The 60,021-nt window shown below is 51.9% G+C and overlaps 1 protein-coding gene across 1 annotated transcript; it reads left to right on the forward strand.

Moving 5' to 3' along the window:
- Positions 1-939: 939 nt before the first annotated feature.
- On the forward strand, positions 940-48,038 carry EXTL1 (exostosin like glycosyltransferase 1). Its single transcript, XM_050931984.1, has 11 exons — positions 940-3,528; positions 36,162-36,255; positions 36,865-36,972; positions 39,243-39,362; positions 41,966-42,098; positions 42,176-42,294; positions 43,292-43,387; positions 43,722-43,808; positions 45,055-45,215; positions 46,183-46,354; positions 47,548-48,038. The coding sequence occupies exons 1-11, from the start codon at positions 2,594-2,596 to the stop codon at positions 47,734-47,736; spliced, it is 2,214 nt and encodes a 737-aa protein (XP_050787941.1). The 5' UTR covers positions 940-2,593; the 3' UTR covers positions 47,737-48,038.
- The last annotated feature ends 11,983 nt before the right edge of the window (positions 48,039-60,021 follow it).

The following is a 60,021-nucleotide window of genomic DNA, read 5'->3' on the forward strand; positions in this document are numbered from 1 at the left end:
AGTTTGAGAGCTGATTCTTTCTCTCTCCTGCTGTGCCCAGAGCTTTGTAATCAGCAGCAGGCTCCAAATTTGCTGGCACAGTGGCTGCCAGAGGGGAGCACAAAGAAATTGCTGATAAGGCTACAGGAGTGTCTGTGTGGTGGGGGTAAGAGAGGGGGGAGAGGGTTAGATTTCCTGGCATTCTCCCTCCCTGACAAAAGACATTTTATGGGGACACTTCCCTGCTTCTCCTACAACCAGATCTCTGCTCTGAATACTCAGAGGCTACGCAGGATATTTTCCATCTTCCTGCCCACAATGAATGGCTAAGATGCAGAAGGGTGTGTGAATTTTTCTTGTTCATCCTATTCTAAGAATAAATCACTGCCAGGACTCTTCGGTGGCAGGGCGTGGGGAAAATCCCCCTTACAAGCAAATCACTATGAAGTCAGGTGGAGGTGGTGGGGGTTATTTAGCTTTCTCTCTAAGTAAAGCCAGGTCTGATTCCATTCTGGCTGGGGGGATGGAGAGAAGATCCCCCTGGCACTTCCCTACGCCAATCACATCCCTGTAAGGGGTGCAGGTGGAGAATGAATCCCCTGGATTCCCCCTATATATGAATCACTGTTAGGACTATCCTGCAGCTCCTGTTGGAGAGGGCAGCTGCACCACTATGGGGACGAGATGAGACAGGAGCAGGGAAGACGCTGCTGCCTTGGGATTTGCTGCACACGTAGGTTCGCAGAGCCCCTTCTTGCGGGCAGCCGCCTAACAGCCAATCGGAGAGCAAGCCCTGAACCTTTCCCTGCCCCTCCCCTCTTTTGAGGCTCGGTTAAGAAGGAGTTAAGTAGAAGCCCCGCCCCCTGAGGAGCTGGGGGACGAATGAGAGCCGAGTGGGCGGGGCCGGGATGGAATGTTGTGAAAGGGGCATTAGAACGCTGTGTAACAGCTGCTGCTTGGCAGCCGGAGGAGGATGGAGAGAACACAAGTAGGGAAATAGATGACTAGACCTGGATTGGTGGCTAGAAATAAGCACAGCGGGATCAGAAAGAAAGGGAAAATCAAAATAAATAGAGAAAGCGAGATTGCAAGATAGACACCCAGAGAGGAAGAGACCAAAATAAACAGAAGTACCGAGAGACGCAAGGCGATCAAGCCAGATACATACCCAGAAAGAGATCAGGATAAGTAGTCAGCAAGAGAAACATAGAGGGTTGGGGAGAAACGAGATAAATGTGGTTTAATAGAGAGTGACAGAAGAGAAGGTGAGTGGAGAGCAAGAAGAAATGAATCCTGGATTAGAGAGGAGGGGCACGGAAACAGAGAAAGGTGACTGTGTACAGTAACTAGGACATATGTATATAAATATGTACATGCCATACATGCACACAGAGGTAGAGGGGGCTAATTACATAAGGGAAGACGAGAGAGCATAGTTCTTCATACACCCAGAGAAGTGAGAGATAACCCCCCCCATACACATACAGAAATAACTCTCCGCTCAGCGAGAAAGGGCAAACCAAAGGGGATAAAGAGAAAGAGAGAGCTTAATAACAGGCAGAAAGAGCAGAGAGCTTACTCCTAAAAGACCTCCAAAGACTCTCTAATGAGGCTGAGGATGGCAGTATAACTCTGATCAATGAGTGACCAAGAGGTGGTTTGATCATTTGCGGCAAGGGCAGGGGGCCACGCTTTCAGCACTGCCATCTCTTTAACTGGAAATGCTCCCCAAACCCAGCAAGAAGCTAGAAGTCAAAGCTCTACAGACAGAACAATCGAAGGACAGGAGACTGGAATCCCGGCTGCTCTATTGAAGCTCTTCAATGGCAGTGGAAGCGGTGATCTCTATCTATGGACCATTGAAGGTAAAGAGGAGACTGAGATTAAAAGCTGGCAGAAGTGGAAAGGAAAAGCTTTCTAAGTGAGAGCGTTAGAATGAGCCACTCAAAGAGACATTTATCTGCTGCGTGCAGGAAAGTGTAAACTTTTGATACATAGAGAAGAAGTCGGAAGGGGCTGGGGGAAAAAATCCTACATCTGAACTAAGATACAGAAGCGTTTGGGAGCTGATTAAAATGACACAGAATATTAACCCAAGAGAAAGGTATGGTGTAACTTTTCTCTCCAGGGGTTTAAGAGCCAGGCCAAGCAGTGGTAGAATAATGGTTGTTGCTTAACCCAATTTCATGCTGAAATAAGTATTGCGTTGTAGAAGACAGAATCAGAGAGTTTGGAAATCTTATACGGCGTCAAGAAATTGAAGGGTACAGAAACGAATGTTTTTCTATTTAATGTTTTGCTATTAAATCTCTATGGGAGAATGGATTTTATATAAGAAAAGCAAGAAGAGTCCAATTTGATGTGTGCGGTGCTGGAAATGCTGGAAGAGCCTCCAGGGTTAATACCGTGCTCCGAAGTCCCGAAACAGACAGGATACAAAACACATGCTCCTAATTGCTCCCACTCCAGTTCGGAAGCTGGCATTGGCTAGTGGACTTTGGATTGCAATCCTCCATTCTGAGCCCACCGGAATGATCTTCCTTTCTGAATCTACCTGCTGACTAAGTTCACCTCCTCCTGGTTCAAATGAGGAGTCAGGGTTCCAGATGAACATATGCAGACCAGGAAGAAATACATTTTCATAACTTTCTTTGCCTCTTGGCTTCTGCTTTTCTTCTTTGGAGGAGACCAAATAAGACGACTGGCCTTCCTCTCCAGAAAGAAAGCCACAGTGCTGAAGAACTGGCCCCGCTGGACGGATAGGTCCCTCCTCAAGAGCTTTGCAGATCCCGAAGAACTTCAGAGCGATGGAGGCCACCACAAACAATCCGCCAAAGCCAGAAGGGAGTCAAGAATTAACATTTATAAGCATAGCAGGTGCCGCATGGAAACTTGCTTTGATTTTTCCAGGTGTGAGAAACATGGTTTCAAGGTCTTTGTCTACCCCATGGAGAGAGAGGACCCGGTGTCAGAAAGTTACCTCAAAATAATCACATCCATTGAGGAGTCCCGATACTACACCTCCAACCCAGAAGAAGCCTGCCTCTTTATCCTAAATATTGATACTTTGGATAGAGATCATCTCTCCATCCAGTATGTCCACAACATCAACGATAAAATCCAAGGTTTCCCTCTATGGAATGACGGCCGAAACCATCTGATATTTAATCTTTACTCAGGCACCTGGCCGAATTACACCGAAGATCTGGGCTTTGACATTGGACAGGCCATCCTGGCCAAGGCAAGTTTTTATGTTGAGAACTTCAGGCCTGGCTTTGATATCTCCATTCCCTTGTTTTCAAAGGAGCATCCTCAGAAGGGTGGGGAGAGAGGCTGGCTGTACCAGAACTCTGTGCCTCCTAAGAAAAAGTACATGTTGGCTTTTAAAGGGAAAAGGTACCTGACTGGCATTGGCTCTGACACCAGGAACGCATTACACCATATCCATAATGGCAAGGAGATCATCTCCCTGACCACCTGCAAACATGGCAAAGACTGGGAGAAACACAAGGACACGCGCTGTGACAAGGATAACTCGGACTACGAAAAGTAAGTCATGACTGATGTTGAGATGTACTGCAATCCAGTGATTTATGGGGGAAATCCCTAAGGGATGGAGGAAACTCCACACAAGTTGAGGCTCTGGACCAAGTTAAATAGTGCACTGGAATGTCATTAGCCAATAAAAATGCAAAGACATAGAGGAAGAGGGGAGGAAAAGATGTCTCTCCTGGCTGAGAATCAGATCCTCCGCTGATGTGAATGGCCATTGCTTTGTTGGCTGTGATGATTTACACCAGCTGAAGATCTGGCCTCGAACATTTAGAGTCACCTAGCAGACGGGTAATTTCTCTGGTCATCTTCCCCCGTCCCATCCCTCTGTATAAATCACTGCTTAATTTCCGTGATGGGAAGTGAAAGGCAGGGCTGGCCTGTTCTGTATTAAAGTTCAAATAATCTAGTGAGAGCTGCTCTTATCTGCGATCAGCCCGGCTGCCCCTCTAATACTAGATTTGCTTTTTTCCAGAATTCTGGCAGAGAGGAATGATACTTTCCCCCTTCCCCTCCCTCTCCCACCGAGCATAAATATTTTTATTGGAGCAGAACCAAAACGAACCCCCCCCAGAGCTGAACATCCCCTAACGTGATGGTGCTTAGAATCTGGATCCAGGCTTTCGGCCCTTGGCCCATAGCAGTACCTTGGCAGGTGGGGAGGTTGTTTTGTTGGAATATTGATTCTAGGCAGAACTTCTTGGTTTAGTAATGACGGGGATTACTGCAGTGGTTGTTAGAGTCTTTACCCGCTAAGATCCCATCTATACGCAAGCTGGAGGTGTTATTACCAGCTCAGGTAGACGTGTGTGCACTAGCTTTAACTGACCTAGTGGCTAAATACAGGAGCATAGTCATGGGGGTGAAGGCAGCGGGATGGCTAGCTGCTTCCCCAAGGACAGTCTTGCCTGGGATGCTAGGGACTTACTGGGTGGCTGCTCTGTCCTGCCACCTACACCGCCACGGTGACTATACTTCTATTGTGAGCCCACTAGCTAGTGCGCATCTGGCTACCCCAGCTGGAAATTCACCTTCCACTTGAGTGTAGCTGGAGTACCCATGGGTGCGTCTACACTGCCAAAAAACACCCCCAAACTCCTAGCAGCAGTGAGTCTAGGGTGACCAGATGTCCTGATTGTATAGGGACAGTCCTGATCTTTGGAGCTTTTTCTTACAACAGGCATCTATTCCCCACCCCCCCGTCCCGATTTTTCACACTTGCCATCTAGTTGCTCTAAGTGAGTCTCAGAGCCCGGGTCCGGCGATGGCACTAAAAAGAGCAGCGTAGACGTTCCCTCTCAGGCTGGAGCCTGGGCTCTGAAACCCAGCAAGGGAAGTGGGTCTCAGAGCCTGCCCCTAGCCCAGATGGGAACATCTACACCATAGATGCCATGATGCGAGCTCGAGTCTGTAGCTCTGGGCTTTGAGACTCGTTGCCAGGTTTCTGGGGTGTTGGGTTGTTTTTTTTTGCAGTGTCGACGTAGCCATAGAGTCTGATCTTGAGAGGTGCTGAACAGCTACGGGTCCCATTGACTTTACTCTACGTTGAGAGTGCTTAGCATCTCTGGACTCACTAGTTCAAGTGGGATTTTCCAGCAGGGCTGCGTTGTGGCGTCAGGCTCAGCTCAGTGCTAGCGGGCATTCTTGTGACTGCAAATAATCACTGACTGAAGGATTCCAGCAGCAGGAACTTTCAGGTGAGGTGAGATCGGCTCCAGGGCATAAGCCACCCCCTGACTGATGGTGGTTAGGCAGACTCCCCCCGTGGGCAGGTAATTCTATAATTGTTCACTTTGGAGTTTCTTGGCCCCACAGTGGTGCTAGACCCTGCTGAAGACAGGATTTCGAATGGTCTGCTCCTGTCTGGCAATTCCTGCTTTTTCCTCTGAGCTGTTATTGATGATGGTTGTCAACAATGAGTCACTTCCCTGACGGTCAATGTCTTATCGCCCAGCGTGCGCGCATTCCGATCCAAGGTTTCAGTTCAAGCCCATTGCCATCCGTTAGCAAGATGAGACCCAGCAGAGGGAATTGTTAGACACAGTGGAATAATGAGAGGAAGATAATGACTGTTTCTTTTATACTCTGTCATGAGGAATCCCAGTGGCCGTTGTTCAGTTAGAAGCCCTGATGCCTCTAGGCTTAAATATAAAGGGATGAAATTCTGCCCGGTAGATTCAAGTGGGCATTTTATACTCCCCAGGCAGCCAGGGACATAGGAAATAGACTCTGGCACTGGCTGCACACTACGGCAGTGCAGATCAAAGTGTGCGATGGATCCCACAGTGCCCCAGCTGTGGGTCGCTTCAGTTCAGCTCCAGGGGTTTGAGAGGACATGCCTGTCCCAGGGGTGGGACCTGGCTTTGCAATCTGAACATACAGGGCTCACCTCATGCACTGAGCTGGATCTCTGGGTCCCCTACAAACATCTGCCCTGACTGCATTCTGTGCACTGCTCTTCCCGGTCTGTGTTCTCACCATGCACCGTCCGTCAGGGTGTCCCCACATCATGCTACTCACAGTGGCTCTTGGTAGCACCACTGCAGTGGTCCCCTTGCCACACACTCTCTCTCTCTAGCTTCTCCACATCCTTTTGCTTTGCCTCAATCTCTGCTTCTCTAAACCCTCACCCTGCTCTCCATGATGTCTCCTTGCTGGGGCACCTTAGATGGCTTCTTCTGGAGTATCTCAGTGCCACTTGGAGCAGCACCTAATGGAGGTCCCAGGGCTCTGCACAGAGTCCTCATGGGTGGGGCCCCTCTGTACTTTCATTTCCTTCCCTCTCCCCTTCCTTGCCCTGAAATCCTGCCCAGCACCTTCCACACAATCTAACCGAATGCCAAACTCAGACACTTGAAGCCACCTAGGTTGAAGTTGCATTGGTCGGTCCCTGCTCTCATTGCAGCCAATGGCAAAGCTGGCATGGATTTCAGTGGGAAGCAGGATGAAGCCCTATACGAACAGCACACCAGAAACGCAACTGCCTCTGAGGCAGGGGGCAGCACGCAGTGTGCCATGCAGTGCTGGTGGGAGGGAAAACGCTGGTTAGAGACCCCCCCGTGTCCTCCCTCAGAAATAGCCTGGGGACCTTTGACCGCCAGCCAGGAGGAGCTCAGTTCTCAAGGCTCGTCTGAAAGACCCTCACACGGTCAGGTGCATGGGACTCGGTATAGCTACCTCCCAAGGCGGGAGGGCTGAGACAGCCTTGGTAGGGTTTGAAGCTGTGCATCCAGGGAGCATTGCCATTCCAAACTGCATGCGTTGCCTATTGAGCTCATCCCTCCAGCCGGGGTCGGGGTGTCATTATGGACCATAACAGCATCACTAGACTGGTGTTCGGTTTGCACATCCCTGGGATGGCTCCACCTGTCAGCAGCAATTATATCCTGTAGTGCAGCACGGGGAAGAGTTGGGGGGGTCCCATTTGTTCTCCTCTCTCTTCCCCAAGGGGAGGGGACAGTTGGTGCTTATCAGATCATAGGAGTCTTGGGAGTGGCAGCTCCCAGGGGCCCACACTTTGGCTGCAAAGCCCCGGGGAAGATATATATGTTGGTATATTTTAAAGGTCTCTTCATTAACCAAAGATCATTTGTTCCTTGAGTCAACTCTAGCTAAGGTTTAATACGGCTACTGGCCCTTTCAAACTCTGAGGATCTCGCACTGAAGTAGTGACTGGGTTCAGAACAATGATTCTGGGGGTTGGCTGCTCTGGGCACAGGATACAGCACCTTCTTTTGCCTCTAGATCACTGGTTGGTTGTGACAAAGCCCATAACCATCTGACGGCTGGTGCGCTTCCTGGCGGTTGTACTCACATGGCTCCCATCACTATCATGTCCGAGCAGCTCCTGATCTGTCATGTTTATCTTCATACAACCCTGTGAGGCAGGGCATGGCCGTTATCCCCATTGTACAGATGGGACACTGAGGCAGAGAGGGAGGAAGTGACTTGCCCAAGGTCACCCAGGGAGTCTGTGGCAGAGCTGGGAATTACACCCAGGCCTTGTGAGTCCCAGGCTGGCACCTTAATCGCTGCCAAGCTCTCCCTAGTGGCCAAGTCTCCACATCAGAGCCCCCTTTGTCGGCAGTCTCAGAACATGCCAAGGTGGAACAGGTCTTAAGGCACTGAGCTACCTCCTAGGCTGAAAGGTGGGTCTTGTCCAGACCAGGGTGAAGACAGCGAGCCTGGGTAGCTCTCACCTGCTACTGCTCTAGCTGTTTTGCGAATAGGTAGATGGCAGTGCTCACTGGGATCATGAGGCCTGGCACCAAAACGGGCAGAGAGGGTGGCTCTCTCTGGAGCCCGCCAAGGCTTTCTGTCCTTCCCCTTCTATGCTCAGCGACAGATGCCCTGTGGCAGCCCCATAATAGATTCAGAATATCGCCGTCTCGCAGGGAGATCAGATCAACAGGAAAGGCCTCTCAGGACAGCAGCATTAGAGCCATCGTCGACCACTAGCATTAGGAGGTAGCGGGAGGTTAATATGTGGGCTGCGTGTGTCATCAGGTGGAGCAGATTATCAAGGGCTGCAGAGAGACTCCGCAGAGTCGGGGAAATGAAAAAAGAGCATCAGAATTCCAAAGGCCCCTAGTAGTCTCGCCTGCAGAGGCTAAAGCATTAACTCTGTGAAAGCCTCCCCGTAGCCCTCCCCAGCAGCTTTGCTGCTGGTGGCGTTTCTCTGTGCGGCTCGAAGGGCCGAGGCGGCCGATCTGTGAACCGGAAAGCAAGCAGAAGCCCAGCCTCCCGGGTCTCGTGTGGACTGTGAACCCAGTGGGATGAGATCGTGGATGGGTCAGAACGGCAGAGATGTGCTCTGTCAGATCCTGCCTGCCAAGTGGGTGGCTAGAGGTGTTATGTCAGGTACCCGGAGCAGTGCACCCTGGTGAGGCTACCAGGTCCTGCGGCTTGGCGTGTCTGCACAGGACTGATGGCAGAGGGAAAGAGGGAAGCAGCCCTCGCTGAGAAACAGGACCCTGGAGCACAGGGCAGGCCTGATTGGGGTTCTCGCATGGAAGAGACTAGAAGGGAAAGGGGCCCAGAAAAGGAGAACCTGTTACAATGGAGTAAAGCATGACCAGGACCCTGAGAGAGTCTCCGTGAAGGGGTGCCCATGGGAAAGGGGGTGCTGGGACTGGACACAGGGCTGGGTCTCCCCATTCCTGCCCCTGCCACAATCTCACTGCGAGAGCTTGGGCAAGTCAATTACCATCTCTCTGCCTCATTTTTCCCCTCTGTAAAATGGGAGCAATAACACTCCCTGAGGGCGTGCGCTGGGGCCTTGCAGCAGCCCTGGCCCAGGGTCCAGAAATGACTGGCTAAGCCTCCCACTCAGAAGGGAATGGGAGCAGCCTGGATGCACCACCAAGCCTTGTTGAGAATCAGAAGGAAGGAATGGTTCTTCCCCCTCCGAACACAGGAAACCTCAGTGCATTGCTGAAATTGCACCAGTGCATGTGAGATCAGAATCAGGGCCAGGGTGTTTGTGCCAGGGGAGCTTAGGGAGAACCAGGCCAGGTCACCCCCAATGTGTGTTTCCTGAGCTCTCTTCCAGGGGCCTGGGGTCGGGATGCCTGTGAGGATACCTGTGGTCTTGGACAGGCACATCCTAGGGTGGCCAGCCCCTCCTGCTGCTTGGATAGGTCACCTTGAGCTGGGAATCAGACCCGCAGCTCCAAGTGAGGACGTTCCCTAAGATCACAGCAGGTTTGGGTACTCACCGTCTCGGAACGTGTGTCTGTGTCCTCCACCTCTGGCGAACGTCTCTCTCTGCAACTATTTCAGGCTCCCTTGTACTCCCAGGGATTCATTAAAGAGGCAAAGTGAGGCTTTATTTCTTGCACACATGACAGAGGCATTGTCAGCCTGGAGAGCTCTGCCTCGTGCATAATTAAAACACCCCTTGCCCTGGAGTGCTAAACGTGCCTCTCGCTCAGTAATTGCTATCCCGAGAATTAAAATAAATGGCGTATTAGTTTAACTACCCGGCCACCTGCTGGATTTCACCTCCTGTCAGATGCCAGGCTGTCTTCATGTCTCATCCATCACAAAGGGAACAGTTCCCCGCGAATTAAAATGCCAGCCCAGCAGGAAGCGTCCTTGGTACAACAGGGAGAGCGTGCGTGTGGGTAGCAGCTAATGTGCGTTGGTTTGGGGAGATGCTTCTGAGAGCAGGAGACGGAGCGTTTGTGCAGAGACCGCAGGAAGCTGGGACACAGGCCAAAAGACGTGAATGTCCCAGTGAAGGAAGGGAGTTATTTCTGGTTCCTTCCTGAGAACAGTAAGCTAGGACTCCTGGGTTCTGTTCCTAACACACTGGGCAAGTCACGCAGGCCCCCATTTACAGACTAGGGGCCCAGATTCCCAAAGATATTTAGGTGCCAACTCCCATTGATTTCAGTGGGCGTTAGGCACCTAAATACCTGTGAGGATCTGGGCCTGGGTAGATAAGGTTAATCCATATTTAGACACCTGGATAAGGCATCTGGTTTCCCCAAGCACAGAGCCCCAACAGCCCCAGCTGTTTTCATGGGGAGCTGTTGGGCGCTCAGTCCTTTGGAAAAAAACAAAACAAACAGGCCACTTATCTATGCAACTAAATGTGGACTTAGGAAGTTGACTTTAGGCTTTTTAAAAATCGTGACCCAGGACTCCTGGGTTCTGTTTACGAGGACCACCGATCTGAGGCAGTTCCTTTAGGCCAAGCTTGTCAAACTAGGCTACCTAAATGCATAGCATGGCTGAAAGACAGGCCTCCATAAGCACCTGCCTATAAAACGTGGGTCGTATTTCCCTGTTTCACAGAGGCTTAATTCATTATTCTGAGCAGGGCACGTTGAGATCCTCAGATGAAAGGCATCACAGAGGTGCTAGGGTTAGTACAGAAAGAGAAAAATCACCCTTTGGACAGGACCAAGGTCAAATCTTCACCAGTAGGAGCTTTGGAAAGTGAAATGCCTTCCCCTCCCCATAGTCAAGTAATCCAGTAAAACGGTTTGCAAGCACAAGAAGATTTACATTGAACTGAGGATGGAATTAGACTCATGATACATAGGGAGCACTCGTCTGACTGGCAGACTGACCTATAGGGTGGAGTGAAAGGGTTCACTCCATAGCTGGGATCAAGGTGGCAAAGGGCTCTGAGAATGGTTAGCAGGTAGACAATTTTGATACATTTCCTATTTCCCTAACCAACAATAACCCTTGCTGTGCTGCACACTTTTAAGAACTGGCAAGGTTAAGAATTGACATTCGTACTGCAACCTTCCTCCCTGAGTTCTCCCCAGCAGTGGGCCAGATTCCGATCTCAGCTACGCCAGTGTCAATCCAGAAGAAATCATAGGATCATAGTAGTTAGAGGGGACCGCAAGGGTCACCTAGTGATACAATGTGAGGAAAAGGGGCGATTTTGACTAAGGAAACTGAGGCAACCCCCTGCTCTTAAGAAAAGTGCTCTGGGATCTTTAAAGTCCACGTAGAGCAAATGGGAGCTTGGTTATTAAAGGTTTCATCAGAAAGATCTGCACCCAGTAAGCTGCCTGGAACCATATGCAGATCTACCCTGGAAGGATGAAGGGTCGAGCGTGAGGAATGTCTGAGAGTTCACATTCTATACCAGGGTTATCCACCAGACATCCTAGGACTGTGCTGAGTTCTGGGCTCGATCCTGCACTCCTTACGGGGCTGGACTTCTATTTATTTCAACTGCTGCAGCAGGCCCTATGTGAACTGCAAGTGCCCATGTGATCATGCCCGGGCACTTGCAATGCAAAGCAAGTGAAATCTTCACATTGATACGGAGGGCCAGATTTTTCAAAGGCGGCACAAGGGGAACAGCTGGAAACGCTCTCGGTGCCTGTGCCACACGGGGGATTGCCCACAGATTTGCCAGCCCACTGGGTGAGGGCTCATTGTGGCAGCACCGTTCTGGACCTTTGTGATGTGAAAATCGAGGGCCCAATCCTGAGCATCCTCCACCAACTTCTGTTAGGAGCTGTGGGGGCGCAGCACCTTTTAGGAACAGCTCCGTGCTTTGCGGGATCAAGCCCAATTTAACCCAAACCAGATCCTTTCAAAAAACAAACACCCAGGAAAAACAACCTACATAAAGAAAGACAAACATCTTGCAGCCTCCTGAACTAAACACACAACATGGGAGAAGGCCCTGGGAGAAATGATTGACTGAGCTTTATTTCAATCACAGCTGTATCTAGGTAATCCTACCCTAGCCTTTAGTATCCTCATTGAAAGCCAGTGACGACACAGACGTGTTCACAAGTTGCTGCTGTCTCGGCAGGATGATATTGGACCTGCAGGCTTAAGTATTTCTGTTAACAATAATCATTTGCATTTATGCAATGCTTTAATCCCAAAGGCTCTCATGGCACTTTGCCAACTCGCTGGGCACCACCTTGCAAAATCACAATGGTAGCCAATTAACCCAGGCAGAAGAGGGGGATGAAAACATTACAGGCCTGATTTCTTTTACACCAAAGCCTCTTTACGTCACTCTGCCAGTGTAAAGGAGCCTTGAAGTGGACCTCAGTGTAACTTAACACCCGTTGGAAAGGAGCATCAGGTTCCCCTAACACGTTGTATTTCTCCAGCGCCTTCCACCTGAGGATCTCAGAGCCCTTCATGAAAATTGCTTCACTCATCTCTTTAAAAAAAAAAAAAAAGTCTTTGCCCTCTAGCTGGTGGAGATAAGTGTTGGTTTTTACGAACAGGTTAAACATCTGTCAGGGATGATCTAGATGTACTTGATCCTGCCTCAAAGCGGGTGAATGGATCTCCATGACCTTTGGAGGCCTCTTCCAGTGCTACAATTCTGTGATCAATGGATTAATGCCTACCTGGCCTATGAGGCTTACAACCATTTTACAGCTGATTAACTGATGCACAGAAAGGTCAAGAGCTACACTGGTCACAGTGGCCTCATCTGGCAGCCTCAGTTCTGGGTGTCCAACTTAACACTCTTTGGGCCTGATTTTCCAAGCTCCCGGGCCCCCGCAGCTCACATGGACTCCAGTGGGCCCAGGATGGGAGGAGGGTTCAGTGATTCTTAAAATAAGGTCCCAGGTGCCTGAGGTTGGGTACTGCAAATTCATGGCCATTTCAAAAGAGATTGTGGCAGCACCTCTGTTGACCCACTGCTTTGAAAATGTAGGGCTCAGTCAACCACAACCACAGACTTTAGATGGAGACGTCCAAGGTAAAACAGAGTACGTCTGTGCTGCATGCATCCCGCGTGTTCTCACGCGTGGTTTGGCCCAACCTCCCCAACCACCATCCACACACACGCTTATGTGGCCTTTGAACCCACGTTTGCTTGCCCAGAGCAGGCAATAAACCCCAGAGCAGGCAATACATTCCCAATTCCCAGTCTCCTTTTCTTGGACTAGCTGCAAGACCATCCTTGCTTCCCAGTAGTCGGTTCTGTTGCACTCACCTCGTTAAGAATATCCTTGCCCATGCGGTGACAGGTGGGAACAGGCAAGTCGATGCCAGTGGAATTTTGCGGTGCTCCTCTAGCAATGTTAATAAACGTGCTTAATGAAAACATCCTCATCCTGATACCACTCCTCCCCCCCAGCACATTACACATAAAAGCGCCTGACAATGCATTTTTCATACCAGGGTATCTTTGCATGAGCAGCTGAGACGAGGCCAGAGCCATTACAAAGGGAAGATGAGTGATTGTTTTGTCTGAGCTGGGAATGCAGTGATGCTGTACTCTGAAAAGAGACAGTGTCTGTAGCACAGAACCGTATGTCATTAAACACCCACAGATCATCGCTGTCAAGAAGAAAAATGGGCCTTTCTGAGTGCTGGAAAGCGCCAGGCTGCCCCTTTTGCTGACGTAAAGTCAGGACACACCTTGTGAGCCCTGGTTTCAGTAAGCCTAAAAAATACCACTTTGGAGTTCTAATCTTCAAAGTGAAACATCGATCCCGAGCCTGGTTTGCGAGGAAGAATGGTGAGAGAGTCATGATTGAGCAGGTTGCATGCTGACATGGGAGCCAGGAAGTCCCAAATCCTAACCGGGGCTCTGACATGCTCCTCTGTGACCCTGGGCAAATCACTTGATGGCTCTCTCCCTCAGTTTCCCCACATGTAAAATGTATTGTAGGTAGTAACCCTAGAATCCTGGCTGTCAGCAGTCAGCTTGTCCAGGGTCCCTCTCCATCCCCCAGGGGTGGTTGTACAGTGTCCTAGCTAGTTGTAGGGCTGGAGGTGCAGGGAAGCCAAGAGCCGGTCCTCAAAAGCCCTATTCCTTACTGCCCCTCATCAGCTTGGTGCCCCATAAACTCTAAGACTACTGCTCACATGATGGCCTGGACATATGAGCATGATCATTGCTGGCTGTATCTGGGGGTAATTGGGTAATATCGGGACGGGGGGTGGTCTGGGACCACTGGGTGCTGGGGGGTTGCTATTCGGTAGTTAAGTGCTCAGTGAAGATAAAACGCATCTCATTACTGCTACCCTGTCCTAGACACAAAGCTTGATAATGCTTCCCTGGCAGCTGGCCCCTTGGAAAAGAGAAATATACCAGATTTACGTACCTTCTGCCCAGCCACCTGCAGAAACCAGGATATTAGTAACAGTTGCCATATGGCGTTTAATGAAAATATCACTTCCATTAGATCTAGGCAGGACATGCGCTGGCCCGGCTGCGCTGCACGAGGAGGCAGGAGCTGGTAATCTCCAGCTAAGGGAGGAGAATGCTGATTAAAAGCCAGAGCCAGGGCTGGTGACCCAGTGATAGCTCGTCCTAAGGTGAGGGCTTGAGTCCCGATCCAGGGCTCGTGAGGTCTGAGCTAGTAGAGACGGTGGGTACTTTGAACTCAGCGCACTCAGTCTCTGGGGGAGAGGAGGCTGGGTCTGGTGACACTCATAGCAGTCTATATCCAGTGTGGGGGCATGGTGGGCTCTGCATGGACTTCCACCAGAACAGTGGCCACGTGACGTGACAGCCACAGAAACTGTCTTGTCTCTTGTGGATGCCCCATAGCTGCCTGGAAATCTTCTATTGGGCTCCCTCCCTCTGCAGGCAGGGCTAGAGTACGATTGGTCTCTTGGCATTGGCAGACAATTGACGTTTCGGCCTGTCGTTTTCAGCCAGGTCATAGAGCGCACAGGTGTGTCCTGCAGCTCCCTGTGGCCCATCCATGAACTCTCAGCCCTCAGTCCTGATCTCACTGAAATCAGCAGCCAAACTCCCACTGATGTCGGGGGACCAGGCTGAAACCCTCCCACAAGAATGGGTCCATCCATGGCAGATTTGGTTCAATTTTCTCATGGTATCAGCACCAATATTTCTGCAAACAAATCTTAACTCACCAAGGCACCACTGGGTCCTTAATCTATTTTAGTTCATTGCCCCAGACCATCGACGTAGAATAGCTTCATTAATCTGGGGCTTGAGAGCGGATGACCTAGAATCTGTGACTCTCGGCCTTTAATGAGAAGAAAATAGAATGTGGTCAGAAAAATGAGGCAAAGAGGAGATATGGGAGACCCCCCCCCCAGTTTCCAGTTATTGAGCTTTTTAGAATGTACTGTCCACAGACTCTCAGTGGGAGATGTGTTATTCCTTTTGTAGTTTGTACATGAAAATACAGTTGAATCAGGTAATAAGGGTTAATTTGGGCAACTGCTAGTCTGATTGTTAGGGCCAACAGATTATCACCTCCAGAGCTGTAAAATAGTGATCTTTCCACATCAGCCACACATAGCCATGCAAAATCGCCATCCTGCCTGGACGAGATGAACTCTGCTGGGCATTTTAATGTCACGGCAGGTCAGTCGGGTTATAATTGGCTCTGATTGTCAGCTCCCGAGGGCACTAAGGTCCTTTATCTGCAGCTGACTGGCACCCAGACAGGTGTGAAATTCATTCCCACCTCTGCAAGCATCGCAGAAATTACTCTCAGCCTGGCTCTTACAACTCACTGATTGGTCCGAGGGAGGGGCAAACGCCCCGGCTGCCGCTGCAGGAAATGGCTATAGGAATGTACGTTTGGGCAAGTGGTCTCAGCTGCATTTCTGTTACAGCGAGACAGTGAAATTGGTGTAAAAGCCCAGTGGAGACCAGGCGCTGTATTTTACCTCAATGTAGCCAGTCAAGGTAAAGCCTCGATGGGAGGTATATAGGGTTGACCTGAACTGGCTACATCAACTAGCAACAAGATCTCAGACTTTCCACTCGTGTCAGCGTCTCTTTTGATTCTGAGGGTTTTATGCAAAACCCACAGGGCCAGATTCTGAGTCATGCTAAGGCCCCTTTAAATCTCTCCAGCAGCATCAAGGAGTCATCAAGTGTGATTTGCACCCACTCGAGGCATCCTTAGGCTCCCAGGTAGATGCGCAAAGGAGGCTCAGGCCTTTAATGAGCCATTGGAATTAGGGTGACCAGACAGCAAGTGTGAAAAATCAGGATTGGGGTGGGGGGGGTGGGGCAAGCTGCCCCAGGACAGCAAAGGCTGCTCCTTCCTTGACCACCAAAGGGTTCTGTGGATTTTGTGGCCCACTGTGATCTTAAAGCTGCCCATCCCTGGCTGATTATCCCCCATACGTAACTTCATTCAAATTAGCAGGACCAGATGTTCTGGTTTTATAGGGACAGTCCTGATATCTGGGGCGCCACGTCACATCCACCTGCCCGCCCATAATCCCCGGGAAGGCAGATGAGTCCATGCCCTCTGCCATGGTCCCTGCCACCAGTGACCCCCTCCGCCATTCGGTAACTCCTGGGCAGGTGCCATCCCCGAATGAGACTGGGAAGCTGCCCCCGCCACACCCCCAGGCAGCAGGAAGAGCCGCCTCTCACCTCTTTCTTCTTCCTGCTGGCAGCCTCCTCCCCTCTGCTTCGTCTGGTCAGCGGGCCAAATAAAATGCTCTAGTGGGCTGGATGCGGCCCACCTCAGCTGCCCACCCCTGATCCAGGGTGACTGTGTGACTTAGGAACCCAAGTTCCATTTTCACAAGTGATCTGGGCCCTTAGGGCTGGATTTTGAAAGGTACAGAGACACTTTAAGGTGGGATTTTTGTGGAATTTTCGGATGCCCCTCATTGAAATCAATGGAAGTTAGGTGCCTAGGTGCTTTTGAAAATCCCTATACATTTTTTTGAAAATCTGGCCATTAGTTAGGTCAGTAGAAGAATCCTTCCGCCCACCTAGCTGTGTCTACACCAGGGGGTCAGGACAACCTAGCTACAGCACTCAGGGTGCAAAATCTTTCCTAGCCCTGAGCAATAGGGTGACCAGATGGCCCGATTTTATAGGGACAGTCCCGATATTTGGGGCATTGTGTTATATAGGTGCCTATTACTCTCCATCCCCTGTCCCAATTTTTCATACTTGCTCTCTGGTCACCCTACTGGGCGATATAGTGACGTCGATGTAATTTTTAAGAGTAGATCGGGCCTTCGGTTCCTCTTACCCCTCGTCTGAACACCTCCCAGCATGACGGTAAACCTTGGGCCTGGAATTGTGTGGTGCTGGGGTTGGGGAGCTCTTCCTTGTGCAGGTTACAGGCCTGTGGTTTGCTGAGAATTGTTTCAGGTTTTACGTCTTAGAAATGTATGTGTGGTCCTCATTACAGATACTTACCCTGCCATAATAAAATTGCAGGGGTTCGTCCATCATCTACAAAGAAAGCGTTTATCTGGTTCTTCTTTCGTATGGCTTGGGTAGGTAGCAACAGCTACACATTTATATCTAAGTTTGATAGGCAGCACATTGCCGCAGGAATGAGCTGGTGAACATCCTGCACGCCCTCGGCAAAAGAACGAAGGGGACACTCAGCTATGATGTGCTCCATCGTTTGTGCCTGGTGATCACCGTCGCATACAGGTGTTTGCCTCATTTTCCTTTTAAAGATGTTTGTCCACATCTCCCATGAGACGACCTGATGTGATTCAATCTGCACAAATCAAAATCCGGTGGTTCCTCAGCAGGATCAACGACGAGCGGTTTGTTTTGAGTGGTCAAAATGCTCCATGTGACTCTCCAGCGAGCCTCGGCATCGAAGTTGGGCGTAAGGGTCTTGATACAGTTCCACAAAGGGTTGTGGGATTTTAATCTCATCTTTGGCGGGTTCTGCAGGTCATCATGCAGCGGGGCCCTCGCGTTTGCAGTGACCTAGTTGAGAAAGTGAGATGTCTGAGCAGCTCTTCTAATGTGTGGAGGCTGGATGTGCGATAGGACTGGGAGCTAGTTGACTGGAGTTGATTTGAACATCCCTGACACTATGCACATGGCATTCTTGAGTTGAGTGCCTAGGCGTTTAGCGTGACTGCTGTGAGACCACACTGGCACACAATACTCAGCTGCAGGACATACCAAGGCAACTGTTGTGGTTTGTAAGGTCCACGGACTGGAGCCCAATGATGTTCCGGCCAATTTTCTGATAAGCATGACACGAGACCTGACCTTACTGCGGTTGTTCTCAAGGTGCTGTTGAGAGGTCAAACTCCGGGCCAGTGTAACGCCGATACTTTGGACTAGCCCCGTGCATATCAAGTTTGGTATTAGCCATTTTATTGTTCAGATGGAAAGCGGTTACCATGGGGTTTTTTGGATTAGGCCTAAGTTTCCAGCATTGGAAATAATCAGCCATTGTGCTGGAGTGACCAGATGTCCCGATTTTATAGGGACAGTCCCAATTTTGGGGTCTTTTTCTTATATAGGCTCCTAGTATCCTCCCACCCCCATCCCAATTTTTCACATTTGCTGTCTGGCCACTCTACATGGTTGTGCTAAGATCTCGGGTGCAGCTGATGGTATGGAGGCATCCGATCAGGGCATCCCTCTTGACTCAGCAAAACACAACATTTACATTCGTTTCCATAGCACAATGGTAAATAGCACTACCTCGATATAATGCGACCCGATATAACACAAATTTGGCTATAACGTGGTAAAGCAGTGCTCCGGGGAGGCGGGGCTGTGCGCTCTGGCAGATCAAAGCAAGTTCGATATAATGGGGTTTCACATATAATGCAGTAAGATTTTTTGGCTACCGAGCTGGGCCGGTTTTAGGAAGCGTGGGGCCCAATTCGAACAGTTTTGAAGGGGCCCCGGCAGGGATGAGAAAAAAAAACAAAAAACCCACACACATGTAAAAAAAGACGTGGGGCTTGTACTCACCGGGTGGTGCTCCGAGTCTTCGGCAGCACTTCAGCGGCGGGTCCTTCACTCACTCCAGGTCTTCGGCAGCACTGAAGGACCCACCGCCGAAGTGCTGCCGAAGACCCGGGGTGCCGCCAGGTGAGTAAAAATGAAAAAGGCACCTCTAGCCAGGGAAAGGATTCTCACTGGGCACAGGGCCCTCTTAGGCGCGGGGCCCAATTTGGGGGAATTGGTGGAACTGGCCTAAAGCTGGCCCTGCTCTCGAGGGTAGCGTTATATCGAGGTAGAGGTGTAACTCCATTTCCCTGGTGTTCATTTCCCTTCCCTTTCCCAGACTTTGAGTTTTGGGTGCTCATTTCTGAGACTGGTCATATGCTCTAAAGGTGCCAGATTGATGGCCCGAGGGACCGCACTAAAGCTTATGTGTGAGACCACAGCAAGACAGCATAGTCAGCAGCTGGGCAAACCTTCCAGGCGGGGGGCATGCTCTCGAGGAGGCAGCCGTCCAAACCCTTGGCTTGTCAGGTGACTGGGGGACACCTTTAGGGTGCACAGGACCGACACCCACAGTCTAATCAGTTTCTTTGCCCGCCGCTGCGGACTTGTGGCACCACGCCCACCACCACCAGCCACTCTTCCTGCCTCCATTGCTGGTTTGTAAGGCCATGGCGACAGCAGCTAGGGAAGCCAAGAGGCGGCACCAAAGCGCAGCAGGGAATGGGGACTTGCTGATGGGGGCTGCTGACCTATTACTGCGGCTTTTTGGCAATGTACATTGGTAAATTCTGGCTCCTTCTTAGGTAGGGTGACCAGAGGTCCTGATTTTATAGGGACAATCCCGATATTTGGGGCTTTGTCTTATGCAGATGCCTATTGCCCCCCACCCCCATCCTGATTTTTCACACTTGCCGTCTGGTCACCCTATTCTCAGGCTCAGGTTGACCACCCCTGACCTAGCTTCTGCTGTAGCTCACATGCTCATCTGACCTCTGTTATTACCATGGTGCCTGGGCACCTCACCCTCTTTCATGGATTTCTCCTTGCAACACCCCTGTGAGCTAGGGCAGAGTACAACAGGGACGATATAACAGAGCAAAGTGACTTGCCCAAGGTCATGCAGCAAAGCTGTGGCAAAGAGACTTGAACCCAAGCTGCCCAAGTCCTAAGCATGCAGCCCAACCACCACGCCTAGCACTCGCCTCTGCCACTGACTTGGGTGGATGGTTAGAATGGAAGCATTCCAGGGCAAAGGCCAGGCCATCCTAGATCTCTGTACAGCGCCTGGCGCATTTTGGGTGCTCCTGGACTAGTAAGTGATGAGGACCCTCGCTGGGCCTCATTTTCCCCATCTGAAAAGTGAGGATAATGGTACCTGGCCTCCTACCTTCATAAAGTGCTCCCAACTCTTGGGCTGCAAGGCACTTCTTCAATCCATAGTTCTGTTGTTCTCATTAGCTATCCTAGCACGTTTCATGGCAACCACGGATCCCTCAATGGTCTTAAAGGCACGAGGAGATCTAGGTCCTTTGCTCAGCTGTGGCACTGATGTAATCGTGGACAAGCCACTAACCCGCGCTCTGCCTCAGTTTCCCCATCAGTAAGATGAGAAGAATATTGATTTTCCTCAAAGCAGGGTGGGAGAGGAGAGAAGAGATCTCTTCTGGGTGGGTGGATAGTGCCTAGAAATAGCATGGAACGTGCAAATATTAAGGATGCACCCAAGCCAGAACGCCATCTCTAAACACCCCCAAATCTTTTAGGAGGCTGAGAGCGAAAGCAGAACATCACCATTATAGGAGGGCCTAGAAACCCTAACTGAGCTTGGTGACCCATTGTGCCAGGTGCTGTGCAGAGACAGTCCCTGACCTGGAGAGCTTACAGTCTTACTAGGTGGGACGAGACGGGGAGATGAAGTGAGTTCCCCCTGGTCATGCAGTATGCCAGTAGCAGAGCTAGGAACAGATCTCAGGTCTGCTGACTCCCCGTCTGGGGTGCTAGTCAGTAATCCTCAGTCCCTCCCATCTGGCTTTCTTTTAGTGAAATCGAGGACACCCCACCCATCTCCCAGAATTTGATGATTCTGGCTCAGAACTCTACAACTCAGGCCTAGTCCTCTTGCTCCCAGAGGGCGGGGAGGGCTGTACCAGGCCCTCACTCGCTTAGGACCGGACCCGTTGCTGGTTCAGTGATTCAAACAGTTTCCTACCCTAGAGGCCTAGAGTATTTCCCCTTTCACCCTGCAAGCGAACCAAGAGTAGATAAGTGCCTGCTCCGTTGCTAGCAGGGGTAAGATGGGCCTAGCACAGCAACAAGCTGCTTGGCCTTAACTTTCCAACTGCATGAAACACATGCATGTTACTGCCTGCATCACGGAGCCTGAAGGAGGCAGAGGAAGGGCTTGCAAGCAGCTCAGGCTCCCAAATTGCCTGCACAAACAGGTTTTGTGCCCTGATAAAGAGCGTCTTGCAGCATCTTTGTTCTGCTGCAGGAAGAACGCTGGTAAAAACCAATGCTTATTGGAAAAGCTCAATCCAATGAGTGAAACCCACTGTCGTCAACCCCACCCCCGGCCCCTCATCCCAGACCTGCTGTTTTGCTTCTGAATGACACGAGCGGATGAACAGAGATCAGAGAGTTTATGTCCCTCGGGTTGTATGGAAACAGGGAAGCACTGATTGCTCGTAAGCCACAGAACGTCAGTAGCAAAGCGTTTCCATAAGGAATCTTTGGCCTTCTCAGCCCTGCCGGCGTTGGCTGCCACTTCATTTCCCTGGCTGATAAAGCTGACCTCCGACAGCCCTGGAAAATGCCCCCTTTCCCGCTCTCTCTCTGGGTACAAATACCCCTTTTTCTCTGGCCCCGTGGGAGCACGAGATCTCCCCTTCTCTCTTCGTTCCATGGTATAAATACCCTCATTCCCATCCTGCTGGGAAACAGCCAACTCCTGAGTCGCCACTTTCCTACCTGGCGCTTCCAAGTGAAACTTAAACCTATCGTCCCTGCTGCTTTGCTGGAGCTGGGGCCTGAAGTTAGCTGCATGTTTCTGGAAGGGGGAATGTTTTCACTTCTTAATCTGGCCGTGTAAATCACAGGCTGCAGTCTCTTGGGTCCCAGTCTCCTGGGGCTCTGTGAGTGCAGAGAAAGAATCCGGGCTCCTTTCAGGCCGTTTTCGGTTAAAATTCAGTAGCGGCCGGTGGCAGAACATTTGGTTTGGATGCCAAGTCTTACAGAAATCGCTCTGGCTCTGGCATGTTTCTAGCAACAGCTGTTTCATGCCCAGTGCCCTTCCCTCATCGAGCTGAACTGTGACCTTGGTTGGGGTCATTCCTTTTCAGCTGAGAAACACGTTGCAATTGCTACAATTGCAAGCTTGAGTTCTCCTCCACTGAGGGTTTTAAATTCACCTTAGGAAAGGCTATGGTCGAATGCAGTGGTTTTCAACCAGTGGTCTGCAGACTATGTCTAAGATTTCCAAAGGGGTCTGCCCCACCATTCCAAATGTTTTAGGCGTCTGCTAATGAAAAAAGGTTGAAAACCACCAGTCTGAATGCTAGCGCAGTGGCCTAGGGGACAGGCCAGCTGTGTTCTAATCCTGGTTCTGCTACACACTTGCTCTATGCCCATCGTGCCATTGTCAGTTGTATCCATTTAGACTGCAAACTCGTCAGGGGAGAGTGTGTCTCTTACGGTGTTTTGTACTGCACCTGGCACGGTGAGGCCGTGGCTTTGATGGAGGCACCACTGTCAGGCGAATAATAGGGCTGGAAGGATTTTCTCTGAAAAACTTTGAACGAAGGGGCAACTTTTTTTCACTTCATTCAAATTTTTAATTCCACAGGGTTCTTCGGATTTTCAGTGAAATGAACATTGTCAGCTTGTTTTAGGAGCTGAAAGATGAACAGGATCCAGGGTCAGCTCTTTGATTGGTTCTATTTACCAGCTAATTAGGATTTTCCCCTGGAGGCGCCAGCAGCAGTGTTGAGAGACAGAGAAGCAGCTCTGCCTGAACAGACTGCAGTTGTCATTTAAGTTTCAGTCATTTTGGGGCGGAGGGAAGAGTTTCACTTTTGTAGCCTTGTAAACAAGTGCCGTGATAGGCACCTACCCAGAACCTTCCACCTTAAGCAGCGGGTACTAGCTACTGCTACTGGCCTAGGTGGATCCCTGGGTCCAGGTGGCAGGGCAGCCTGCAGGGTCCGAGAAGGAATGGCAGTCTCCATCCAGGGGCCCATTCCCCAGTGTGTGGGCACCTGACAAACGGGGGTGATTTATCTTGGGGTCATATTACTCCTGCTTCACAGGTGGGGAACTGAGGCAGTGACTTGCCCCTCATGGGGGAGTCTGGGGCTGAACTGGGATTGGAACCCAGGCCTTATAAGCCCCACCTGAGAGCCTTAACCCCAAGCTCATCCTTCCTCCTACATAACCTTCACTCCCAGCTCGCTGGTTCAAATCCCGTCCCCCTCTGCAGCAACCAAAAGTCATTGCCCTCAGATAGCTGTTTAGTGGCCTGTGGGAACGGAACATGATGCAAGTTCCATACAAATAAACGTCATTCCAAAGCCCCCACCGGTGGCTGTGTTGTTGGCAGTCCAAGAATTGGGGCCAATGGGCAGAGAGCACCATGAAAAGCAAACTCCTCGCTCAGCCCCACAGTTGAGCCGAGGCACGTCAGCCGGGTACCGAGCGCCCGCTGCCACTCTGAGGAGAAGCAGATCTCCAGGGCCGTTACACCAGCGGCTTTCCCCAGCCTAGCATTAGCATCTCTTTTTAAATAGCCAGTGCCTGGCCTCAGCTCCACTTTGATAAGTGACTGTAGTGGGGTCACTCTGATTTACACAGGGATCATGGCCATCAGCATCCTGCCAAGGTGGAGCTGGTGTAACATTGACACCAGGGGACAGATTCTGTGCTGAGCTGCAGTGCAGCTGCCGCAGAATCATTGGGTGGGGGCTGGAGCGAGAATACACGAAACTTGACTTCTGCTGCTGTCTTGAAAGGGGCATCAACGGGACACCAAACCCTCTGTGAAAGGGATATGGCTCCCTCTGCCTCTCAGGTGGCTGGCCTTACGTGCTCCCCTAGGGTGTGGCTATACTGTGATAAAACCACACAGCACTGAGTCTTAGAGCCTGGAGCAGCTGACTCAGCCCTGCAGTCCGAGCCCCACGAGCCTAAACACAGCAGTGAAGACCTCTGGGCTTGCGCTGAGCCTGGGCGTTGAGACTCTCCCCACTTGTGGGCTCCAGCCTGATCCCCAAATAGCTGCAATTTTCTAGTGCTATGAGCCAGAGTCAGCTGAACCCAGGCCTGCCACAGCTCTATGGCCATGCAGACGTACCCTGAGATTCCTCGTGACTTGGTTGACCAGTCAGTGGAGCTTTTGGCCCAAACTGATTAAAATAGGGGCTCAAAAATCATGCCTGGTGTTTTCAGGGAATTGGGCAGAAACATCACTGGACACATCAGCATTTACTGGAACTTGCCTTGTGCTCTCCTCCGAGCCCAGGAATGAACCTGTCACCCACACTGGGGTGTAAGGGCAGCACGCTGGTGAGAGAGCGGCTTCCCTGACATTTCTTCTAATACAGAAGATCAGAATTGGGGAGCCGGATGGATTCTGCTCTTAGTTGCACTGGGATCATTTCAATGGAGCCGCTCCAGAATTACACTGGTGCAACCGGCCCAAGAAATAACGGAGCCAATCCACTAGATAAATCCCAGCATTCAATGAGGGAAAATAGCTGCAGGCACAGAGAGATGCATCCAGGGGTTTAAGAGACTGCCTCACTCCCCAGGCTGTGGCTGTCGCTCGCCCTGGCTTGGGAACTGCAGCAGAACAGAGGGGGGCAATCAGCTGAGAAAGCACCAGCCGAGGCCTTTGCTAATGAAATTTCATGGGAATGTGATTTTTGTTGAGATCCTATTTTAAGTTACCCCCCATCTCTGCAGGTAGCTCAAGTAAGAACAAGGATGTTAATGAGATGAACTGAACCAATGGGGTTTTCAGCATCTATCCGAGGAGTCTGGCTCAGTTCCCTGGAGGTGTTTTTTGTTCATAAACTTTATGCTGTCAATACATCAGCTCCCAGCTGGGGCTAATTTACCAAATCCAGCCAGCTGCCTGCAGAACATGCTTGGGACCCGCTGACAGCAGCCGTCAGCGGGGAAGGTTTAGGCGGATGCATCTTTAAATGAGTGAAATGGATTGGGCTGTCAGAGGGAAGCATCCCTCTGCTGTGATGGGGCAGGGGGGCATTCTGAGGCTGTGAAAGCCTGCCTGGCCGGACGGTTCTAAGCTGAACCGGGTGTGCAGAGAACGCTCACAGCCCTATTGCATCCCCCAGGAAAAAGTGCACAACAGCCAGGCTGCCAGATTCCCATGGGGGCTTTGACCCCCAAGTTATGGGGTATCTGGAGAGGCGCTCAGGCTTGTTATACAGCTGTGGGGGGGATTTTCAGATGCACCAGTGTGGCTTTCAGGAGGACTTGTGCACCTAAGTCACTTCAGTGACTTTGAAAAGCTCACTGCCCTGTATCACCCCTGCTGGGCAATATGGTCCTGCCAGTGCTCCCTGCCTCAACTTCCTTCCCCAAGGTGGGTTTTTGGGGCTCTGCACACACAGCTTGGAGCTGGAGCTGGGGCTTATCCCTCCAGCCAAGTCACAAACACACCGAACTTCCTCCAGGGGAGCAAAGAGCTAACAAACGAGAAAGGTCCTTCTGGGTCTTCAGCCCTGGGACCAGCCCCTTTCAGGGCCATCTTTGAGTCTTTCCTCTGCTCTGGTATAGAGCACTCATCCCCCAAGCCTGGTTTCCCTGCCGTACCGGTGTTCTCAGACCATGGCCTGCTTACTGCCTGGTGGCATCCAGCTTCCTACAGACCCTAGCTCGGGGCCTTCCGTGTGCTAACTCCCAGACTTTGCTCTCGGTCCTTTTATATGGCCCAGCTGTCCATTAAACTATCACCTGACCCTCCTTCATCCCACCCCTTCAGGCTGGGAAGCAGCTAAATAATTATGACACAGATGTGGCTGGCCCCATCTCCTCTTAAAGGGGCCAGTCACCCTTGTGACATCACCCATAAGGGCTAGCAACACAAGGCACATCTATACCGGAGGTGTCGACTCTGCAGGTGCTCTGGGGCTCAAGCACCCCCTGAAAAAAACCACCCACCAGCCACAGCCCTTCCGTAGGGCCACCGATCAGCTGTTCTGTGGCTGGTAGGAGGTGCTTGGGGGAGGGCGGAGAAGCTGTGCACAGGCCAGGGGCCTTGAGGAGGAGGTGGAGCCGGGGCAGGGAGAGGCAGAGTGAGGGCAAGGCCTTGGGGGAAGAGACGGAGTGGGGGTGGGAGCTCATGGTGGAACAGGGTTGAACACAAATAGAAGTCAGTGCCTCTGGTCTGTACTGCAATCACGGGGCGTAATTACAGCTTGAGCTGACATTCCGGAGCTAGCTTTAATGTAGCCAGTTAGAGTCCCGGCATGATGAAGCCATGGCCAAGTGCGCTTCGGTGCCAGTGGGACAAACCCGCCCAGAGGCCCGGGTGTTTGCTCGTGGGGTAGCCCAGGGTGAAGCAGATGCTGCTGTGGCTTCATGCTCTGGTACCCAAGCTGGCTAGATTGAAGCTAGTTCGGGTCCATCTACTCACGCTGCTGTCACAGCCTGCGATTGCTGCACAGACAGACCCAATATTGGGAGGTGGCTCTACACTCCTTCAGCGATCAGAGGTGTTGGATCCATCCAGGGCTCTGTGCGTCACTGAGACAGGAGACCTGACGGGACCCGGTGACATTCCCTTGGCTGCAATCCAAAAGGCAGCCCAGCGCCATATGGATTTAAAGACAAGCAAACTGTTTACCGGGGCTGGAAAACCTCCATGGGCGAGGCTCCAGCCAAACCCGCAAGCCAGGCCAAGAGAAGCAGACTGCTGGGCTTGCCAGCGCTGAGACTGTTCAACGCGAGCAGCATGAGAACACGGGGGGTGGGGCAGTAGGAGCTGGAGGCCCTCCAGCCTGGAGCCCTTTCTCTGCTGGGGCGAAGGCAGCGAGGGTGTTCTCTGCCGCTGCACCAGATTGCCAAGCTGCTGCAAGGTCAGGGCGATGTCTTTGTGCCTGTCCAGGGCTGTCCAGGGTGGCCCCGGCGGGATTTGGGGAGGGATGGGGAATCTGTCCGCCCTGCTTCTTGTGAGCATAGCAGAGATAAGGCAGGTTTCTGGACAGCGTGCTCGGACAGGGTTGTCGCAGCACTGTTCAGTGAATGCAGACAGCAATGCTGTTTGCTAGCTCAGGGAGATGAAACCTGTGCTCGCCCAGCCGGGCTGGAGCCTCCACCCTTCGGATCGATAGCATGGGGAGCACAGAGGGCTCAAAATAGCCCTGCCTGCACTCCAGCCCGGCCAGCAACGGGGTCAGCTACAGAGCGGGCAGGGCCTGAGTGGGAAGAATGGGTTCCTAGGAAAGATACAGGGAAAGGGCGTGGGGATTTCCAGGGACACGGGAGATTGAAGGTGATGGGGGTCACCAGTGCCAGTGTAACAGGAGCAGTGGAACAAGCCACCTCTGTGTGTGATGTGCTCAGCTCCTGCAGTGAGACCTGGGATAACATAGAAAAAGGCCTGATTTTGTGTGCGTGTGTGCGTGTGTGAGCGAGCGTTGACTTGTTTATTCTTGCTTGGGAGGGACAAGGATACATGATTTTGAGGCCAGCGTACTGTCATCACTCCCTATTGCACAGGCCACTGTGACATCATCAGGTGTCATATCGCCATGAAATGCTTCAGTCAGTAGCATGACATCACTGTCATCCAATTCTCAGGGTGGAGAATAATATCAGCATACAATGCTTGGGTGGGTGCAACGTCATTGCTGGGCAAGGCTAAGGCAGGCATGATGTCACAGTGGAAATCTTGATGGGTGTGACATCATTGTTATTCAGTGCTACAGTGGGTGTGATGTCATCCTTGTGGAATGCTCAGATGGGTGCGACATCATTGCTATGTGTGATGTCATCCCCATGGAATGCTCAGCAAGGTGTGACATCATTCTCTGCAGTGCTGGTGTGGGTGTGATGTCATCACTGTGGAATGCTCAGCAAAGTGTGACTTCATTCTCTGCAGTGCTGGTGTGGGTGTGATGTCATCACTGTGGAGTGCTCAGCCGGGTGTGACATCATTCTCTGCAGTGCTGGTGTGGGTGTGATGTCATCACTGTGGAATGCTCAGCCGGGTGTGACATCATTCTCTGCAGTGCTGGTGTGGGTGTGATGTCATCACTGTGGAATGCTCAGATGGGTGCGATGGCTTTGCTGATCCCCTGAGCAGGAGTCCAGCCCATTTCTGGTTAGGCTAGAGCAGGTCCAGTCCAACACACCCCTGGATGTTACATGCAGGAGGTCTCTTCCCCCTCTTCCCGAGTACCAGGAGCTGAGCTCTGCCCAGCCCGGGGAATAGTGGCTCCTTGTTCTTTCTGCCCCTTCCCTCCTTGGTGGTGGAGCTTAGAGAAGAAACAGAAGGTGGGTCTGTCCAAAAGGAACATAAATATTGGATTTTCCTGTGCGGTTGCAGGGACCCAGCCATGAATGTGCCTCTCACAGTCCAGCTGCACAGAAACCTCTTTCATAGTACAGTGCTGCGCTTTGGAGAACGAAACCCTGAAGGGGAAACAGTCACCCTCAACCCGGGGCACTTCAGGCACATTAGGGAAGGGGGAGTTGCCTGGAGGAGGCACTGGTGTTCGGCGTCCAAGAAATTAGCTGAGGGGAGGGGGTGGATCATGCTGGGGAAGTGCTTTAGCGGATAAGAGGCTGGCGTCAATGCCTGGGACTCGTATGTGAGGATCCAAGAGAAACAGCGACCGGGGGGAAGGCTTGGGAGACGGAAGCAGCAGACTGGAAATACCTAGACGCCTTGGATCACCCACAATCGGCTCCCAGAAGGGCTGGCTTGGCCCCTCTGCCTTCAAAAGCACATAAACACGAGCAAGGAGGAGGGTCTTTTACGTGAGACGGGAATCTGAGCAGAGGCCTCGTGCATTCATCAAAAGCAAGGAGGGTTTTGCCTTTGGCTTGGTAGGAACAGGAATCCCCCAGTTCTGCCTCCACCCTTGCGTGGACATTAAATATCGTGGGACAATAATTTAAAGGGATTTTTTTCCCCCAGTATCCACAGCCAGAATCTCTCCTCCCCTCCCGCCTGCTGCCGTGCCAGATCTCACAAGGGCAGCTTCTGCTTGGGGTTAGGCCCGGGTACAAGTCACCCAGAAGGTAACGCCGCTGAAGTCAGGGGGTTCCTCCTGATTCACACCGGGATAAGTGGGCAGAGTCTGGCTCGGCCGATTGACGGGGGTGGGGGATGACTGTAAGGAACGGGGAGCAGAGGAATGGGGGAGCACTGGAGGGTGAGTGTGCAGGGATTGGGGTATTTAACCTAGGGATTGGGGTGGGAGGAGGGAGCCCCTGTGGTAGTTTTGTTCCAGGCAAAACGGACCAGCCCGAATTCTGGCCTCCTTCCCCCTGCCCTCTCCAGAAACGCTCTCACTCCAAAGCTGCCTCTGCCCCAGACACTCTGCCACCCTCCCCAGAATCAACTCATCTTCCATGCCGCACCTTAGATCTCCCTGCCCAGTCAGGCAGCCCCACCCACTCCAGCAGGCAGCTGACAGGCCCCCATTCCTCCCCATGCCACACTGCACCTCCCACTGACCCAGGGGCCCCTGTCCTGGGTCCCAATCCTGGCTCCGAGTCTGAGTGCTCTGGGTGGGGAACAGAGTCAGGAGCATGTGCTCAGCTTGCAGAAAACTCAGCTCGAACGCTAGCTCATTCTTGATCTAGGCGTCTCCACACGCGGGGGGCGGAGAAACCACCTTGTGTTCTGGGGTTGTCCTGTCAGGAATGCTCCCAGGGCCTACCCAGCAGAAAGCTGCACTGTGCCTCCATGCATGGGGCTCTGGGAGGGGAATGCACGGCTCTGTGAACAGGACTGTGCTGAGATCTCTGCCCGGCTGCGTCTGCTTAACAATGTGTCCCGCCTGGCTGTCTGCGAGGGTTAAGCACGCCCAGTGGCGTGAGGCTGCGAGGTGTATAACGGGCCTCATTCTGATCTCGCTGCTTTACGCTGCTGCTTTCCAGAATCACTCCCGTCCCATGAGGCTCCCCTCTGAGCAGAAGGGCCGTCCTGTGGACTGGCACTTGGGAGATCTGGAGTCAATTCCCTTGCTTTGCTACAGACTCCTGCTGTCATGTTGGGCTGGTTGTTGAGTCTTCCTGGGCCTCAGTTTCCCCCCTGGAACATGGACGGCAAGGCGGGTCGGAAACAAGACATTCTGTTTTGCAACAAAATATGAGGTTTTGACCTTTGTTTTCATTCTGCAGCAGAGGGAAAACGAGGCAAAATTAATGAGAGCAAGTGAGCACCACCCCAGAATAGCCACTCGCCTGGAGGTTAGCGCAGTCCCTGGGACGGTCGAGGTACAAGTAATCTGGGTTTCCCGCATGCCAGGCGACTGCCCTGCCCACGTAGCTATTCTGGGGTGGTGCTCTTGCTCCCCCTCCCCCTCCCCCCCGTCCCCAATTCCATCCTGGACTTGAGAAATGAAAAAACATTTCATCGTAAACTTACCATCTGGCTTTACTCATAACCCTTCCTTGCTCTTGTCTGTTTCCTCTGAGTTCTTTGGGGCAGGGACTCTGGCTGCCTACGTGCATGCAGCACCAGGCCCTATAGGGCCCTGATTTCAGCCCAGGCCTGTCGGCGCTGTGATCATTGTATTATTAAAAGCAAAGGGTGTGACCGAGCAGGTTGGCCTGCAGCGAGCTCGCATCCCGTCTGCCTTTCGGGGGTGTCGCTGCAGTGCTCCAGCCAGAAAACAAGGATTGGGATTCCCAGCATCCCTCAGGTAAGAAAATGCCCTCCAGGAAGCAGCAGCAAAGGGCAGGAGCCAGCAGGGGAGCCATCCTGGCCCCTTCCCTCCCCTTCCCTTCAGATTGTGGAAAAGTCAAACGCTCCCCTCCGCTGGGTGATCTCGTCCCTTCCACTGCACCACCAGGGGCCATTGTGGGGGCAGCTCCTGAGCGGTCGGTCACTGCAGCAGGTTTATGGAGGAGGCAGTCTAGACTTCTGTCCCCTGCAGCCATGCCTGATTCTGACCCCCAGCTGGCTAGGAAGGGGTGTCTGGAGCCACTTGCAACATAGACTCCCTCTGTCCTTGTCCTACAGGTGCCACATTGCAGCTGGCACAGTGGGGCAAAGAGGGACCCTTGGGTCCCCACTCTCTGTGCGTGTAGACAGGGCCAGTTACAGTCTGAACTTTTATCAGTAGCAGCCAACGGGACACGCTGTCCCTGGCGCCTCCTTCCCCTCATGGACCAGGACCGCACTTTGCAAGGAGCTGGACATCACGCTGAGGATCGTACTCTCCAGTGGCTCAGAGATCAGGTCCCTGCCCATTACAGGGTGCTGCCGGAAGACAAATATTTAATCTCCGATAAATGATCCCCTCCTGCTTGACAAACGTCTGTTATCATTTCCTCACGTATCACGCCTTGCGACTCAGCATGTTGGCGTACGCCCAAGCAGCCCCCTCCCGTTGGCTGAACAGCTTCCCGGGCTCCAATGTCACATGGAAGGAGAAGGGATCACATTGCTCTGAGGTCTGGAATATCACAGTCCAGATCTGAAGACTCTCTGTGGCAACAGAGCTGGGAAGGAGAGAAACTCTGGCCAGGACAGTGATGAGAGAGTTAGGAAAGATGAGCAGAGCCTGGTTTAAATAGGGTGGGACCTAGAAGTTTCCATAGGGGTTGGAAGTTGCTGAGCGTCTCCTGAGACGGACTGAGTGGCCTCAACCCCACTGGCCTGTACTAGATATTCACCTTGCAGGATCGGGCCCTGGGCGTGGTTTTATTTAAAAAAAAAATCACAAGAGATAGAGGGTGAGATGAACTGCACCTACTCCATGCTGCCATGGTGACACACAGAAGACAGCATTTGGCTGGGGATTCTCCTGGCATAGGGGGCAGGAACTCCCTAGTGGGCAAAGACCCAGCCTAGTTAGCTCCAATACCATGCAGGCACTCTGTTGGCAGAGGGGCCCCTGAGGACTGTTGCCAGATGGTGCAAATTGGAGCAGCCCTCAGGCTGCTCTAACCTATGGCGGCTCACAGGGCCCAACGGAGAATCAGGGAGTTGATTACACGTATCGGGGGTAGCTGTGTTAGTCTGTATCCACAAAAACAGCAAGGAATCCGGTGGCACCTTAAAGACTAACATTTATTTGGGCATAAGCTTTCGTGGGTAAAAAACCTCACTTCTTCAGATGCAAAAAACCCACGAAAGTTTATGCCCAAATAAGTCTGTTATTCTTTAAGGTGCCACCGGACTCGGAGCTGATTACAGTAATCAGCTATACCATCCACTGCACTGAGTGGAAACAGCACAGCAGAAAATCTGGCCCAGTATTTTGGGCTCCAAGAGTAACTCAGCGGGGTTTAAGAAATATGAATACAGTCACTTGTGCTCTCTGTGACACCAGAGATTATGGAAATTGAGAGAATTTATACTAATCGGATTGACTGTGCCCAATCGATTCCAATTCTTTACTCTTTGCATTTTACTCAGCTTGGACTGTGAAAACAGCCTGGTCAGTTTCACTCCCGTTTAAGTCAATTGCACTTCCAGTAGCACAAGGCTGCGGCTGGCTGAGTTGCCAACACAGCAGAGGAATGTTTAGCTCAGACGAAATACTGTTTTCATTGGCATTTCAAAATCAAACTTCATGAAAAATATTTGCATTAATATTAGGCTTTACAAACCGAAACGCTGGGCTCCAATAGGCCAGGCCATTGTTTGTGTAACTGTGACAACCATACACAGGGCCGCTGAGAGCGGGTTCGGGCCCTGGTGAAACAATTTTTTTCAGGCCCCCCAGCAAAGGCGGACTGGCTAAACAGGGCTGATGGACCACCAGGGCCCGGTAATTTGTACCGGCTTCCACCCCCCTCTTGTCAGCCCTGTCCTACAGCCAAGACTAGTTAGGTTTTAATCAGCAGCATCTAATGGATACACAAATGGGTGGCTGCCGCTGGCCTGGCTTTCTGCATGCGTTTGCTCATTGCTGAAGGCGACATGATCCGAGTCATACGCTCCAATGTAAAAACTCGCCGCAACCTCACCCCCACAGAAACCACCCTGGCATTTGGCACTAATTGCCCCCCTCTGGTTGGCAGGCTCGGGGGGGGATGCTGAGGGCTGATCTGATCCCCAGAGGGTGGTCTGTTTCCAGCTCAGAGCCGAGGCATGCCAGTAGCAGGGGGAGAAATGCAGCATGAGGGGGAAACTGGCCTGATGCAGCTCATATTGGGCTTGTTCTGTGGAAACAAAAGTATTTCAGTCTCCAGGGCTGACCTTCGACTGACTCTCAGTTCACCACACAAAATCAAACGACTACAAACCGGTTCTTAAAATGCGGCCCAAGTGGCGCTGAGGTCTGATGAGAGTTCTGGACTCTCTCCCCTGCTGGGGATTCTCCAGGCAGGGAGGGGTGGGCATTCCCTAGAGTGCATATAGCCAGCATAAAGTAGCTTCGATGCCATCCTTTCTGCAGCCCTTGCTGCAGGGGGGCACTCCATTGGCAGGTGGTCCTTTGAGGGTTGGGTTCTCAAAGCTTTCCAGACTGTGACCCTGTGTTACAGCTGAATGAAGTTTCAGGACCTCCCTCTTAAATCTAGCTAAAAGGAAGGGAGGGTGGACAGCCCCCAGGTGGAGAACCCATGCCATAGGCTGCAGGGCTGGGGCGGTGGAGGGCACTTTTTGGCTGGGCCAAACAAGAGTGACAGTGACCCTGTGCCCCAGGTGGCAATGCCACTCATTCAGATGTAGAGGGGATGGGTGTAGGGACTCATGGGCCAGGGGCAGGGCAGGCTGCCGGGGAAAATGTGTGCTCCCTGCCACTTTAAATGGGGCTCTGCAGTCCCTGTCTAAAGCAACATACGCTGAAAGAGTGGAGAAAGGCACAGCCCTGTCAGGGCTGATTCTCCACTCTGGCACGTGGAGTGCAGAAGGTGGGGCCCACAAGGATTCTAAAAATTAATACTGGCCACTCCAGGCTGGTATTAAACTCCCAAGGTTACAGCTTTTCTCTGACCTTGGATGGGTAAATGCTGCCACCACCCAAGTGCAAAAGACTCGTTTTAGGACCCAGGAAGGCACACTTGGGAATTCCTTCCTGTAGGGTACCCTCAAGCCCCTTCACCGCCCCCACCTCCCAACTGGGGAAGAGCTGAGAAAGAAAACAAAGGAAATCAGCTGTTACCACCCGCTAATTAAAAAGCATGTGCACGAACCTCTTAAGACACAAACATTCAAATCCTGTTCTTAAAAAAGGTAAATTTTATCAATAACCATAAGAAAGAAATCCATTTGAAAACTCAGGCTACTGCTAGATTTTAAAAGAACAATTCCCAAAATTAAGCACCCAAAATAGCTTTCTTGGGGGTTCAGCTTAAAGGTTACAAGCAAACAAAAGCATGTGAGGTTAGCACAGAGGAGTCCACTGGCCATAAGAAATAAACAGAAATAAACCTAAACGCGTCTTCCTAAACATTTCCTGATCTACTTACATAGCCGGGTTTTCAAATAAGCAGTTTCTAGGTATGATTCTGATGGCTTCATGTGTGGCCCAAGCTTCTCACAGGTCCCCTCTTCCTTGGAGAACAACAACAGACACAGAGGGGAAATTTCCCACCCAATTTTAAAAAGTTGTAGCCTTCCCATTGGCTCTTTCGGTCAGGTGCTCACTCCCTTCTTTTACCTATGGACTTTTTTAACCCTTTACAGGTAAATCAAGTAGAGAACAGCTACTAACAGAGCTGGCTGGGTGTTCATTTGTCACAGTCCCCGACACCGTCGTGTCTGAGCACTTCACAAGCAGTGATGCTTTAACCTCACAACACCCCATGTCAGTTTCACTAGCCCCATTTCACAGATGGGAAACAGGCACAGAGTCACTCACGAGTCAGTGGTAGAGCCCCCACTAAATCAAACTCCTCTTGAGTTTCACGCCGATGCTTTTTCCACACGACCATCTCCTCTCCAGCATGCTGAGGTTATACGCCTGGAGGATCACAGGCCGCCTTGCCGGAGGATCTAAACACACCGAGACCCAGGAACACCTGGGTTCTAATCCCAGCTCAGACACTGACACCTCTCTTTGGCCTTGGACAAGTCACTTAGTTCTACCTCTGGTTCAGCTTCTCCTTTGTCAACTGGGGACGATGATAGTGGCTTTGTGCGCGGGTACGTGGAGGGGGCAATTCTGAGGGTTAGCTCAAGCCTGACAAATGCTAAGGCATATTAAGCTTTCTGACAGCCCCCTCTGGGGATAAGAATGGAATTTAGGTTGTGAGCTTTGAGGCCGGGTCTGTTTGTCCAGCACCTTGCACACTGGGTCCTGGCTCATCACTGGAGCACCCTGGAGCTGTGGTAATACAATCATAATAATGTAATGCTTCGCCTTGGCTTTGGGTTCTGAGTAATTATTTACAGCATTTGTGCTGTCACCACACTGAGGTCATCGGCTCTGGCCAGTGAACCGGCTGCATGTGATGTTGGGTGGCACGTCTCTAGAAGAGATCTTTGTGGCCCCAAAGCTTCTCTGCTACATGACACGCAGCTGAGAGATGGCATGTTATCGACTGCTCCCTCTTCAACAGTGTCCAAAAGTCCAATTTTCATCCAAAGTAAATTTAATCATCTAGTTTGTGCCCCTTCATATTGCTATGGCAGTGGTCAACACATGGTGCCGTTACATGGAATCTTACAAGTTTATTTTTTTTGGCAGGCAAGGAAGAAACTGTTGTGTTTTGTGATGATGTTTCTTTCTGGGAGAGCTGTAGCAAGCAGCAGGGAGGGTGCTCCCCACCTTAGGGCTGGTCTACACTGGGCAGGAGCGGGAATCGATCTAAGATATACAACTTCAGCTATGTGAATAGTGTAGCTGAAGTCGAAGTATCTTAGTTCAACTTACCTGGTCATCCTCACAGCGGCAAGTTGACCGCCACAACTCCCTCGTTGACTCTACTTACTCCTCCTGCTGAGGTGGAGTACGGGCATTGATTTGGGGATCGATTTATCACGTCAAGACGAGACACGATAAATTGATCCCTGACAGATTGATTACTACCTGCCCATCTGGAGGGTAGTGTAGACATGGCCTTAGTCTCTCCAACTGGAGTAAATTCTGGAGGCTGAGATGCTCCCTGGCTACAGGGCTTTGGTATTTGGGCTCAGAGTCTTGACAGAAAGGATGCCTGCATGCTATTTGTGACCACCTCTGTTCTAGGACTGATATATATGAATCCTCGAGGTCTTGCCACTGAAATAATACAACTGTGCTGAGGACACTTAAGTCGACAAGGGGGGTGGGGGAGCTTTGTGCCACATGGAAGGAAAAGAGAGCTCTAAAACTAGAGGTTTCTAACCGGAACTGCATTTTGTTCCTAGGTTTGACTATCAGGAATTGCTCCACAACTCCACCTTCTGTATCATCCCTCGCGGCAGGCGGCTGGGCTCCTTCCGCTTCCTGGAAGCACTGCAGGTACCACTGAGGGCGAGACAGAGAGAAATATCTGTAGTCAGTCCATGAATTTCCCTCTTCACCCCAATCCCAGGGCACAGGAGCCTCTGAGAATGAAGAGAGAGAAGCAGAGCAAGAGCCTGCACCTTCCCCCTTCCCCACACACTAATCTCAACTTCTCCGATCCTGTTCTTTAGAGATCTGTCCCCCTTCCCCATCCTCCTTCCTCTTCGCTCCTTCTACCCTCTTCTCTTCTCCCACTTCCATCCCCTTCCCTGCCACCCTCCAGTCCCTCCCTCCCCCTGCCGCTAGCCCTTCCTCTCCATTCCCTTGGTAGAGAGGCAGCCGTCAGGAGGGTCCCTGAGGAAATCATGCCTTCCTCGGGCTGGCCGTGAGAAGGGTTAATGCTCCCAGGTCTTGGACGAAAGTGGGCTTTGAAAGGGGGCTCTTTAGAAAGTACTTGGGCTTCTAATACCACTAGTCAGCTGCTGTGCGCCTACCTTGGGCCTGCTGTTTCCCCCACCCCTGTCAGACCCAGCGGCCGGGCTGTCGATCCCTGAGCTGGTGGCTACAAGGCTCGATGGCCTGGGTCTCACGAGTGCCGTTGTCTGCTGTTTCTCATCGCTCTAGGCCGCTTGCATCCCAGTGCTGCTCAGTAATGGCTGGGAGCTGCCGTTCTCCGAAGTGATCGACTGGAGTAAATCGGCCATTGTCGGGGACGAGAGGCTCCTCCTGCAGGTAACGCAGCGCCATGCTGCCTATGAGATGGCACCATGCAGTGCCATCGCGTGAAGTGCCTTTCGCTCACAGCGCCGGACATCGGATCACCCTGTTCTGGCAGCCTGGCTCTGGGATGGACGGGTGGCTCATTCGTTAGCTGGCTGCTGCGACAGAGCCAGCCGGGGCAGCCAGCAATCAGAAATTGGCCAACCGGTCGTTCCCTCTCCCAACCCTTGTGGCAGATGTGTCCTGCCTCACCCTCCCAGAGCTAGCTTAGAGCCTGGCTGCTCCCACTGAAGTCAGGGTGAGCTTTGCTAGTGACTTTGGGGGTGCGGGCAGGCAGGATTGGAAGGATCATTAACACCCTGCAGGGACGGCTTAAGGGAGAGTGCTAGAGAGGCTTAATAGAAGGCCTGAGGGGATGCCAGAGAAACTCGCTCATTGCTGCAAAATGCATTGCCTGCAGGTCATTGAAAATGGTGCCTGGCCTGTGCCCTTGTCAGCGCAAAACGATGGATTTGTCTAGGCCCCAGCGGCGTGTCCAGGCACCAGCGCTCCAAGCGGGTGCCTGGGGTGGCAAGCCACGGGGGCACTCTGCTGGTTCCTGCGAGGGTGGCAGTCAGGCAGCCTTCAGCAGCGCACCTGTGAGAGGTCCGCCGGTAACATGGATTCGGTGGCAATTCGGCAGCGGGTACCCTGAAGCCACGGGACTGGTGGACCTCCTGCAGGCATGCTGCAGAAGTCGCGGGACTGGGGACCTTCCACAGGTGTGCTGCTGAAGGCAGCCTGCCTGCCATACTAGGGGGGGCAAAAAAGCGAGAGCCGCCCCTGGTAGGCCCTATATAAACAAGCCTGCTGTGCACCTCTGCAAGGAACATTAAAGGCTAGATTGTACCTTTAGGCTCAGCCCTGAGCAAGGAAGGGCTGGCATTTAAGCATTTTAGCTGCCATCGCCCCTCCCCTCCCCGGAGCAGCAGTGTGAGGAACAGACCCCTTCCCCCTTGCTCTGAGTGTGTAATAATTTGCTACTGGCCTATAGCCACAGCAAGTTCCAGTGAGCTCCAGGACAGCTCAGCTGAGCTGTGCTGGCTGGCACATTGAGGGGGAAGCCAAAGGTCCCCTTGCCCACTCCTCCACACCTGCTCCCCTGGGGTGGGTGGGGTGAGCCAGTGCGATGCACCCAAACCCAAGGTCCAAAGAGCCATGACAGGACTGGCAGACGAAGGCCTGACTCCCCCTTAGTGCCCTGCAGGGGTGTCACGTTAACTGTTGAATATTGACTCCTTAAATGGGCAGTGGAACTTCACGTTCCTCTGATTGTTCCAGGCCAGGCTGGACGTTTCCAAACACACCTTTCTGGGGTAAGTGTGAAGTGACCTTCCCAGCTGCTAATCTGGGCTGGTGCAGACCAGTGGTATTGCAGGCAGGCTCCAGGTTCCAATGCTTTGGACGGGACCAGGGCTGCCCGATACACAGCGACCTGCTTTTTGCTGACTGTGGGCGTCCCAGGCAGACAGCCACATTGGGAAGACATCAAGAGGCAGTCGGGGTTTTGGGGTAAGAGGTGCCACACCTCTTCCCTGGGCTGGATTGCACCCCATAATGTGCCGGTGTCACAATGGGCAGACAGTCCTAGTCACAATCTAACCCAGAATACCTCTGTTTCATTTTAGGAAAGATGGCCCAATGGTTAAGGCACTAGCCTGAAACTTAGGTTCAATGCCCTGCTCTGCCACAGACATCTTGGGTGGCCTTGGGACAGTCACTTTGTCTCTCTGTGCTGCAGTTCCCCATCTGTACAATGGGGAGCCTAGCACTGCCCTGCCTCACCTGCCCCAGGAATGGGGGCTCGATACATAACAGAGAAAGGCAGACAATCCCCATACTAGGTAGGGAAAACTGCACCCCTTTTAGAGAGGGAGAAACCAAGACATGGGGTAGTTATGTGACATCGCCAAGGCAACAGAGAAAGTCAGTGGCAGAGCTAAAAGTAGACCTGAAGACTCCCAAGGCCCACTCACAAAACACTCACAAAAGAACCCTTGTAGGGGTCTGTTTGATATGAGGGCAAGAGTCCTTTTAAGGATTTGCACATCGGGCTAAGAAAAGTGGCTAGATTGAGGCCTGTTTTTGCTTAAAATGTTTTTAATCCTACAGTGCTCTGGCCAGGGTTAGGGCCTGGCTCCCCACGGCCACAATTGGAGGGAGACACTGCCTGGCTGCATAAACCTTACTAACCCCATCCCCTCTCTTTGTCTCCCTCTTTCCGTGGTTTCTGTCCTGCTCAGATTCCTTCCACGGTTCGCTGTATCCACAGTGACAAGATCCTGGCATTCCAGCAGCAAACCCAGTTCCTGTGGGAAGCATATTTCTCCTCCGTGGAGAAAATAGTGCAAACTACCCTTGAGGTGAGCCACAAACTTCTGGTATCTCTCCCACAGCAGCTCCCTCGGTGACCTTTCCATGTAGTTCAGGTTTTTTTAAACAGGCTGCCTCGCAGCAGCAACAAGAGCTGGGTGGTGGAAAATCCCACCCTGTCTCCATCCCGTAGCAGGGGAAAGCTGATCAAGAGAGAGGGACTAGCACCGGCTCAGGGCAGGAGTGAGTAGACTGATGGGAAATATATAGCTACTACCGTGCCAGCCACTAGGGGGCACTGTAGGGGGTGGGGCAGGAGTGCTGGTTGAAGGGGGACTGCCTAGCTACTCCAGTCCCTGCCTCTCCCAGCGGGCTGCTGTGGGATAGGGTGCTAGCTATGCAAGAGGAGCGTATGCCAAGTGTCTCCGTCAGCCTCACTGGGCAATATTTTTGTGGACTTTTCTGGTCTGTGTGTTAGCAGCTGGGATTGGAGAGGAAGATGAGTTTGTTCAGCTAAGTGGAAGGGGACAATAACAGATGTTGCCCACGGACCTGTTGCCTTCTGGCTTCAGGGCAATTCAAATCCCTGCTGTTGCCACTCTGGGCACTCGACCTCACATTTTCCTGAGTAGCTCAATGGAAAGAAAAGACTTTAACTGAACGCGATAAGCAGGATGCCTTGACCACAGGAAGGCAGCTGCCGCACAGCATCCGCCAGGGCTTCCCAGCTCTGCCCCATGTTTGGCTTCTAACCCAGTTTCTCCCTGGAGTGGAACATGGGCTATTAGACCTGTTCCTGAAGAGCATTTGTGTTTCATACGCCGCTCTCTTCCTTTAAGGCATCACTGGATGGTAGGGGATAAGCCAGTAAAGAAACAAGTTCTCTAGCTAATTCTCTACCAAGCTACCTCTCTGCCTTTACCATGTTCTCCTCCCCTGGAGACCACAGGTTCAAAACCACCTGGCTCCGTTATGACCAACATTTACCATCTGATGGCTCTTCAGTGGCACAAGTGAAGTGAGCATGGGGGGCTCTCAGCACAGCTCCCAGTGGACAGGTTTCCACATCAGCGAGACCATCCCCCAAACTGATGACCTCAGCAAGGGCAGGAACTCAAGCAGACCCGGGGCCAAAGTCATCCTCAGTGTAACTCCACTGCAATCCGTGATGTTGCACCAGGGATGAATTTGGAACCCTGGTGCTCACTTATCACAGCAAGCCCCTGACACACTGGCAGGGCAGGGCAGGGGAAGCTTGCCCTGTGGTGGGCTGAGACCACTGGCCAACATCATCTGATTGATTCCTTGAACTGTGCTGAGCTCCCTCGTCTCTGTCTTTCTCCACCTTTTGTCTCTGGTCTTACTGTGAGCTCTTTGGGGCAGGGGATATTTTTCCGTTCCGTTTGTACAGCACCTAGCACACCAGGGTCCTGGGGCTCCCGGGTGCTACTACAGCACAATATATAAATTTCATAATCATAGTAACAATAATAACTAACAGAAGCCTTCAGGCCCCAGGGCCACCCATGGCACCGCTCTGCTGAGTGCTAACTTCACACACGGCAAAGCTGTGAGTCTTTTGAATGGCATTTCCCCTTTGGGAGCAAGACATGGACTCATCAATATTGTTTACACAAAGCCTCCCATTGGAAAGGAGAGCTGTGGGATGGTGTCACGATCCAGAGCTCACCTGCCGCCGATAAATAGAAAAGAGTTCGCTATCTATCCGTCAGTGTTGTTTCTGGAACAGCCCGCCAGCATGGGCTGCAGGGAGGCCGCTTCTCCCAGTTATTCTGGTTGGGTCGGAAGAAGGAAGTGCCAGGAACTCTGGTCTGTGCCGTTTCCAGCCCTGTTGTCGCAGCTCAGCAAGGCTGAGATAGTTCAAAGCAGCATAGTTGGCCGCTCATCCAAACTAAATGCCTCGAACTTCTGAGGTTTGCTCAGTGTTATAAATAGGGAGTGAGCTCCCGGGCCAGATTTTGTACCCGTGGGGAGGTGCCAGCATGAGCAAAGGGCTCAGCATCTGGCTCCAAAGTGCCCTGAACTCCTGGGGGGATGGTTCAGCTCAGGATAGCTGGCCACTTCTAGAGCCGGGGGCTTGGTTTCAGCCCAGCTCCTAGGTATGTGTTTGGGCCTGGATTCTGCTTCCAGTCACTGGTGTAAATAAGGAGGAACGCCACTGAAATCAGTGCAGTTACCCTGGGGGAAAGCTGGTGCAGCAAGGGAATCAGGGAGTTATGCATTGGCCACCGTACAGTATGAGCAGGAGCCCCCCTCCTCCCCCCAACTTTCAGGGCTGAGGGATGGTTTCGGATGGAAGCCAAGCAAGATTCAGTGACAAAGAGGGGCAAAACATGGTGGATTTGAATCGGTTTCATGCTGATTTGAACCTCAGCAAAACTCAGGGGTATGAGCCTTCCCTCTCCAAATCAGCCCCTCTTCCCCACAACTCTGCACAACTGCCAGGTCCTGCCGTGCCATCCGGGGCTCAGCAGAGCGCACTGCACTCTGTGTTTGGGTGAGGTGTGGGGGCCTGGCTTGCATTGTCCCAGCCCCGGGTTTGCAACTGCACGTCGTCGCCTCTGCGGAGCACTGCTGGATTGATGAGCTGCTTGCTGCTAGGGTGATGAAAGCCGTCTCCATCTCCCCCCAGATAATAAAGGATCGGCTGTTTCTTCGAGAATCCCGCCCCAAGTTCTTGTGGAACACCCTGCCGGGGGGGCTGCTGGCTCTGCCGGAGTATTCCACCCACCTTGCCGACTTCCCTTTCTACCACCTGCAGCACGGTAGGAACCGCTCCCCCTGCCCACGCCCTGGCGCGTCCCTCGGGAACCCCGGACTGATCCGCTCTCTCCCTTTGCAGGGTCCAGCCCCTCCGGCAAGTTCACAGCTTTCATCCGGGCTGTCTCCCCCGTGGTCTCCCTCTCCCAGCCCATCCTCAAGCTCATCCAGGCCGTCTCCAGATCCCAGCACTGCGCCCAGGTCAGGGGCAAAGGTTAACTCCCCCCCCCCCCAGCTCTCAGTTGTAGCGCTGCGGAAGAGAAGGCTAGGGCCTAAGCTACTGGTTTGTCTTCCTGATAGAACTAGAGCCAGGCCTGAACCAGATACCTCTGGGCTTTGGGAACATTTGGGTTGGATCCAAACCCGTCTCCCATAGGAATGACTGGAAAGGCTCCCACTGACTCCGGCAGGCACTGGGTCTGGGGCCACGGCAGGTTAGACCCACCTCTGACAACGGCAGATAGAGACCCGGAAAGGCCCTGGCAGCTCAGCAGAGCTGCTGAGCCCCCAAAAACCTCCACCAGAAAGTCAGCCCACAGCTGCTCCATTCGCACCAACCGAGCAACGCTAATCTACGCCCGCTGAGGATCTGGCCCCACTGATTTCAATGGAGCGATGCTGAATCATCCCATGTGGGGATCTGACCCACTCACACCTAGGGCGTGACACTGATTTATGCCAGCTGGGGGCTCTGGGCCCATTGACTCCAGTGGAGTGACACCAGATGTGGAGCTGGCCCCGTGGGATTTGCAGACGCTTAGCACCTCTGAAAATCAGGCCCCGAGGGTTTATTTGGGGCAAAGGGATGGGACAGGGGAGAATTTTATGTACCTTAATTAACCACCCTCTTTAACTAGACCTCGTCCCACACCCACAGCCCCAGGCAGGAGCTTCCAGCCTTGGCATGATGATTTTTAATTTCGAGCTGGGAGAGCGCTTCCAGGCCCCAATTAGAAGCTATTTACATAGCAAGTAGAAGTTAAAAGCAGCCCCAGGTGAGCGGTTGGGCCCCTAGCGCCGCCCAGGTTTGTTTGATTAAAGCGAGGGAGGTGGCTCGGTGCCAGGCTCGAACTTTCCAGCTGGGTGGGAGGACGGGAAGGCTGTGGGTTTGGGGCACACCCTCCCGCCCCCTCTGCCCTGCCAGATGCACAGAGCCACCCAGATGGGCTGACCGAGGCGCCCTGGCGTTTGGTTTTAGATCCTAGTCCTGTGGAGCTGCGAGAAGCCTCCCCCGCCAAGGGGGCGATGGCCCCAGACAGCAGTGCCTTTGACAGTCATTCACGGCCGGCGGAAAGTAAGCGGTGGCCGGGTCGGTTTGTTTGCAGGTCTCTGTTTGCGGGAGGGACAGGGCGGGTTGTGAACGGGCTGTGCACCCCCAGTGCACGGTGGGGCTCCCGCTCTGGGGCAGCCCGGTCCTCCCAAGGGCCAGGGGAAAGTGCGGCCAAAGAACCGCAGCATGGATTTGCGCATCAGGGAGCAGCTCAGCGGTGGCCCAGCCAGGACTCAGTAGCAGGAGCCCCCTGCTCTGCACTAGCCTGCACTGGTTCTGCCTGCACTCTCCATGGGATGGGGAAGGGGCGGAGGGGCTCTGGCCCCCTCTCTGACTCTGCTGTTCCCTCTCGCTCAAGGTAAGCGACCGTTTCTTCCCGTACTCGGCCATCGGGACAGATGCGGTGCTGAGCCTGGATGAACACACGAGCCTGTCAACCAGCGAGGTGAGGGGATGGGCGAGGGGGCTGGTGGGACGCAGCAAACTAGATAAAGAAGCCTCAAGGGAGAGCAGAGTCTCAAGGGGCTTCACAAGCTGTCCATGGATTAGCCACTGGGCCAATGGGGCCAATCCCTAGGGGATCCGGACAATTGGGGTGCCTGTGCCCTGCCCTACTCTGCCCTGCCCCACTCCACCAGCCCACCCAGTGCTCTGACCCCACTCTCCGGCAGGAGTGCAGGACAGGGGTGGGGGGACTGCAGACGGAATGTGGTGGAGGGGCCCCCTACTTGTCCTGGCCCAGGGCCTCCCAAAACTATAATCCAGCTCTGCACACAGAGCACCATGGAATGTGCAGCCACCTCTCGGGTGGAACGTGGCAGCTGTTTAACAGGGCACAGCAACTCTAACAGATCATGTGATGTGCTGAGTGCCCTCAACTCCCAGGGCCTCTCACCCTCACAGGATCAGGCCCGAGTTGAGGGCAGGAGGGGCAAATAAACTATGATGGGAATTTAGATAGACACTGTAATAATAATCAAGCTAGAATTTGGCGAGGACATTAGGGTTAATACCCACCTCTTACAAAAAGTGCCCCAGCCCCTGGGCCGCCAGAAGCTCTGCTCTACATCGTATCTGGAAGACTGCATCTCCTCAGCACAGCGCCCCATGCCGGGTCATTGGCACTTCCCACACTAGGGCACCAGATCTCCCAGACTAAACAGGGCTGGGCTGGGTGAGTTCTTGAATAAGAGACCTCCAGGAAAAAGCCAGATGGCAGCATGCCACCTACTGAATCGCCTACGTCTCTTGCTGAGACACCTGGCTGTGCCCAGCAGGCCCTCCGCCCAAGTATGCACCCGGCCCAAGGGTGTTTACCGCGTGCGAGCCGGCAGGATCACATGGCAGCCTGGCCTGCAGGCCGAGGATTGAGGCATTGTGTTTCTGCTCTTAGCTGGTTGGGGTGTGGCTTGGGGCAGAAAAGCCATGTTCTTACAGGGAGTGGGGAGGTGCAGGGTGCTTGGCGCGAGGCTCGGAGCGGTACAGAGGGCATTTTGAAGACGTGTCTTGTCTTCGCAGAGAGTAGCAATGATGGTAAAGACCTGGTGGGTCAAATCCAGACGGCTTCTGTCCCAGCCAGGGTAGCTCCGCTCTCCGCAGCGTTCTCCTCCGAACAATGGAGGCATTTGACTCTGGATCTGCTGCTTATCGGCCCCGCCCTGGTGGGGAACTCTCTCTGTCTGCCTCCCCAGGTCGACTTTGCCTTTGTGGTGTGGAGGAGTTTCCCTGATCGCATTGTTGGGTTCCCCATGCGGAGTCACTTCTGGGATTCCAGCCAGAGCCAGTGGGGCTACACCTCCAAGTGGACCAACGAGTTCTCCATGGTTCTCACTGCAGCTGCGTTCTATCACAGGTAAAGCACCTTCTCCAGAACTTCCAGCCTAAGGAGCCCAGGCAAAGTGAACGCTGGAAGGCTCTGTTCTTCCACCCAAAAGCTCCACTGGAAACTGAACTAGCTCGAAGCCACCCAGTGGTAGGAACAGTCGATAGCCCAGACATGGAGGCTTCAATCATAACAGGTCTGGAGTTAGACAGCACCTTTCAGCCAAGGATCTCAAAGCACTTACCCTGGACTGGGATGGTGGCTGCCATTTGCTACGTGTCTGTGCATTGTCCAGGACAACAGGGCTCAGCCTCGCTGTGTGCTGGAAGTGATCCTGCAGTGTAATACTGGAGGAGTCGAGCCCCATGGCCCGGGAAGGAGCTCACTAGGGCTAACCTTCTTTTGAAGAGCAGGACAGTGAAGCTCAGAGAGACCTAGGCCAAGCTTTTGAAAAAGAGGAGGCTAAAGGTAACTCCCTAAATCCATAGGCAAGGACCTAAAGAAGTGGCTGGGGTGCACGGAATGCTGAGCACCCAGCGCCGTGCAGCCAGGAGCGCTACGGCTGGCACCCATTTTAGAAAGTCGCGGCCTGAGTGTCGAGGGCAGGAGGAGAACGCAGAGCTCCTGCCTTCGGCTCACACAGAGCAGCCTTCATTTGTGCCATGGATGGAGCTGCTGAGCCAGGTGGGCGGTGCATTAGCCTGAGCATCTGTGGCTGGGGAAAGTCCCGGCCGCGGCAGGCCCCTGGAATAGAGGAGAGGCGAGGGACACGGAGCGAGGACAGGGCAGGTCTCCTCCCCCACCTGTGCCGCCACATGGACGAGGGCCGTTGTGAGTTGCATTGTGGCTGTAGGAGGCCTTTGGCCCATGGGACATGCTCTGGCCACTCTCAGGCTTGGGGAACGGGATGGTCCCTCGGTGGCTCATGCTCTTTGAGACCCACCCCCCCGCCGCAGATATTATCACAGTCTCTGCCTTGCTGCCCCCATCCCCCCAGGTATTATCACAGTCTCTTCACCAATTACCTGCCTGCCAGCCTGAGGAGCCTGATCGATCAGCTCTCCAACTGTGAAGACATCCTGATGAACTTCCTCGTGTCTGCTGTCACCAAGCTACCTCCCATCAAAGTGACCCAGAAGAAGCAACACCAGGAGGCTGCCCCCCAGCAGGTAGGGAGCTGAGAGTGGCACTTTGGGGCACCACCGAGACAGGAGCATACCAGGCACATGGGGTGGGGGGGGAAGCATAGACTCCTCAAAGTTAGGGTCCTCTTGGGTCCCCTTGGACAGCACGGATGAGTCTTGCTGCCTGGGCCCCGGTGCCCTGCCCTATTCAGTCCTTAAGACTTAAGCAACAGAGCTACCCTGTCCCTGAGAGAAGCCATCCCGCACCCTAGTAGATCTCACCACTAGGCAATGTTTCCTCAATAGCCTAAAACATCCAGGCCTTACATATTAACCGCTTGCTGCTCAGAGCTATATGCCCAGCAGTCACCCTAATATTTCCTTTACATCCTCAGGGCTTACCCCGTCCCAGCACTTGCAGAGAGCTCTATCTGCTTCCCACCATGCCTCCTAGTCAACTCCCTTCAGAGCCCTCCTCCTGGGCAGCATAGCTCCGGCCCCCAGGCTGCAGCCACATGCAGAGCACAGGGCTGGCGGCAGGCAGGTTGTGTGTCTCCCAGCTCCGCTCAGAGACTGCTGTGCCGTGTAGGGCAGAGGGATGGGGAAGGAACCAGAAACGGGCAGTCCCCAGATGGGCGGGAGGTGCAGATTGTAACTGTTAGGTGCAGAATGTTCTCCCTAGAGCGGCAGCAGCTTGTCTCCCCCTGATTTAAAGGGCCAGCTCCAGGAAAGGCATTCTGGGAAAGGCTCTTATCAGAGGGTGACCCCACAGCCCACTGCTGTTACTTTCCTCCGGGGCCTGGTCTTAGACCACATCCCCTACAATGAATAACAGTAGCTGTTGCAAAATGGCTCCCACACGGGGTTCATTGCTCGGGGTGGGATCTCTCAGAGGAGTGCCTGGTTCTCCAGCTTGTTCAGGGCCAACCTATGATATAGGTGGTGAAGGGAGAGCTGTGGAAACCCCCGCCTCTCAGTTCTCCCTCTGATCTATCAGTCCCTTAGCTCCTGTACCCCCACTTCTCCTGCGCTACCTCTGTCTGTAGTTTTGTTGGCTTCTCCTCTCCCTCCTTGGGGGCTTACAAAGGAGCTGTTAGGTCAAATGCCTCTCATTTAGGGTCTGCTCCTGATCCTGCTGAAATCAATGGTAAAACCACCACAGTCTTCTTGGGAGCAGGAGAAGTCCCTAAGTCTGTGCAATAGCCCTGAGCGCTCTCTTCTCTCCTTGTGCGCCATAGATGTCCAGGAGCGCGGCCGTCTCCAGCGGGAACCTGCACTTCTCCCAGCGCCAGGACTGCCTCAACCGGTTCGCAGCCTGGTTTGGATACATGCCGCTGGTGCACTCTCAGCTCCGCTTGGACCCTGTGCTGTTCAAGGACCAGGTGTCCGTGCTGCGCAAGAAGTACCGGCACTTAGAGAAACCCTAGCGCCAGGGGAGAGCACAGCGGAGCCCTTGAGAAGCAGAGCTGGAGAGGAGGCAGCTGCCGTGCAGGACATTTTATTCCCATGCTCCTAGGATACCAGACTGAGCTGGAATCCAGTGCTTACTGATCTAGCCTTGGTTATAGCCCCGCGAACTGGAATCCCAGTGGGGCCTGGGGAAACAGTCCTTGCTTAGACTGCCCTAATGCTGGGCTCTGAGCGGGATACACCCACGTTTAACAGTAGCTGGCGAGATACTGGAAGGAATTTCAGTCCCTATTGGGTTTTACCAGTACAAATAAAGGTTTGCAGGAATGATGGACTCTTCCATTTCTTGACCTGCCTTCGGAGTCTCAGCCTGTGTACCTTAAGGAAAAGGGGGTGGTATGATGGGCTAGCCTAATTTTGGCAATTCATTGATCTTTGATTATTAGTAGGTAAATATGCTCAATGGCCTGTGATGGGATGTTAGGTGGGGTGGGATCTGAGTTACTATAGAGAATTCTTTCCTGAGTGCTGGTTGATGAGTCTTGCCCACATGCTCAGGGTTTAGCTGATTGCCATATCTGGGGTTGGGAAGGAATTTTCCTCCAGGGAAGACTGGCAGAGGCTCTGGAGGTTTTTCGCCTTCCTCTGCAGCCAGGGGCATGGGTCTCTTTCTAGAGGATTCTTTGCACCTTGAGGTCTTTAAACCACGATTTGAGGACTTCAGTAACTCAGACATAGGTTAGGGGTTTGTTACAGGAGTGGGTGGGTGAGATTCTGTGGCCTGCATTGTGCAGGAGGTCAGACTAGATGACCATAATAGTCCCTTCTGACCTTAAGTGCATGAGGCTGGTTTTGAATGTATATTCCATTGATTGCCCTGGTCACAGCCACAATCCCTACTTCAACCCACCAGAAATGCAGGAGCAGAAATAGATACTTGTGGAAGTGAGGGAACACAATCCAGGGATCGTCCCTCCCTCTGCTGCCACTAGGGGTCAGCACCTGTCTGTGATACACTGGGGAGTTACTGTAATATTTGCTCCCTTGGTAGGAGTTTGATCTTCTTGTGAATCCAAAACTAATTTAATCTGGAAAAGGCACCAAGGATCTGTTTTATACCTATGTATTGAACAGCTCAGACTGAAACCCAGTCATCCTCCCATCAGCAGATAGAACTGTTTATTGTCCTCAGATAAAAAAAAACTGCGGGTGGAGTCTGCTGTGCCTCAGAAGAACTATTGTGCCCGGTTCTGAATGTGCCACCAAAGGGCCCAGGGAGATGTCTAGAAAATTTGTGTGTCTGTGACTAGCCTTGTCTACCTGTTCTTGCCAATTCAAGAGGTCAAAAATCATGAGTCAGGCTCCCAAAATTACAAGACAGGCTTAAAATAATGAGATGTAAAAAGTAGTAAATGATGCATTTCTTTTCTTTGCCTTGGGATGATGGAACATTTCAGGGGTCACATTTTTCCAGATTTTTCACTGCAACCAGGAGAGCTAAAAACTTACTTTTTTATTCCAAGTGAAAGCCCAGAGTCTCACATAATCACCTGACTCCAGGAGCTGGGGCTTTAAGACCAACAGCAACTATCATGCGATTTCTGATTACAATCATCAGGGTTGGCAAGAATGGCTACCAGGCATGTTCTACTCAACACAGCGTCACTAGTGCAAGGCTCGTGGGGTTAACTCACCCTGCACAGCAACTGTATGCGCTCAAGAGGGACTTTATTGTTCTTCCTGGTGGAAACCTAGCTCAGGCTCTTGGCAGGGCAAAGCAATTACCTCCAAGCCTGTATCATTTCTACGTGTTCCCCTAAAACTTCTCCTAGCATCTAGGGCGACCAGACAGCAAGTGTGAAAAATCAGGACAGGGTGTGTAGATGGGGGGGTAATAGGAGCCTATATAAGAAAAAGACCCAAAAATCAGGACTGTCCCTATAAAATTGAGACAGCTGGTCACTCCAATAGCATCGTTCTGTATTAAGCAGAGAATGGAAGTACTGCAAGCAGTGCACTGGGAACCAGGACACCTGGGTTCTACTTCCAGATGGAGCAGGGAATGGAGCAGCAGAACACCTGAGTTCTTACCTTAACTCGGATTCACTTTGGCCCAGCTTCTCACAGTATTCAGGTACCTTTGAGGCTTTGGCCTTGGTGATTAAAAGGGTGATTATGGGTGCCCAGCGTGAGACACCTCGGGCTGGATTCTCACCTTGTGTCGAGCACCCCAAATCCTGTTGAATTGAAGTAGGGCCTGAGCTGCAGCGCCTGTTGCTCTCGTGTTACAAGTTGGGTGCTTGGCAAATGGGCACATGGTTAGCAGACGCTTTTGAGAACATAGGTTATAGCTGCCCTGTGCCTCAGTTTCCCATTGGTAAAACAGCTACTCTTCCCCAGCTATACCTCCTTACCTCAGAGCGGTGTTGTGGGGCCTAATGTTCATAAAGCACTTTGAAATCCTTGGCTCAAAGGAGCACGTGTAACCCACACACCTTCTGGGTGGGGTGTTCTGGCCCATCTAGTGGCACCGAGACCACTTAGAGCCTTAACGAACAGCCAGTTTGCTTTCAGCTCATGCACGAAGCCCCAGAGGTGCCCTGTTCGATCCTGCCCGCACGCGAGGTCTGTCGGTGTTACACAAACACAAAGGATTAGTTCTGTTTGCTTTGTATAGTGACGCAGGACTGAGTCCTGCTAGTGTCCTAGGAATTAGCTCATTTTTCCAGCCTTGAAGCACCCTCTGCAGGCAGCATCCCACTGTCACTGGGCTCCCATGTCCCTCCCTGGCAGTAACCCTTCACTCTTAGGGTCTCCCCTCCCCAGGGAACCCCTATCCCCACCTTGCCTCAGTCTGGGCTACTGCCACACACCAACTAACCCCAGCTCCCTGGGGCAGACTGCAGTATAAGCCACTCATCACAGGCAAGGGGGTTCTGGACCTGCTGCCTTTCCCTGCAACTCAGTACCTCTATGGGGCCTTGGACAAGGCCCTGCAGCCTGGGGAGTTGCCAGCCTGGAGCTCCCCAGCCCTGCCTCACTCTAGGCACCCTGAGCTGCCGGCCGGCCTCCCTCTCTGAAAGCAGAGAGAGACTATCTGCTCCCCCAAGTCCACTGCCCTCTTATATAGGGCCAGCTGCGGCCTGATTGGGTCTTGGCCCAGCTGTGACTACTCCCCAATCAGCCCAGGTTTTCCCCTACCGCAGCCCTCTCCCAGGGCTGTTTTAAGCCCTTCAGGGCAGGAGTGGGGTTACTACCCCACTACACTTTGGCATATAAAGAACCTATGCGGAACCGTGCACTCAGCAAGACAGGGCACTGCTGTGCAGAAATTCATGCTGTTAAAGCACTGCAGCAGCTGTTGCCAGAATTCTTGTGGCACTGCTGTGGGGAAGCTCGCAGCGGAGTCATGTCGTTCGGTTTCTGAGCTGAACGAAGGCAGCATTATTAGCGATGAGACCGAGCACCTGAGCGCTTGCTGAGCAGAACCTGCCAATGGCAGAGAAAGCAAGAAGGCCAAACAGAAGGCATTAGCTCCTAATTAAACAGCCATAAACATGGCTTTGGACTAGCCTCAAACAAGAAGATAAATGAGACACAGCAGCTGCTTTTGACACAATCTGTCGAGTACACAGTTAGGTTGCTTCCCGGGTCTCCAGAAGTGATTTGGTTTAAGATTCTCATGTTTATGGGCTCAGAGAAATGATGCTTAGAAATAAAGCTGGAGCGAGGCTGGAAGGAGACAATGAAGTCATGAATAAATCCCGGTGGTGGATTTCCCACTGGAATTTCAGCTGGGCTGAGCTGAAGGAAAGAGCTGATTGTGCTGAGAAAGCTACCAGGCTCCCACCACTTATTTCTGATCATTCAGCCTTTAATTGCTTCCCCATGATACAAATATCTTGCCCTTATCCCTCTCCTCTGCCAGGTTCCACAAACAGGAATTGTCTCTCCCACCACTGAAATGCAGCCTCCTCTGGGGTGGAATGCAGCAGTAATTGTCTCTCTCTCTCACACACACACACTCTCTCTTTCTCACTCTCACTTTTTTGCAGAGGGAAGTGAAAAATACCCCTGCCAGCTGAAATTGTTGGCAAGCTTTTAGGGAGGCAGATGCCCAAATTGGAATTTAGCCAGGGCCCAGGAGTTAACATCCTGGGACTCTCGTAGAAGGGAGTCCAGGACTGTGTACATAGTAATGAATGGTCAGGGTGGCTGCCTATCTAGAAAGACAGTCTTGCCTAGTGGATATACACAGTTCTAGGAGCAATGATCTCTAGGTTCTTGTTCCAGGACAGCTGCTGGGGGATCTTGGGAAGTCATGTTACCTTGCTGTGCCTCAGTTTCTCCAGCTGTAAAGGGGGATAGTACTAGCTCACCCATAACTGGTGTGTGATGATTCATTAGTTAATATCTAGCAATTTGCTGTATAAGTGCACTTGTTTTTAAGTCTCCCAGCCAAGTCCTAACCAAGCCCAATCTTCTTAGCTAGGGAAGGCTGCGCAAAATCCACGTCTGACGCTGACCCATTTGACTCGCCCACATATTAAAACCCCCTGGGTGAGGTCAGCCTGAGTGTAAGACATGAATGGAGATTCCTCCAGCCAGAGGACCGGATCTGCAGCAGGTGTAAATGGATGGCGCACCTGTAATAACCTTAGTCCCAGATTTGGACCTTAGCGTCCAAAATATGGGGGTTAGCATGAAAACCTCCAAGCTTAGTTACCAGCTTGGATCTGGTACCTGCTGCCACCACCCAAAAAATTAGAGTGTTTTGGGGCACTCTGGTCCCTCTGAAAAACCTTCCCTGGGGACCCCAAGACCCAAATCCCTTGAGTCTCACAACAAAGGGAAATAATCCTTTTTCCCTTCCCCCCTCCAGGTGCTCCTGGAGAGATACACAGACACAAGCTCTGTGAATCCAAACAGAGTGACTCCCCCTCTCTGCTTCCAGTCCTGGAAACAAAAAGTACTTTCCTATTCCCCCAGAGGGAATGCAAGGTCAGGCTAGCAATCCAACACACAAATCTCCCCTTGATTTCTTCCTCCCACCAATTCCCTGGTGAGTACAGACTCAATTTCCCTGAAGTAAAGAAAAACTCCAACAGGTCTTAAAAGAAAGCTTTATATAAAAAGAAAGAAAAATAAGTACAAATGTTCTCTCTGTATTGAGATAATACAACACAGGGTCAATTGCTTAAAAGAATATTGAATAAACAGCCTTATTCCAAAAGAATACAAATCAAAGCACTCCAGCACTTATATTCATGCAAATACCAAAGAAAAGAAAACCATAGAACTTACTATCTGATCTCTTTGTTCTTATACTTAGAAACAGAAGACTAGAAGGTAGAAAGTACTTCTCCAAAGCTCAGAGAAGGCAGGCAGCCAGAAAACAAAGACCTTAGACACTCAAATCCCTCCACCCAAAGTTGAAAAAATCTGGTTTCCTGATTGGTCCTCTGGTCAGGTGCTTCAGGTGAAAGAGACATTAACCCTTAGCTATCTGTTTATGACACGCCCCCCAAATTGCAGACAGTGGGGAATCTCACTGGCGGCGATTTCCTTCTAGAACTTGAAAATAAACAGATTAATACAACACATACACCTTTACATATACTCCTAAGTATATAACTAACAGACTTCTACATTTTAAGAACACTTTTTAACTACTGAATTCTGGGAAACTCTCACGGGAGAGTGCATCAGCAACTTTATTAGAAGCTCCTGTGATGTGTTGAATTTCAAAATCAAAATCTTGGAGAGCTAAACTCCAACGAAGAAGTTTCTTGTTGTTCCCCTTGGCAGTATGAAGCCACTTTAGTGCAGCATGGTCAGTTTGTAGTTGGAACCGCCGTCCCCAAACATATGGGCGTAGCTTTTCCAGGGCGTACACAATGGCATAGCATTCCTTTTCACTGACTGACCAGTGACTTTCCCTCTCAGACAGTTTCTTGCTGAGAAACACGACAGGATGGAAGTTGTGATCTGTTGCTTCCTGCATGAGCACTGCTCCTATACCACGCTCAGATGCATCCGTGGTTACTAGGAATGGCTTGTCAAAATCCGGGGCCCTGAGCACAGGGTCAGACATGAGCGTTGCCTTAAGTTGGGTAAAGGCCTTTTGACACTCATCAGTCCACTTAACTGCATTTGGCTGGGTCTTTTTGGTCAGGTCGGTCAGTGGGGCAGCGATTTGGCTGTAGTGGGGTACAAATCGCCTGTAGTATCCGGCCAAGCCTAAGAAGGATTGGACCTGCTTCTTGGACCGTGGGACAGGCCACTTTTGGATAGCATCCACCTTGGCCTGTAGGGGGTTTATGGTTCCTCGACCCACCTGGTGCCCCAGGTAAGTCACTCTGTTTTGGCCTATTTGACACTTTTTGGCCTTAACAGTTAGTTCTGCCTGCCTGATGCGCTCAAAGACCTTTTCCAGGTGTAGTAGGTGTTCGGGCCAGGAGTCTGAAAAAATGGCCACATCATCGAGGTAGGCAACTGCAAATTCTCCCAGTTCAGCTAGTAGACCATTTACCAGCCTCTGGAAGGTGGCGGGTGCATTTCGAAGGCCGAAAGGAAGGACATTGAATTCATACACCCCCGCATGGGTGACGAATGCTGACCTCTTCTTGGCAGGTTCATCTAGCGGTACTTGCCAGTACCCCTTGGTTAAGTCTATTGTAGAGATGAACTGGGCACGTCCCAACTTTTCCAATAGCTCATTGGTACGTGGCATTGGATAGTTGTCCGGACGAGTTACAGCATTTAGCTTACGGTAGTCCACGCAAAAGCGTATTTCCCCATCTGGTTTGGGTACCAGAACCACTGGAGATGCCCATGCACTGGTAGATGAGCGGATTATACCCATCTGTAGCATGTTCTGGATCTCCCGTTCTATAGCAGCTTGGGCATGAGGAGACACTCGGTAGGGTGGGGTTCTGATTGGGTGAGCATTACCGGTATCAATGGAGTGGTATGCCCGTTCAGTCCGTCCTGGGGTGGCTGAGAACAGTGGGGCGAAGCTAGTGCACAGCTCCTTGATTTGTTGCCGCTGCAGACGTTCCAGGGTGGTTGAGAGGTTCACCTCTTCCACGCCATCGTCTTTTTTTCCGTCGTAGTAGACACCGTCAGGCCACTCAGCATCATCTCCCTGGACTGTAAACTGACAAACCTGTAAGTCTCTGGAATAGAAAGGCTTGAGAGAATTAACATGGTACACTTTAGGCTTTAGTGAGGAATTGGGAAATGCTATGAGGTAGTTTACAGCTCCCAGGCGCTCTTGGACCGTGAAGGGCCCTTCCCATGATGCTTCCATCTTATGGGCCTGTTGCGCCTTTAAGACCATAACCTGGTCTCCTACCTTGAAGGAACGTTCTTTGGCATGTTTGTCATACCAGGCCTTTTGCTCTTTTTGAGCATCCTTTAGGTTCTCTCTAGCAAGGGCTAAAGAGTGTCGGAGGGTGCTTTGTAGGTTGCTTACAAAGTCCAGAATGTTAGTTTCTGGAGAAGGCGTAAACCCCTCCCATTGCTGCTTCACCAACTGTAATGGCCCCTTAACCTCGTGACCATACACAAGTTCAAATGGTGAAAACCCTAAACTGGGATGTGGTACAGCCCTGTAGGCAAACAGCAACTGCTGCAACACTAGGTCCCAATTATTGGAGAATTCGTTGATGAATTTTCGTATTATGGCCCCCAAAGTTTCATTGAACCTTTCCACCAGGCCATTGGTTTGATGGTGGTACGGGGTGGCAACCAAGTGATTCACCCCATGAGTTTCCCACAGTTTTTCCATGGTCCCTGCCAGGAAATTAGACCCTGAATCTGTAAGGATGTCGCAGGGCCAACCTACTCTGGCAAAGATGTCTGTTAGGGCCAGGCACACAGTGTTAGCCCTGGTGTTGCCTAGAGCGACTGCTTCTGGCCATCGGGTAGCAAAGTCCACTAAAGTCAGTACGTACTGCTTTCCTCTGGGCGTCTTTTTTGGGAAAGGGCCCAGAATATCCACAGCTACTCGCTGAAATGGGACCTCAATTATGGGGAGTGGCTGGAGAGGGGCCTTGACCTGGTCTTGAGGCTTACCCACTCTTTGGCATACCTCACAAGACCGGACATACTTGGCAACGTCCTTGCCCATCCCCTCCCAGTGGAAGGACTTCCCCAACCGGTCCTTGGTTCTGTTCACCCCAGCATGGCCACTGGGATGATCATGGGCTAAGCTTAAGAGCTTCCCCCGGTACTTAGTTGGAACCACCAACTGTTTTTGCGGCTGCCATTCTTCCCGGTGTCCACCAGAAAGAATTTCCTTGTATAAAAGTCCTTGGTCTATAACAAACCGGGATCGATTAGAAGAGCTGAGAGGCGGTGGGGTGCTCCGTGCCGCCGCCCAAGCTTTCTGAAGGCTGTCATCCGCTTCCTGCTCAGCCTGGAACTGTTCCCTTGAGGCTGGGGTCACCAGTTCTTCCTCAGACTGTGGACTTGGGCTTGGTCCCTCTGGAAGCGATGTAGGTGATGGGGTTGTTTCCGTTGCTGGTGTACCGCTCTCCGCTGGTGCACCTGAGGGTATTTCAGGCTCTGGCTGAGCCTTTTGGGTATGGCTGTCTGTTGCTTCTGCCAGTTCTGGCTCGCTGGCGCCCTCTGGCTTTGAGTTTGAAGATGTGGTTGCACTTGCTGGTGCTGGTTGCTGTTCCAGTTCCGGGCCTGGGACTGGAGATGCTGTGGCTGTTTCAGTGGTAGGCATGGAATCCGGGTCCACTACCTCTGTCTGGGTCTCTGGTAACACAGACGGGGCCTCTGTGGACGGCTCAGGATCAGGAATGGGTCTGGAAGCTTGCCTGGTTTGGCTACGTGTAACCATTCCCACTCTCTTGGCCCGCCTCACCTGGTTGGCCAAGTCTTCCCCCAGTAGCATGGGGATAGGATAATTGTCATAGACTGCAAAAGTCCACATTCCTGACCAGCCTTTGTACTGGACAGGCAGTTGAGCTGTAGGCAAGTCTACAGCTTGTGACATGAAGGGGTAAATTGTAACTTTGGCCTTTGGGTTGATGAATTTGGGGTCAACGAAGGATTGGTGGATAGCTGACACTTGTGCCCCCGTGTCTCTCCACTGCAGTAACCTTCTTTCCGCCCACTCTCAAATTTTCCCTTCGCTCCAAGGGTATTTGAGAGGCATCCGGGCCTGGGGATCTTTGGGGTGATGGTGGTGTAATGAATTGCACTCGCATGGTGTTCTTGGGACACTTGGCCTTGATATGTCCCAGTTCATTACACTTAAAGCATCTTCCATCTGATGGGTCACTGGGCCGAGGTGAGTTACTGGAGACTGGTGAGGTTGAAGGGTAGGGTATCTGTGGCTTTACTTGGGTGGTATGTGGGGTCTTTGGCTGTCCTCGGTTGTAGGGTTTATGGTCTGTGTGCCCCCTGGGGTAATCGTTCCCCTTGACAGTAGCTTTCTTGCTTTCTGCCAGTTCCATCCATTTGGCTCCAATCTCCCCCGCCTCAGCGATATTCTTGGGGTTTCCATCTTGTATGTACCGTGTGATGTCTTCAGGAACACCATCCAAGAACTGCTCCATTTGTATGAGGAGGTTCAGTTCTTCCAAGGTTTGAATGTTGTTTCCTGTTAGCCAGGCCTCATAGTTTTTTGCAATGCAGTAGGCGTGTTTGGGAAATGACTCCTCTGGTTTCCACTTTTGGTTTCTGAAACGCCGACGGGCATGATCTGGGGTTATCCCCATCCTGTATCTGGCCTTGGTTAGAAAAAGTTTATAGTCATTCATTTGGTGCTTAGGCATTTCAGCTGCCACCTCTGCTAAAGGTCCACTGAGCTGTGACCTCAATTCTACCATGTACTGGTCTTCGGGAATGCTGTACCCAAGACAGGCTCTTTCAAAATTTTCCAAGAAGGCCTCGGTGTCATCACCTGCCTTGTAGGTGGGAAATTTCCTGTGCTGTGGAGCAATATTTGGCGCCGGGTTGTTAGGGTTGGCTGGCACAGGCAGCCCAGCTTTTGCCAACTCCAGTTCATGTTTTCTCTGTTTTTCCTTCTCTTCATTCTCTTTTTGTTGTTTTTCCATTTCTCGGCGGTGGGCCACCTCTTCTTCTTCTAGTTTTCTTTTGTGTGCTGCCTCCTTGGCTGCCTCTTTGGCTGCCTGTTCTCTTTGGTAGGCTGCCTGTTCTCTTTGGTAGGCTGCCTCTTTGATCTGTTCTTCTCTTTCTTTCATCTCCATCTCTTTTTGTTTTATTTCCAGTTGCTGTTTGTGTTTTTCCATCTCTCGCCTGTGTTCAGCTTCTTTGATTTGTTCCTCAGCCTCCATTTTTGTCTTGGTAGACATGGTTCCTGTTTTCTTGTGTTGGGGTGCCCTCCGGTGTTTATCTTCTGAACTGCAGGTTCTCTGTTGCCTCCTGAAGTCTGCCTAGCAACAGTGCCTTTAGCTAATCTTCAATGTCAAGTAAACCTGAAAAACCACTTTATTTGCATTCATATAGTGCTGGTATGACTCTCAATGGGAGTGCTATTGTGTGACAAAAGACTGTTAATAGTCCTTAACGACTTCTGCTTAACATGCAAGCCACAAACTGCCAGAGAGAGCAGAAAAAAAAAAAAAATTTCTCTCTGGTTCCCTTTTAAAACCAAACTGTTTCTCTCTGCTAAAAAGCCCTTAGCAGAGAAAAGAAAAATATAATATTCCTACTGGCTTCTGGATTCTGTCTATATCCCACCGCTGCCACTCATGTAATAACCTTAGTCCCAGATTTGGACCTTAGCGTCCAAAATATGGGGGTTAGCATGAAAACCTCCAAGCTTAGTTACCAGCTTGGATCTGGTACCTGCTGCCACCACCCAAAAAATTAGAGTGTTTTGGGGCACTCTGGTCCCTCTGAAAAACCTTCCCTGGGGACCCCAAGACCCAAATCCCTTGAGTCTCACAACAAAGGGAAATAATCCTTTTTCCCTTCCCCCCTCCAGGTGCTCCTGGAGAGATACACAGACACAAGCTCTGTGAATCCAAACAGAGTGACTCCCCCTCTCTGCTTCCAGTCCTGGAAACAAAAAGTACTTTCCTATTCCCCCAGAGGGAATGCAAGGTCAGGCTAGCAATCCAACACACAAATCTCCCCTTGATTTCTTCCTCCCACCAATTCCCTGGTGAGTACAGACTCAATTTCCCTGAAGTAAAGAAAAACTCCAACAGGTCTTAAAAGAAAGCTTTAAATAAAAAGAAAGAAAAATAAGTACAAATGTTCTCTCTGTATTGAGATAATACAACACAGGGTCAATTGCTTAAAAGAATATTGAATAAACAGCCTTATTCCAAAAGAATACAAATCAAAGCACTCCAGCACTTATATTCATGCAAATACCAAAGAAAAGAAAACCATAGAACTTACTATCTGATCTCTTTGTTCTTATACTTAGAAACAGAAGACTAGAAGGTAGAAAGTACTTCTCCAAAGCTCAGAGAAGGCAGGCAGCCAGAAAACAAAGACCTTAGACACTCAAATCCCTCCACCCAAAGTTGAAAAAATCCGGTTTCCTGATTGGTCCTCTGGTCAGGTGCTTCAGGTGAAAGAGACATTAACCCTTAGCTATCTGTTTATGACAGCACCAACGGACTGCAGCGCTGCTAAGCTGTTTTACACCAGCTGGGCCCTATGCTGATTTCCTGCAGCAGAGGATCGGGCCCTACAAGGTGGAAGCATCTTCATTAAGGCCAGGGCTTTCCTTGCCTTCGCTGCTTTGAAAAATGACAGCTCCACCAATAGCCCGAGAGAGCCGTAAAAACGCTCTGAGGAGTCTATAAACAATGGGAAGCCAAGCCCGTCAGGAGCGATTATTTCATAAACTGAGCGGCTCATACCCTCTGTGTCGTAAATATCCCTTCACCGTGGCTGCATAAATAACCCCAAGCCAGCCGCACAGTAAGTAATCTTGGGACAGTCATTCGTGCAAGGGAGCAGGCCTCGTCGCCCATAAAACATGCCTCTAGGAAGTGCAGAGCACCCATAACTCCAAAGATGTTGATGCCCCACTCGCACTAAAACAATCTGTCACTTGGGCATTGAGGAACAGACCTATTGATCTTGCTGCAAGCGCCTGCCGCTTGTGAGTGACCAGAGGCATCCAATCCACTGCACTGTTCATGCCCTTCCTCCCACTGGCTGCAATGCACCTCACTGGCTGTTGCTGGCGTTCACGCGGCACTGCTCTGAGGAAGCTCACAGCGGAGTCACAGCCAGTTTTGAGCCTAAGAAAAGCAGCGTAGTACAGGTCTGCTGCCTCTTACGCTGGGGTTACATTC

This window comes from Gopherus flavomarginatus, chromosome 22 (assembly GCF_025201925.1).
Source record: "Gopherus flavomarginatus isolate rGopFla2 chromosome 22, rGopFla2.mat.asm, whole genome shotgun sequence".
NCBI lineage: Eukaryota > Metazoa > Chordata > Testudines > Testudinidae > Gopherus > Gopherus flavomarginatus.

Bases quoted from the DNA above. Each gene is read 5' to 3' on its own strand.
- EXTL1 (XM_050931984.1), top strand. From the start codon at position 2,594: ATGCAGACCAGGAAGAAATACATTTTCATAACTTTCTTTGCCTCTTGG. The intron at 39,363-41,965 runs GTGAGCCACAAA...ATCTCCCCCCAG, and splicing joins TAGTGCAAACTACCCTTGAG to ATAATAAAGGATCGGCTGTT. The intron at 42,099-42,175 runs GTAGGAACCGCT...CTCCCTTTGCAG, and splicing joins TTTCTACCACCTGCAGCACG to GGTCCAGCCCCTCCGGCAAG.